This window comes from Mycena indigotica (genome assembly GCF_014461135.1).
Source record: "Mycena indigotica strain 171206Taipei chromosome Unknown Mind.scaff0015, whole genome shotgun sequence".
Taxonomy (NCBI): domain Eukaryota; kingdom Fungi; phylum Basidiomycota; class Agaricomycetes; order Agaricales; family Mycenaceae; genus Mycena; species Mycena indigotica.
Window position 1 is genome coordinate 1,367,568 of NW_023503014.1, and position 70,485 is coordinate 1,438,052.

The 70,485-nt window shown below is 51.1% G+C and overlaps 6 protein-coding genes across 6 annotated transcripts; 3 read left to right on the forward strand and 3 right to left on the reverse strand.

Moving 5' to 3' along the window:
- Positions 1–374: 374 nt before the first annotated feature.
- MIND_01341100 (Palmitoyltransferase) lies at positions 375–1,926 on the reverse strand (the record flags this gene model as incomplete). Its single annotated transcript, XM_037369855.1, has 7 exons — positions 375–484; positions 545–678; positions 734–1,080; positions 1,127–1,441; positions 1,494–1,526; positions 1,570–1,628; positions 1,677–1,926. 7 exons carry the CDS (start codon positions 1,924–1,926, stop codon positions 375–377), a joined length of 1,248 nt encoding a protein of 415 aa, XP_037213851.1.
- An 18,309-nt stretch (positions 1,927–20,235) lies between these two features.
- MIND_01341200 (uncharacterized protein) lies at positions 20,236–22,031 on the reverse strand (the record flags this gene model as incomplete). The annotated part of the gene is made up of 14 exons (XM_037369856.1): positions 20,236–20,256; positions 20,311–20,569; positions 20,626–20,646; positions 20,708–20,733; positions 20,787–20,830; positions 20,875–20,965; positions 21,049–21,108; positions 21,159–21,212; positions 21,278–21,322; positions 21,376–21,535; positions 21,586–21,655; positions 21,705–21,755; positions 21,804–21,871; positions 21,925–22,031. The coding sequence occupies 14 exons, from the start codon at positions 22,029–22,031 to the stop codon at positions 20,236–20,238; spliced, it is 1,077 nt and encodes a 358-aa protein (XP_037213852.1).
- Positions 22,032–27,206: 5,175 nt separating this feature from the next.
- On the forward strand, positions 27,207–28,579 carry MIND_01341300 (uncharacterized protein; the record flags this gene model as incomplete). The annotated part of the gene is made up of 8 exons (XM_037369857.1): positions 27,207–27,238; positions 27,283–27,368; positions 27,419–27,522; positions 27,578–27,643; positions 27,692–27,756; positions 27,803–27,937; positions 27,984–28,384; positions 28,440–28,579. The coding sequence occupies 8 exons, from the start codon at positions 27,207–27,209 to the stop codon at positions 28,577–28,579; spliced, it is 1,029 nt and encodes a 342-aa protein (XP_037213853.1).
- Positions 28,580–33,763: 5,184 nt separating this feature from the next.
- Positions 33,764–36,710, reverse strand: MIND_01341400 (uncharacterized protein; the record flags this gene model as incomplete). Its single annotated transcript, XM_037369858.1, has 15 exons — positions 33,764–34,105; positions 34,156–34,614; positions 34,667–34,693; positions 34,749–34,802; positions 34,851–35,003; positions 35,053–35,325; positions 35,374–35,424; positions 35,482–35,541; positions 35,597–35,800; positions 35,854–35,916; positions 35,964–36,032; positions 36,068–36,159; positions 36,203–36,293; positions 36,347–36,442; positions 36,495–36,710. The coding sequence occupies 15 exons, from the start codon at positions 36,708–36,710 to the stop codon at positions 33,764–33,766; spliced, it is 2,250 nt and encodes a 749-aa protein (XP_037213854.1).
- Positions 36,711–38,374: 1,664 nt separating this feature from the next.
- Positions 38,375–40,922, forward strand: MIND_01341500 (uncharacterized protein; the record flags this gene model as incomplete). The annotated part of the gene is made up of 16 exons (XM_037369859.1): positions 38,375–38,394; positions 38,432–38,442; positions 38,515–38,660; positions 38,714–38,788; positions 38,842–38,925; positions 38,979–39,056; positions 39,108–39,257; positions 39,308–39,403; positions 39,458–39,526; positions 39,578–39,616; positions 39,668–39,703; positions 39,760–39,822; positions 39,872–39,985; positions 40,032–40,175; positions 40,225–40,494; positions 40,557–40,922. The coding sequence occupies 16 exons, from the start codon at positions 38,375–38,377 to the stop codon at positions 40,920–40,922; spliced, it is 1,761 nt and encodes a 586-aa protein (XP_037213855.1).
- Positions 40,923–43,297: 2,375 nt separating this feature from the next.
- Positions 43,298–45,126, forward strand: MIND_01341600 (uncharacterized protein; the record flags this gene model as incomplete). The annotated part of the gene is made up of 14 exons (XM_037369860.1): positions 43,298–43,337; positions 43,392–43,510; positions 43,566–43,579; positions 43,642–43,790; positions 43,846–44,184; positions 44,235–44,253; positions 44,299–44,326; positions 44,372–44,393; positions 44,441–44,476; positions 44,526–44,550; positions 44,606–44,663; positions 44,709–44,915; positions 44,989–45,050; positions 45,099–45,126. 14 exons carry the CDS (start codon positions 43,298–43,300, stop codon positions 45,124–45,126), a joined length of 1,146 nt encoding a protein of 381 aa, XP_037213856.1.
- Positions 45,127–70,485: the final 25,359 nt, after the last annotated feature.

The following is a 70,485-nucleotide window of genomic DNA, read 5'->3' on the forward strand; positions in this document are numbered from 1 at the left end:
AAAGTCTAAGTAAGCTGAACAGGTAAGGTCTCCTCAATCTGGTTTGAGAATTCATTACAAGTCAGGTGAACGTGGAACTCTGCAGACTTCATCCAAGTTTTGTGTGTGAACTGTACCCTGTTAGAGACTTAGACTCTACGAGTAGTAAGTACGTCGGCCCCCTAAACTAAAAAGCTTCCACCGCACGCACTCAACTGCCCCCCACGCACCCAGTCCCCCCAGGCCCGACTTGCTGCTATCCGTCGCATCGTGAGCCAGCCGTCTGCCGTTCAAACCCACACGCGCTGATATTAGTCCGGAGGCGCAGCTTGTTCCATTTTGCCACAGAAAGCGTGGATATACTGCAACTACATACACCCGATACTCCGCCCTCGCTACCTGAGCTCCTCCGGCCACTCCGCGCGCCGTCTCCACCGCCCATCCCTATCGAACCGCGGATTCGGCGCGTACGCCCGCCCGTCGCTCCCCGCCCGCCCGATGGGCACTGCAGCAATCAGCACGGCGAGAAGGAGAAAAAAAGAGAAGCGAGCGCGGAGGGACATACGTATCCAGCCCAGCCAACCGGCGCCCATGACGTCCTCCCACGCCGCGCGGTACGAGCCCGGCCACCACAGGTTGCCCTCCGTGTCCGGCGCGCCCCACTCGGCGTCGTAGGTTCTCAGTGTGGCGCGCTTGCCGCTGTTGTGGAATCGGATCAGGACGCGGTGCGCAAACCGACGCAATGAGAACGCACCGCACGTCCCACCAGGGATGCCCCTCGCTCGCCAGCTGGGCAGACTCGCGGTCCTTCAGCGTGCGCACCACGAGGCCCTCGACAGTCGTCTGAGTCAGCAGGATCATCCGCACGTGGGCAAAGAAAAGCGATGCGGTGAACAGCAGAAACAGCGCACTAAGGGCGACAATGACAGCCTCCTGCGGGTCGATGGCGCCCCCATCAACCACGTTGACCGCCAGGAGCGAGGAAAAGGTGTACGCGCCAAGAAGCATGGCGGAAAGATTGAAGATGAGGAAAAATTTGTGGTTCCGCGCGCCGACGCATTGGCCGATCCAGGGACAGTGATGGTCGAACTTGAGGACGCACTGAAAGCACTGAATAACAAGGAGGGGAGGTTAAATGGCAACGCACAGTCCCACACGCCCGACAGTGATGCGCGCGGTAGGGCTTGACGATTTTGCAGCGGGAACACCAGCGGTTGGCGGGGAGCAGCGGCGCCGTGGTCGGCGGCAGGCGGCCGCGGGTCGGACGGAGGGATTTGGACGACTGGCGTGTGGGCAGGGGGGGTATTGGGGGCGGTGGTGGTATTGGTATCGGCTCTGTTCGATCGCGGGCCTGCTGCTCGTACGCCGGCCCGCCTATCCTCCCGGCCTCGATGTCCTCTAGTGCCTGCGGGTCGTCCCACGTCGTCGGCGGCAGCAGCGGACGGTCCGACTTGGCGACATACTAAAACGCCCATCAGCAACCCACGGCCAGAAACCCAAGTCAGTGCACCGACATCGCACGCATCGCCGGGCGGCGTCGAGACAACCTGTTCGTCAGCCAGCGCTCCTCAACACCGCAGAGCCACGCACCTTCACATACGCCCACACCGTCCACAGCCACAGCACACTCCACGGCACCAGCAGGCCCACTACCCGCGGGTCAACTCCCGTCCCTCCTCGAGCAGCGATGCACGCACCTCCCAGCCCGTCCCGGCCCCCCGCAACCAGCCTCCTCACAAACCGCCCCGCATAGACGTAGGCCGCGTAGCCCAAGATCCCGAGCACTATCGGCAGCATGAGCTTCAGCACCACCCACGGCTGCGGCCTTTCACGCCGTGCCTCGCGGCGCTCGCGCGCAGTATACGCCGCCTCGGATATCGTCCCGCAGAACGTCGGCTTAGCCTTGGGCGGCGCGGGCGGGGTCGGGGGCGCGCCGTTCCCGCTCATGGGGGAAGAGAAGAAGAAGGGGATGGATGACGCAGCCGCCGTGACGTGGCGCCGCGTGATGCGATCGATATCAGCGTCCCCGATCGGCCGACTGACGTGATGAGAGTGGTGTAAGCGCCTCCACACAACACAACAAATACAATGAATCGAGGGCGCGCACCTGGAGACCCTGGGGCCTGGCTACAAATTGATTACACACGTGGGATGTGCTGTACATGCTCCAGTTCACGTCTCTGAATGAGCCGTTGGGAATAAGTAGGCAACATTAATAGGCATTGAAGACAAACACATACATTCTGTTTACGAAGCTCAACTTGTCCTTGTCCAAAGCACTAGAAAGCTGGGGCAGGGGTTTGAAGCATGGTGCAAGACACCAGTTTTGAACATGTAGGATCATCATGACTATTGTTGTGTCACAAATTTATTTTTCTCTTGATCAGGCCTGACTGCTGGATTAGGCCTGATCAGTGTCTGATCAACAGTATATCCACCTATAGTGCCCGCTTATCCCCTCTAGTTAGAGGGGCAAGGGGGGGGTTCCCCCTCTAACTAGAGGGGTTTGACGCTTCGGCCTATGCTTCCTTAAACTTCGTTGCGAGCGTTAGTGGACACGGGTCTTTGGCGAGCGAGGTGGGTTAGTGGACACTGGCTTTGGTGGGGGGAAAGGCCCCGGCATCGGGGAGCGTGACTGATGACAGGTTGTCATCACCGTTTGACACCCGTCGGTCACTGTCGTCGGCGAACGCATCACATCCCGATCAAAAGGTCAATGCTCGGTGTTCGTGGTGTGGCCGCCTAAGCCGCTCGCTGTCCCGCCATGATGGCGCATCAAAAAATCAAATTCATTCTATTTGTGATATAATTTAGCTGGGTACAAAGGAAAAGTTGATAGCTGTACTACTTATTGAGATAGAAAGCATTTGATCTAGTGATTCGTGTGGTGTCCACTAACTGCGTGGCTTGCAACAGTAGTAGGTAGGCTCATGTACCCTACCACATAATATAGAGGCCAAAGGTAAAGAGGTATAATGAGGTTATAGATCCTATGAGCCCCTTGCCCCTCTAACTAGAGGGGATAAGCGGGCACTAGAGGATGAGCTACTGTTCCTGGTCAATGGCTGACTCTGCTACACATGCACTATGTGAGGTAGCAGTGCACAATATGTGATATAGCCCAACTGGAGGTGGTGTGTCTACTGACATGGTGTACCCAGTGACCACATGGTGACCCAACTACAGTGGCGTCCACTAACTTCCGGGCCAGGGAGGTTAGTGGACACCATCATACTTGCCGCCACTATACCACATTGTTAGTGGACACACAATCTCATTCATGGTTCTTGTCTTCTGCTATACTTAACAGTGCTTCAAATTTGTCCATCACTTCCCCCTCATCATCAGTGTGATCCTCTACATCCTCTGCATCTCCATCATCACCTTCATTGGTAGCTTTCTCCTGTCTTGCCGACTCAGCCAATGCCCTGTCTATATCCTGCTCCCCCTCACCATGCCTCTCCACTTGAATTACGGACCTTCGAATGGGACATAGACCAATCCCTGGCTCAATCGACCCAGTGAAGCCTGGCAACTTGCTCAACTTTACCAGTCTTTGTCGGTGGATCTTGTAGAAACGTCCCTGCAGCATCCGATACTTCCTCACCTGCAGTGCTCTGCCCATGTTCCCCTCCCTTTCTAGTCGCGCTTCATGGTGTCGGAGAAACCCTCGCTCCTCCTCCATCCAGGTCACAAATCACTTGATCTCCGTATTTAGCCTAGTCCGCTCCTCCTCTGCACGATCTAGCTTGAAGCTGAGATCCATGGTTGTCCGAGCCCCCGGTTGAGCCCATGCTGCCTCACGGATATCCTCCCTTCCAAGTCGTAGAAGGTCAAAGTCGTCCAGCATTTCCATATCGAATATGTCCATCCAAGTTAGGGTAGGTCGATCTCCCAAGTCCTGTGCTGCTCCATTATAAGCTTCCAGAGCCCTTCGAAGGGTCTGAGATCCCGCTTGAATGGCCTGTGCAATATGCCGACGCATTTTATAGCCTGTGATGTGAGTTAGTGGACACCGCACACAGTTAATTAAACTTACCAGTCTCTGCCATATTCGCCTTCGAAAGTTGTAGAATCCGAGACACAATGAGTGCCTGTAGCCGGTCTAGAGACCTTTGGTATTGATGCTCCCTGACCAGTTTCTCCATCTCTAACCATTCCTCCATGCCAGGCTTCCATCGTTCCTCATGTCCGATCTCCAATCTTCGTTCCAAATCTTCCACCATCGCAATGCATCGTTCCCGACGGTCTAAAGCACGTCGGCGCTGGCTTTCTGTCTTCCGAAGAGTCCTTATCACATCGTCATAGTCAGGATCATCCACAGATGGCATGAACACAACGTCCGCATTCATGATTTCTTGCACCTTCTCTCTAGAGATGTATAAGTGCCACGCATTGAACACTTGTCATAACTCACTCAGCATCCATCATATCCACCAGCTTTCTCCACAGCTCCATTTTCAGCGTCTCTTCAGGGGGTTCTTTAGACAGGCTTTCAAGCGCCCTTATCTCTTCTGACAGCCACTGGGAGAATATATGCCGATCTTCAGGATTAAGACCGAGCATCTCCATTGCCTCCTTGAGTTGGGGCTTCATTGCAAGAATTCCCAGGGCAGCCCGATACTTGCTGTCAATGAGAGACGCTAAGCAACGGACATGTTAACGATTCCAATCAGAAGATATGCATACATACTGATATTGGCCAGTGCATCGAAGTTGTCTGCATGTGCAAAATATTCCACAATGTCTTGTTGACGATGAAATGAGGAGGCGTGACGGGTGGTACCCGGCGAGGGCATTTGATTTGGAGAAAATGCTCTCTGCATTCTCTGAGCCTTTGAGGCCACTGCCCACTGTATAGATTGGCATCTTGAGCAGTTGGCATAGCCTTTTGTGTCCAGTACCATGGAAAGCTCCAACTACAGCCTCAAATCCATGCCGATGAGCAACGGGGCCGCATAGAGGGTGGGTGTAAACCCATTGCTCAAACTTGCAGCCGATATCATACCCTAGACGAAACTTCCCAAGGATGCACAGCAGGTGATACGTGGCAGCTAGGCCATATTTTGCTCTGCGAGAAGTTAGTGGACCAGGAGTTAGTGGACATGATGGACTCACAGTTCACTGCTCTTTATCATGTCGCAAATCGAATGGCACAGGCAGTGTCAACAAGACCGCGAAGAGGCCAGTTTCCTTGTAGATGCCGCGGGCCAGCTTCACCACATGCTCTTTCATGTTATGCCAGTCCTCCCCACAACCGCTGTCCCTCGACGTATACTTCGGATTAGGTAGGAAGTCGTTGACCAGCTCTTGAAGGCTTTCCTTTGAGAATCGATTGACTTCTGCAGGTGGGATGTAATAATCACGGGGAGCAACACGGGTGTCGATTGCCTCAATTGATGCCCCAGCGACTTTGCTGCCATCAGGGCCCAACTGGTATTCCCTTCGCTCCACTCTCTTCAACGAGTTGTTACCGTCCATTGTGAGAAAGAATGGAGGGTCAAGCGGCGTCTCACCCTCCACCTTATAATGGCAGCAGGGACAAGCATTTTGCACTCGCCAATTCAACCCATCGCGCCCCAGCTCCTTGGCTACTCTCAGCCGAATCACTTCCTTGGTGCGCAGGAACAAGTCATATGCCTGGGTGAACTGTGTTTGCAGATAAGGCCGGGGAGCAATGCCATGCATGTCGTTCAGCCCACGTAAAAATGCTTGCTTTCCCAGGCGAGGGCAGCGCATGCGAAGGGAATGGAAGGCGTTGAGAGTGCGGGCCGTGAATACCACTGTGGCAAAGTATGGAGTGCAGGGGAACAAGCCCTGTCGAACGAGCGTCGGCGCTATTGTACTGTCACCAGCACAAAATGGCACTAAAACATAGTGCTCCTCTTGAAAGAATACGTCAGTGAAGTACCAAATAGAGAGAATGCCACACACCAAAGAGATCCACCACATATGTGGTGCGCTCAGCCTGGACCACCGCCCCCTCTGGTAGCTGATAGGCGGCGTTAGGTCCATGCTCTTCTGCAAATAGCTCCCATGCCTCAAACGCGTCCGCAATATCTTCAATTTGTCTCTCGAAGCCGTCAACGACCAGTTTAGTACGGCCGCGCCCGATATCTTCGAGGGGTGCGGAGACTGGAGGCATGTTAGTGGACGGCCAAAAAATGACGGTGAAGAAGAGAATACCCATGTTTTGCCAAATATGCTGCATAGATCTCGTTGACTTCCAGCGGTGTCGCAGCCATTGGAACCTCCCCTTCTGCAGAGATGTCCATGGGTATGCGACCTTCGAAGACATCAGATTCATAGGTGTTGTCGATGTCCATCTCAGAAGGCCGTTGAAGCTCAGCAATGGCCCTCCTTTCGCGCCCGCGTTGCAACTGACAGACGGTGAGCAAGCAGCATGGCATTCTACTTCACATACCCAGTCTGCGATGTCTTTCAGCAAGGTGGTCCGCCTCTACTCGCTGAGCTGCTTGGGCCTTGTTGAGAATGGAACGTTTACGTGTACCCGGGCGACCATATACAGGAGCGTCGGCTGGAGTGATTTGCAACTTGGAGGGCTTACGACCTTGCACTCGGCGCACCGACATGACTGGGTTGTTGAAGGTTTGATGGGAGTCACATGTCTTGATGGGAGTCACATGTCCAGACACGGCCCTGACTGTACCACCATCTCATTTGACCACCCCATCTCATCTCACACCGGTACGTGTGTATCCACATCTGGCCCGTCAGAAGAAACAGGCCAGAGAAATAGCGTTGGGCGGTCATCGACCACGCCCTGCTGCTTACACCAAGTGGGCCACTCAAACGGACACCATCTCCACCCCGCTCAAAACTCCCGAGCTCAAGGTCGACCACGGCGCATATCGAGCCACCATGCCGCAAGCAAGTGAGCTGAAAGGCTCCAAGAAGGAACGCGGGGTGGATGAATTTTTGAAGCTCGGCTTCCAACTGGTCAAATGGGACGGGACGTGCGTTTTCATCCAGCCGTCCACTAACATAACCGTCCACTAACATGTCAGCAGAAGCGGCCGACCTTTGACCGATGCAGCGGGGCGAGTCTTTGCCGTCCTGGCGGGTCAGCCTTCATCGAAGGCATATGGATCTGCTATCAGACGGGCCCATGGCCTACTGATACAGGCCACCGTTGCCCGCGCCGCTGCCAATGCGCCGCAACCGCCTCATCGAAGAGGTGCCTTCGCCACCGTCACCGTTGGCGTCTCCTATGGGCAGGGACAAAAGACGGTGAGTCCCTTGGGAAAAAGCTATCCAGAAATGGGTCAACAACTCGCTGAGGACAGCTCCTTCCAAGCAATAGCTTCGTTTGGTAGCGGTAGGTGGTATCAATGGCTGTCCCACCCATTTCTGACCACTCTGGTCCAGCCATGTTAGCTTTCTGGGCGCCCAAACTTTACCAATACTACCGGCAAAGCAATGAGAAACTCGATCCCATATTGCTCCCACATACGAGGCCGTTTCAACGATCGGTGTTCGCTGCGGCCACCTTTAACTTGGGACCCAATGCCTGGACCTACCGGCATAGGGATGTTCTCAATCTGCCCTTTGGCTGGTGTGCAATTACGGCCCTTGGGAGATTTGACCCCGCGAAGGGGGGGCATTTGATTCTTTGGGAGTTAAAACTGATCATCGAGTTCCCACCTGGCGCAACTATTCTCATCCCATCCGCCACCATCACCCACTCCAACGTTCCAGTATCACCTTCAGAAGATCGCTCATCGTTTACCCAGTATTCGGCGGGGGGGGCTCTTCCGGTATGTGGACAACGGCTTTCAAACCGAGGCAGAACTAGCTATCTCAGATCCTGCGCTCTATGCTCAGAGACAGCAAGAGAAGGCCACTCGGTGGCAGATGGGTTTGGGCCTTTGGAGTACATTGGATGAGCTTACTGAATTAGCTGACCAAAATACTGCATAACCAAAAGCGCGTCAGTAGGATTTGAAATTCATACGAAGTTAGTGGACACGCATTAAGATTGCAACCACAATAAGGACTCTCAGTATGTTCTGGAGAAATACGCTGAGAAATATGCTATTCAAGGAAAGACTGAGTGTAGAGACGGGTGATTCTACGGGCCATGAACACCAGATGACGATCATAGATCATCTGCTTGCGAGTCAAATTCTCGCAGTTACTGGCTGAGTGCTGCAGAGCAGTCCATTCCTTCATGAGTAGCCCGTTGACCTCCCGTTGTATCGCGTCATTTCGCTTGATAATATGCAATCCCTTGAGAAACTGCTTAAACCGCTCTTCATACTCCCCCTCGCATTTCAAAAGATGTCCATCCACCATAGCGCACAGTTCATAGGTGCTCATTTTGTTGACCTCCAGCTGATTAATGTCATCTTCGTGGAAGGGCGGGGGCTGAAGCCATGCGATATTGGGCCCAGGACTGAACGCGGACCTTTGCGCTTGTGTAAAGAGGGGATCTTGGTCGCAGAGCGGAGTTGAGGCCCATTCTTCCACCGTATAAGGAACCAATGTACGAAAGACATGGACCTTGGCCTGTTTGCGTCTTCGGCGGGACAGGCGTATCTCTCGCCGTACTTGTTGACCCCTGATACACAGTGTCAGCCATATCCTTTGACTCATCCAATGGAATTTACCGTTCACTCTGCTCATATTTCAGGCGAGAAGCTCGTCTCCGGTGCTGTCGCTCCATTTCCTCTTCAGTGTGTGCTTTTTTTGTGGAGGTAGTCATGATGCGGAAGAGAAGGACATCGGGTGTGACAACGGAAACATATATGAGACTGCTTCATCTACGGTGTACTGATTTTTGAAAACCCTCTGGAATCCTGAGATACTAAGCTAAGCAGGTTCGGGCATCTTATCGGGATCCAACGATCCACATTCGAGCAAAATCGGATGAGTACTTACCACTTAAAAGGACCAACACCGTGCAACGACACCTGTTAGTGGACACCAGCCTAACCCTAACCTAACAATGCGCCATTATCCCAAGCCAAAAAAAGCAATACAAGCATTTGATTTGTTCATACAGTATTTACAGTTCATTGTAGACTATATGTAGGATGTCCAGAGTATCATTAAGATGAAGAAGCCGACCGGACTGACGAGAGCGCTCCCCGGACTTTCGCTGGATTGTACTGGTTGTTAATGCCCCGGTGCTTATAATAGTCCTTGAGGGAAACGTGGACTCCAAGCATGAACGGGCCGCGGTACATCCACCAACGCCGCCAGTCACCACCTTTTCTCAAGCCTTCGCGCCGGTCGTACTCCTCAGGGCCCCAAGGCGTCTGGGGTATTGCCATCAGCGAGTCCGGCGGCAGATCGAGTGGACCGGTGGAGAGATCGAGCGGGCCAGAAGGCTCTTCCTGGAGTCGGTTATCCACACGAAACATGTGCTCCGCCATCTCCTGCTTGATCCTCTTGATCGTTTTGGTGTCCATTACGCCCTTGGAGCTATTCCAGCCAACGGGGTCCCAGGGGTCATCGTATGTGGGATCAGTGGCTCGATAGAGCAGGGGGTCAAAGCGGCGGTCATAGTGGGGCATCCTCCGGTAGGCGTGGACCTCGGCTGCTCTAATCTGGAAGGTGTCGAGGAGAGCGGTGGCCTGCTCTTCAGACAGTCCCTCATCCGCTAAAACCTGCTCATGTACCCCTGCCACTTGCTCTCTTGCCTCAGCAGATAATGCGTCTGCCGCCACATCACCCTCCACTTCTTGTTCTGGACCTCCAGGCTGAGCATCACCATTGTCCTCGTCATCGGCATCCGACCCAGGCAAAAACAGCGGGTCTCTCTCTTTTTCCTTCTCCTTCCCCTTCCCTTTGCCCGCTCTGAACGCCTCTTGTGCCGACTTGGGCCCCCGTTTGAACTTGGCCTTGGGCTTCGGGCGCTGTTGTTCTGCTTTGGCTTCTGGGGCCGGTTGCTCTTCTTCGGCGATAGCGGGGAGGGCAGCGGTGAGCTTCTTTGAGCTCGTAGGGTTCGAGCTGGAGGTTTTGGACGGTTTCGAGCCGGTGTTTTGATTGCTGGGTGGTTTTCGATAGGTCTCTGCTGGCTGACTGAAGAAAGTCAGAGAGAGAGAGAGAGCTGTAGTCAATCCAGACTTACCTATCTTCCATCATGTCCCGCTCATCATCTGAGAATAAGGTGTCCAATATGCCAGGAACCCGGTAAAGCTCTTTGAGCTTGATTTCGTAGTACTTGATGCAGTTCTGGCACATCGGCGGCGATGCCCAGCGTTGGAGCCGGACTGGCCGACCTTTTGCATCCTGCAACCCCATATCCGTCCACTCCGTAAGCTTGAACCGCTGAACTTCGGGTGCGGTGAGGGGTAATATCCCCCCCGGCAACGTCTTGCATCCATCTTGATGAGCACAAATGCGTCCAAGAAAAGGCGGCACCGGGGTTAACCCCTGCGTGGGCAGCTTCGAGGCGCGCGAGGGAGTTTGTGGCGGACGATGGCCGCGGGGAAAGTGACGAAGACCGCGGCGGTGTGAGTGGAGACTCCGGCGGTGGCGGCGGCTGCTTCTTTGCCGCTGGTTTCTTTGCCGCTGGTTTCTTCTCTACTGGGGGGGGCACGAAGGTTGCAAGTTTCAACCCCTGCGTTCTGGCAGATTTGCTGAGGGCATCGGGTTAGCTAGTTGAGAATAAAAAGGGTTCGTACACGTACTGAAGGGGTGTAGCCGGTATGATTTCCTTCTTGCTTCTCGTCGTCGTCGCCGCCGGTTTCTTGCCGTCGTCGTGGGCCTTTTTGCCCGTCTCTTTGACGTTCTTTTTCTTGCCGCTCTCAGCGTCATCGCCCATTGCATCGTCTTCATCAACGCCCTCGTCGTTGCCCTCATCGTTGCCCTCGTCGTTGCCCTTGACGGTGCCCTCGTCGTTGCCCTCGTCGTTGCCCTCTGGGACATCCAGTTCGTCTTCCTCACCTTCTCCATCCTCGTCGCTTCCAGCCTCGTCCTCCTGCTCTTCTTCTTCATCGTCCTCCTCCTCTTCTTCTTCATCGCCCTTGTTTGCAGCCTCGTCATCATGGACTTTGGTGCGACTGCGGAGCCTGATTGTCAGGGGCGGGGGGGCATCCTTGCTGTTATCCTCGCCGTCGTCGTCTGTGTCGGTGTCTATGAATTCAGCGCTTTTCGGAATGCGCTTTGCACGTTTGCGTGGTGGTCTGACGAAGGATTAGACGAAGGCAAGCAGCCGTTGCTGACAAGCAGCCTGACGAGATAGTGGTACCCCCGAGGCCCTACGATCCCCCAGCTCCCCCCAGCTCTGCTGCCCCTCCCAACCCACCGACACTCCCCTCCCTGCCTGCCGCTGCGAACGATGTGGCGGAAATTCAAACAAATGTGGAGACGGAGGACGAGAGGGCAAGTGAAACCGAGGACTTGGTGAATATCGAGAGTGGCTGGGTGGACAACAATGTCTTCCAATCGCGGCCAGTGCGCCGCTCCGAGCCTTGGATGTCAGCAGATGACATCGACCGCGAACTGGCAAGGAGGGCACTCAAGCGCGCCAAAAAGCATCGAAAGAACGTGATTTTACAAGCTAAACAATCTGATCCATTGGTATAAACGGACTGTACATGTAGAACCGACTGTATGGACGCCGCATGTATCTGAAAAGTTAGTGGACAACAAATCTTGATGAGGCAAAACGAGTTGTGATCAGGGGGACCGGAAGTTAGTGGACTCCTCGTCTTGGGCCCACGACTGATCACGGATCAAAAGTGTGCACTGCTTTCTGACGTGAAATTTTCTCTTCCTCCTGCATGGGCAAAAAGAAGAAGACGACCGCGGACGCCATACAAGGCACACAGGCCCTTAGTGGAAGCTCTGCCAAGGCAAACAAAGCTGCGGTACTAAAAAAACTGGATGACTTTTACAAAGACCGCGACAAATTTATCAAGGAAACCTTTGAAAACCAATTCGGGGAGAAGCGAATGACCATCGAATGGATTCGAAAGCAAGCAACCAGTACTGCATATACGGAGGCCAATCGTGCCCCCAACTACTACAACGCATATACCAGCCGACTGACACGAGAATTGAAGGCCGAGAACAGCCGTATGTGCTTCTCAAGCTAGCGCTACCCACTTCCACTGACTGCTATTAGATGCAACGCTCGATGATGCCCGGAAGGAGACGACACGCCGGTGGAAGGCTGCTGGGTGCAAAAGTTTCAGTGAGTTCTTGTCTGAGACTGAGAAGGAGGAGTTGCGCGCGGAGCTAGAAGACGACCGGGAAGAAAAGCACGCCTCCCCACGGAAGACAGAGCTGGCCAACGTAGGGGATCTACAGAAGAGTTGTGATAAAATAGGAGTTATGGTGTGTCATTCGTCTTTCAGTCTTATTCTTTTCCTTTGTTTTGGTTTGGCTCATTCAGTGCACAGATAGATGGCATGTGGGAGCGAACGGCCGCTATATGCCTGTGCTTCATTGCGATGGGTGATGCTCAAGACCAAATGAAGTCGCAGTGTCTATATACTGGGCCCGCAGCAAACTTCTTGGAAGAAGTCTTCAATATCTCCGTCGTACAGTTTGTATGGCGATACGAGGCATATTGCGCACTTCGGGGTAAAGGTGGGAAGTCCAGTATCTCAGTCACCAACGCGACTGACGGCTTTGGCTGCCAGTTAAAGCGGCAGCTAAGAACGCCGACCACTCTTCGACGTATGATTGTGAAATTGGTCAACGAGGGCCTAGGTATGTGGCTGCATTGTCAAGTCTGGAACATCTGCTGACCAGAGTTAGCGCTTATCACTAACAAGAAAGACGCCAAAATGTACTACAAGCACTATGACTATGGCATCCGGTCCCTCTTAGGAGTTGAGCTAGTGGGCCTGCTCCCCGGTGACATTGCGCCAGTGAACCCTACTCAAATTACCAGCATGGACCGGCTTGAAAAAACACTAGAGGCTTTGCAGAAGGGCAAGATGCACTGGAAGAAGATGAACCGAGCTCAGCACAAGAAGCTTGTGGCGGTTATGAAGGCCAGCAGCAAGCAGCAACTGAGGGAGAAAAAGATATCCGACTTCACAGACGATGAAGACGAAGACACAGGCATGGGGAGCCTCAGCGAAGATGACCCCATCGAGCTTGAGCCCGAAGGTGAGGTGGCAGGGACAGAGACTAATGAAACATTAGTGGCCTCCATGGCCATCCCGTTGGCCTCCCCTCCAGAATCGTTACGCAAGAAGGGAGGGGTGGAACTAGGCAGGAAGAAGAGATCAGGCCAGGCAGGTGGGGGTCTGGGGAAGAAGAGTTCAAGTAGGAAGAGGGAGTCGAAGAAGGCAGCAGCAGCAGCAGCAGTTCAGAAGGAAAGCAAGATGAAAAAGAAGGCAAGAACCAAGGAGGGCGAAGAGAAGGGAATGCCACCTCGACCAAAGCCAAAGCCAAAATTCAAAGGGAAGGAACTTCCAGCCAAGGATACCAGCAAGGAGGGAGCAGGAAGGGAGCAAGATCTTGGCTCCAGTTCATTTGTTATGGATTTTACAGAAGAGGGCCAAGGGCAAGTGGTCGTTGAGAATGATATAAGGGGGTCAAAGAGAGGTTGGGAAGATGATGGAGAAAGTGTGGCAATTGGAAGAAAACGGCGGCAGCCAACCAAAGAGGCACTGGAAAGAAGAGGGCAAGCAATTTCAGAGCTACTGTGTTCAGATAGTGATTAGTCAATAAAGTGTGTCCACTAACAATGTGGTATAGCGGCGGCAAGTATGGTGGCGTCCACTAACTTCCCTGGCTCGGAAGTTAGTGGACGCCGGTGTAGTTGGGTCACGGTGGGATCCAGTGAGGCAAATACCCACCGCATACCTTCCCGTACAGGGTATCCAAGGCGTCTGGTATGGTCCATACCCTTGGGTATGCTGATCAGTAGATAGTGGTGTCCACTAACTTCCGTGCCTAGGAAGTTAGTGGACGCCGGTGTAGTTGGGTGACGGTGGGATCCAGTGAGGCAAATACCCACCACATACCTTCCCGTACAGGGTATCCAAGGTGTTTGGTATGGTCCATACCCTTGTGTATGCTGATCAGTAGATAGTGGTGTCCACTAACTTCCGTGCCTAGGAAGTTAGTGGACGCCGGTGTAGTTGGGTCACGGTGGGATCCAGTGAGGCAAATACCCACCGCATACCTTCCCGTACAGGGTATCCAAGGCGTCTGGTATGGTCCATACCCTTGTGTATACTGATCAGTAGATAGTGGTGTCCACTAACTTCCGTGCCTAGGAAGTTAGTGGATGCCGGTGTAGTTGGGTGACGGTGGGATCCAGTGAGGCAAATACCCACCACATACCTTCCCGTACAGGGTATCCAAGGTGTTTGGTATGGTCCATACCCTTGTGTATGCTGATCAGTAGATAGTGGTGTCCACTAACTTCCGTGCCTAGGAAGTTAGTGGACGCCGGTGTAGTTGGGTCACGGTGGGATCCAGTGAGGCAAATACCCACCACATATCTTCCCGTACAGTGTATCCAAGGTGTCTTGTATGGTCCATACTCCTGCGCATACTGGTCAGTGGATAGTGGTGTCCACTAACCTCCCTGGCCCGGAAGTTAGTGGACGCCGCGGTAGTTGGGGCATGGTGGGGATACGGTGGAGGCAAATACCCACCACATACCTTCCCGTACAGTGTATCCAAGGTGTCTGGTATGGTCCATACCCCTGTGCATACTGGTCAGTAGATAGTGGTGTCCACTAACCTCCCTGGCCCGGAAGTTAGTGGATGCCACTGTAGTTGGGTCACCATGTGGTCACTGGGTACACCATGTCAGTAGACACACCACCTCCAGTTGGGCTATATCACATATTGTGCACTGCTACCTCACATAGTGCATGTGTAGCAGAGTCAGCCATTGACCAGGAACAGTAGCTCATCCTCTAGTGCCCGCTTATCCCCTCTAGTTAGAGGGGCAAGGGGCTCATAGGATCTATAACCTCATTATACCTCTTTACCTTTGGCCTCTATATTATGTGGTAGGGTACATGAGCCTACCTACTACTGTTGCAAGCCACGCAGTTAGTGGACACCACACGAATCACTAGATCAAATGCTTTCTATCTCAATAAGTAGTACAGCTATCAACTTTTCCTTTGTACCCAGCTAAATTATATCACAAATAGAATGAATTTGATTTTTTGATGCGCCATCATGGCGGGACAGTGAGTGGCTTAGGCGGCCACACCACGAACAGCAAGCATTGACCTTTTGATCGGGATGTGATGCGTTCGCCGACGACAGTGACCGACGGGTGTCAAACGGTGATGACAACCTGTCATCAGTCACGCTCCCCAATGCCGGGGCCTTTCCCACCACCAAAGCCAGTGTCCACTAACCCACCTCGCTCGCCAAAGACCCGCGTCCACTAACGCCCGCAACGAAGTTTAAGGAAGCATAGGCCGAAGCGTCAAACCCCTCTAGTTAGAGGGGGAACCCCCCCCTTGCCCCTCTAACTAGAGGGGATAAGCGGGCACTATAGGTGAGTATATCAGGTATGTTAGGCAGGTTCAAGACCAGTCAGGCCCAGATCAGTGCATGAATGTGCAACTAACCTGATCCCTCCAGCAGCAGCAGCTTGATAGGCCTGATCCAGCTAGAAAAGGATAATATATTTTAAGTCATCTATTATACAAAAGACAGTCGTCGGTCACAAACGCGTGTCACAAACGTCGAAGACAAACAACAAAACCGTCGTCTTCAATTCCTGCTTCCTCACTCGCTCACCACGCTCTTGGACACCCTGACTCTCTCTACATATGTGCTAATGACACTACACGGGCTCCAAGCCCAGTTGACACCCAGACACACTCGCAAACCCAACTCACAACACACGATATTCTACGTGCCAAAGCACCACGAACTGTGTTTATTCTGTACTGCTTATAGATTGTTTGACCTCTCATTCCTGCGTGTGTGGTGCCTGGAAGCATGGAGAATAGGTGTGATCGGAATTGCGGGGTCGTCAGACTGTGTGTTGCGTTGGCACTGTTTTTGACTTCTCAAAAGTCTCTGCTTTGGCCACTAATCTCTGTTTGTCAGGCTGCCGACTCCTACCTCTTCGGAGGCCCTTCGGCGACCGCACAAATCGTGGGCTTGACATAGACTCAGAGGCTGAGCAGGCAGCTCGACGCCGGGCCGAACAAGAGCGACCACTGGCTCTTCAAGCCCTGCAAGACAGTCCCAGTCGACGCAACCGCAGAACTCCACCAAGAAACTCGGAGAATCGGACTGGGTCTCCGACGCCACCACAGAGGAGGCGTTTTGCCGCATGTCCGAGTGTGTTGGCCACTTTTTTTGCCTTGCCGTTGCTGAAATTGAGTTTTCAGCTTATCCTACCGCCAACTCCACCTGCCTCTGGACAGCGGACCGGGTCTCCGGCACCACCACCACAGAGGAGGCCTCTACCCCGTGTCTGAGTATGTTGCCCATTTCTCTGCTCTTGCTGTTGCTGATGTCAAATTTCCGCTTATTCTACCGCCAACTCCGCCTGCCTCCGAACATGCGTTGCTGAATGATAATGTCTCAATTTGCGTGCTCTTTCTCAACGGCAACGACGCAAGCGTGAACGACGACACGAACGCGAACACGAACACGAACACGAACACGAACACGAACACGAACACGAGCAGCATCAATTGTCTGTCAGTTCATCAAGGCAACAGGACCCCGAGGTAGATGCGAGGGTATTGGTGCAACAAAGGCGTCGGGAGCATGAGAGAAGAGAAATGGAAGAGCGAGAACGGGGACAAGAACGGGACCAACAGCCACCACAACAAGTACATGCACGTGCATTAGGACAACAACAACAACAACGCAAACGCGAAAGACGCAAACGAGAGGACCAAGAGAGACAGCAACAGGCTAATGGTGGGTGTTTCACCCATTGCTTTGGTTGTGTATTCTAATTTTGTGTTCTGCCAGGTTGTCGTCATGGTCGCCAGCGTGCAGCAGGGGCTGCTCGCCAACTGTACATGGAACCTGCTGCCAGACACGATCTTGGTCGCATGGACAATAAGTTTCCCTTCTGTATGTTGCCTACATCTGTTGCTCCACAGCTAAGTCATCAACCCAATAACACAAATGCACATTATCGACTTTTGACTTCAACTCACTGTCCGGTGGTGGATTTGACTCCAATTAAACAAACGTCAACACAAGGACCACAACAACTTTCACCATCTCCCACTCCTTAAATTTTACACTCATTTCAAGTTTGTATCGTATAGTACTTACAAAATATTTTAATCAATCTTCCGGTGCGAAGCACGGGTACCAACTAGTATATATCCATGAGATACTGGACAGTGAGGGGGTATATATTATTTCTGCACACTATAGTGCTATTCCTGATATTACTCAAGATATGTAATTATACTAAAGTAGTAAAAATGCAGAGTTAATTGTATCATAAGTACATGCACAAATACTAAAATTTTGGCTGTAATAGATAAGCTAGCAGTAGTACTCCTTATAATAAAAATAATTATAGCTATAGGTGTTGAGGGAAAAAGTTGCAAGATTGCATATAGTTGGGTTGAACTCCTTGATATTATGTTTGTACATGGCTCAGCCAGATGGCCTGTGACTCAGTCTTCCGGAACTTGTTCAATCCCTCTGAGTGACAATGCTTAAGTGACTCTGCAGTTGCAGTCTAATCGCATAACAAGAGGTTGGACAGGTAGTTGGAAAGACCATAATATTTTCAATATTTATTTGGGCCAACCTGGTCAGGCCCAATCAGGCCGTCTAGCCTTGTCAGGTCCGTCAGGCTGATGGTCCTGATCAGCTGTTGGTCACAGTCTGATTAGACCTTTCTGTCAAATGTAAGTAACCTATCAGGCTGATCGCCTGATCAAGCTAGATCTACATAGATATAAGTAGATCTAGGGAATATTAAATTTGGGACATGTTGTTCTCAGCATATGACAGAACTGTATATATACTCAATATATTAGGTTATGAGTCAATATTATCCATATCCTCAGATGTCCAATACAGGCTTTCAGTGTATATATGAAAAGTAAATGGTTAGAGCCTTAGCCTACAATCAGTAAAAGAATTAGACATCCTTTATACATATTTAAAAGAACTATTGTACCGTTATTGATATTGGAATGCTTGTTTTTCTCCTCAAAACCCATCTAGAATTGCTGTGTGCTTATATCCCACACATGGTCACTAAATATTTGTACTGACACTCACTGTTTGTAACAGTAAAACACTGATTTGTATAATTTTATACTTTTCATGAAAATTTCTCCTTTTGACATTCCAGTTCTTGTTCCTTTTAGTTACATTCAAAAATAGAAGACTTAGTATATTTTACCATATTTCTGATCCCAATGATAACATGGTACTAGTATGTTTGGAACATATAAGACTATCAACCACTAGAGTGAGAGGATGTTCAGCCTGAGCCAACACACACACACTCAACATACTATCAATATTATATATCAATATTGTAATATGGTTACAATTTCCAAAAAAAAGAAAAGGCAATTCACTGCAGACATATGACTAAAAGGCCTCCTCTAAATATAATATAACAGAGATATTTGGATGAGCTACTATTCTAGAATTGTATGATATTGGTACTGAACCATATACTGAAAAGCAAGGTTGAAAATGCCAAAAGTTTCACACTGAGTGTGAAGATTAAAAAGCAAATACAAATGAAGCTGACCTAGCAGGGGAGGATCCAAAGAGAAGAAACTAAGGGTTTGCCTGCTAGGTAGCTGACTATATTGTGCTCATCTGTAGCTGCCACTGTTGGGCACAGAAGACCTGGGCGGCATCACAGGCAAGGTCCCAGGGCAACTTTTGGGAGGGCATTTGTTACAAACAACACCAATTTAGAGGATGCTGTTGGCTAGTGAAGACAAGCAAGACACACTGTGAAGGGTTATTGTAAAGATGATGAAATTTGAAGACTGGGGTACAAGACAAAATCTGCTCTACTTATATACACTACTACCATGTGTTTACCATGCCTAATATGAGAGGCAACGACATCATACTTTAGCCATGCCTTTACATGCTGTCTGCCTCATGTCTAACTCCACACTGTCAATCAACATCAGCATCAACATCGGATGATTCAATTACCATCTTATCGTCTATCTTATCTCCTTCTTGTCTTATTATATCAACCAGGGCCAGAATAAAAGGTTTAAATGGTGAAGAAAAAGGTTTCTTAAACCCAGGGTTTGACCGCATTGGCGTATCAGTGATTGTGTGGGCGAGATGGAGGGCCGGACCGGAGTCAGAACCAGAATTAGACCAGAATTGGAATCGTCTCCAAGGGGCCAAAAGGGAGTTCACTTAAGCAGTATTTATATATAAGAAATAGTGGTCTAAAATAGTGGCCTTTTCTGCTGCTTCAATTAATATGCAATAAAGGTTGCAAAAATTGTGTCTGATTTATAAGAAATCATATTCTGTATTAGGGATCAAATACTTATAGCATATATGTGACTACCCTCTTCCAGACCATGTTTGGTAGACAACAAGTGCATCTTATTCAAGCCCAAATATTTGTCAAAAACATAGTGTCACATTATTATTACCTAATTTGTCATGTATGAGGGTGAGTTGTCCTATATAATGGCAATTTGTCACTTATTTCTCATATGTCAGGTACAGCTTGGTGCTGTCCCTGATTTTTGATATGTATAGTCTTATATCTTGTGGCACATTTTGTGCATTTATTTGCTACAAATCATAGCCACAAAATTGTTCGTTGATACTGGTTTGGGGTTAAGTCCAATCTAATACCTTAATATATGCCCCAATTTCATGCAAATCAATTCTACTTTCCTGGAGTTTTTTTTATTATCTTTCTCAGTTATTAAAACATACCTCTGTTTTATCCGCTATTTATTCTTAATAAATCCTACTTTGGGGCCCATTTCTTGGCAGAAACCCCGGTGTGTTTGTGGAAGTATTATATTATTGTTATTGTTATTATTATATTATGGATATATTATGCTGCAGGGCACCATATTATGATATTATTATTATGTGTTTAAGCACTAACAATCTGTGTGGGCATTGGGCAAGACTTCATGAGGGATCTTTTTGGAGCTACTATGTAATAAGCCTGAGCTCTGTGATTTTTGAAGTACTCACAGGTGTCCACTCAGTGTCTCAAGTATGTTTAAGCCTTCAACAGTACTTAGTTTAAAGCCCCACTGGAGAGTTACATTTTTGTGAAACATACAAACATACAAAACAGCCCGATGTTTGTATTGGCCTATACATGTTCGGTCGGATCTAGCGGGCTTTGGGAAAGTCCTTTCAACAATATGTCTATCTCAGTGTTTATCGGCTAGAAAAGAAATCACGGACCTCGAGCTCCGTTTCAGGATCATACGTTAGCTCCATCTCGCGCACGACATGCACCTTCACACCTTCCGCGGCACTGCCATCGGATACGGACACCCCACCGGCGCGCGCGCCGTGCTCGGCGTCGATGGCAAACTGCACTGAGTGCATTGCATGGTTATTGGTGCGGGACTGTGCCGGCGCTGTCGCGGACACTCGGGGGCCTGAGCGAATCGGTTCTATCGCGCGGTTGTTGAATACTGCTATGAGGCAGTTGGTATATCTGCATTGTGACTCGTGAGCCCAGTAGCAAGGCCATGATTACTCATGGAGACGAACAACTTTCCGATGATGGCCGTTCTGTCGTCGTGTTAGGCATACAAGTGATGTCACGACTCACAACAACATAAGACGAACGCACGGTGGGACGACTAGCGTAGGATGCTTCTATGGCGCGAAAATCAGCACAAATTCAAGGCCTGGCACAGAGAAATCCGCACCGGCGCTCCCCAGAATATAATCAACGCCAACACCGCGCAGCCGGCTATGAATTCAAATTAACGTTGTCCCACTGGTTTGCGCACTCACCAGTCAGCGCATTTGTCTCCACTGTCAGCCGAATCACGCGCGATATGATACTCTTTGTGCGCGGCAGCGTGGTTGTGCGTTTATACAACAACTACAAAATCACGGCGATCAGCGGAGTTCGGAGTTGTGGCGCTTATCGCGAAGCGAAGAGCGCGAATCATACAGAATACTCACAGCCCAAGCGAGCGTCACTGCGATAGCCACATCCGCCACGGCGCCGCTAACAAGCCACAGCTGTATCCAGGTTAATAGTAGCTGGTCATGAGCGACGGGAAACTGCGCACCGTTTGCTCGAAAACTTCGGTGGGGATGAGCGAGAGGCGGCCCAACCGATGCGCCTGCAAAGTGGATAAGTATCCGACTGATTAGCCGGAAAGATCCGCAGCATAGCCCGAGCACTCACCTTGACAGCAGTTGCAATTCCGCCCACACACTGCGCAATCGATATCTGAGCAAAATTTCCATCAGATCAGGCGACCCGCGCATGTAGATGACCTATACCAGGAAGATGCCCAAGGGGACGAGGATGGTCTGGCGGATAAAGTATATTCGCCAGCAATAGAATGCCTGCACGACGAGGGCTATAAGCGCGTCGAGAAAGGGGACGTCCCATGAGTTCAAGAAGGTTTCATTGAGCTGTGCCATGTCCCCGAACCCAAAGCTAGCCACCATTAGCGGTGGCCCAGCAGCAATAAAGACAGAGTCGCGCACCAAAACCAGTGGAAGGCATCAGCGGTGATCATCGCCGTCTGCAGCACATCCAGCATGGCTAGCCCGTAAACTAAATGATGCGTCAACGAATCTTGGGAAGAGCGGCGCTGACGACGCACCTAGCGATTTGACGAGGAGGCGGTCGTCGGGGAAGTGTACGTGGTAGAAGTCTTCAAATTTGCTCATTATCTGAGACGACGGCGGGTTGCCACACGTACATGTTTGAGCGGCCAAAACACCCATAAAGCCCCAATTCAAGCATATCCCCAACATTGTTGGGCCTGTGCTGCGTAAGACAACGATAAGCATTTTGGAGGCTGCATAAGCGGGGGCACGGACATGAAAGCGATGTCGGATGGGATGCCCAACGGTGGCACAGACATACTCGACGGGGGCCCAATGTCGTATGGAAAGAGAAGGAGAAGTAAAGCGGGGGATGACACCATCTACATATATAGTGATGAATATTAATGCCGCTCCGAAGCCTCCGGCGTGTCCTGGTTCACTTGTAAGACGCCGATAAGCATGACAGTGGGTTACCCTGATGATGACAGGCTGAATTCATTCGCGATATGAACCGCTGGCGTGATGTTAACCGTTGTGGGTGTTCACTTCACAGCGTTTGCCTTCCGCGTTTGGATGATTGTGTTGACCCACAGTGGTCGCAGTCACCTCGCATATGAATGCGTCATGTCCGCCCAAGGAGAGGTGAAATCTTGAAATGACATCAGAAGACAAGCAACATCAGAAACTAGTATCGTTGAGACTGACATCTCGCAGTGAAGAAAGCAGGTTGGTTATAACCGTGACTGTGCTGCCTGTGCAACGGCGGCCTGCTCCGAGTGCTGAGGCTGTGGGACCTGTGTATGAGAGCAGCGGCTGCGGAAACTTAATAAAGTATCGGAAGCTTGTGCTCACAGCGGGCGGGATGGCGGGCGGACTGTGGTGAAGAAGAAACGTGAAGGTTAACGGCAAGCCGCAATGATGATGACACGTGTTCTGTCACGCCGGTCACTTTTTCTCTTCCTGACGTGCCACATCAATGCCTTCGAAAAACGAGTGTCTATGAGCAGCGAAGGACGGCAAGCTAGCCGGGGGGTAGGATGGACGCGACCTAGTACGTGGTTGTGTCTCTGCCCCTTCTTCACCAGCTCAAGCGTTGTACTAGTAGGCTATCGTTGGCCCACTTCAAGTTGGCTGGTGCTCTTAGCCCCGCTTAAACTTTGAAAGCTGCGAGAGAATCGTTCCGAAGATCCCATTGCGAGACACGCTTGGAGAGGAAGTGAACTATGATGATCCCGCGATGTTTTCGATTAACACGCATGGGCCCCAGCGTACCCTGTTTCGCTGAGCAGGCACATCCACCTTGATCCCCTCTAATCCCACGAGAACGAGGACGGCTACCAGCGCTGGTACCGCCACATGTCATCACTTGCACTATACTTCCTTCCAATGAAAACAGCACTGGCACGCAAGTGATTGCAGACTTTCACGCTCGACCCACCCTCCATTCATATCCTCCTATACTGGCTGCATCTCACTTCGAGCTCTTGCCAGCACACCATCCGCTAGACCATCCAACAATCATCCTGTTTCCACTTCCGCTCTCACTGGCACCTTAGTGAAGACACTTCTCTTTCATTGCGAATGCTACAGCTACAGTTAGTACCGTGGCTGTCATTATTCATGCCTTCGACAAGTCCCGCGCTTCTTTCGAATCTTTTGCTCTGGCGCTTGATGTCACACTCACGCGTCGGGTCATGTGGACGAGGCCGAAAACTCGATCTCAAGACTTGGCGCATATATCCCGGCCCTACCGGTACCGGTTCTGTTCTTGCCGCATCCCGCATTTTCGCTGATATATTTGATCAGGACTTGGCTGATCCGCGATTTCTCAGCTAGATTTCACAACGGCACTTGTGCCTGGCCAGGATCAACGTCGAGGGAAACCGATTTGTCACTTGGAGGGAATATCATCTTAGCGCCAACGCACGAAGGTGCTTCATCGACGCCGTCCCTGTGCAAGTCGGACTACGGAGGCTTTGGTATTTAGCTCCGTATTCCGTTCGATCGCTCAATTACTCCTTCAGCACAAATTTATCCGGGCGGCCGGTCAGCCGCACTGCAGCATTCCTTGATCACCGATCGCATGCCGATCGCGGGGACACCCGAAAACGTGGCAATTACGCTTGGTGTTAACGGCGCGCTTTCAAGTCGACCAGCATGGCCTTAGAAACGAGTCGCGGCCCACTCATTGTACACGGGGACGCCAGCACTTACTTACGATTTGGTTAGCACCGAGCAACTTGTGTCTTTTCGACACTCCCGTTTTGTCGCCTAGGCCGCGCACCCTGATGTAAGCCGCACACAGCAACTGTTACATGGAACACGGGGACCGGCTGGATCCAGACCGCTGAACCCTTTCTACGGATTGTGTTTATATTAACGCGGGGTAGTATCCCGTCGTCGAATCGAAATGCCGGGCATGGAACGTCTTCTCGCGTGCGTGTCCCTATTCGTCTTCCACATGGCCCGCTGACCAGCTGCAGGCCCGCGCTCATCGGAACATGGGTCAACTCGATGGCGTACATGCTCGAGCTGCTGTTAGTATGGCAGTATTTCAAAAATTGGCGGTGTATGCGTTTGTTCGCCCAACAATCGCATATGGCTAATGGCCCTCGACAGTCCGTTCGCGGGGGGCGGACACAACATTTGTGCGCTGCATTGTCGTGCTACAGCTTCTCGCCGACACGCTGGGTACTATATTTAGTGCAGCGGCCGTGTACTTGGTGCGTTGGCTGTGTTGCAAATTTTAACGGCGGCGATTAATCGGAACTTTGCCTTAGGTACTGGTGCAACATTGGGGCGACATAGCATTTGTCGCAAGGAACCCATGGCCGCTCGCTGCATATGTTCGTGCCTCACCTTCTCCCGCCATTTGTAATCAATGCTGACACTACGGAATGCAAGACTATTGCCACTGGGCTGAGCGGGTTCTTTGAGCAGTTGTATCTAATCCGCCGATATGGCATCCTGTATGTGATTTGCCTTTCCACCATTCCGTCTCCTGATTTTGTATACCTTTTAGCTCCGAAAAATACGTGGTTTGTTTGATGTTGGTTCTGTGCGCGACCACTGCCCTTGGCGGCGCAATCGGTGTCAGCGTTCTCTCTCTTATCCACGCTTCCGTCACCGAGCGGAAGAAGATAATACCGGCCGCGCTGTACGCCACTGTCTGCCCCGCCGACCATACCTCATTACTGACCTCGGCAACAGGCTATGGTACATCACCGCTGCCACAACCGACGTTGCCATCGCCACCGCGCTCGTCGTCCAGCTGCGCCAATTCAAGTCCTCCTTCAAACGGACGCAGCACGCCGTCCGGCGACTGATGTTCTCCGCTATCCAGACAGGCTCCGTTACCGCATTCGTGACAACCTGTGCCCTGATCGGCTTCGCAGCGTGGCCTGAGACGGCAGTCACGCTCGCGTTCAGCTTCTTCCTCGGGCGGGTTTACGGCTGCACGCTGTTGTACAACCTCGTCTGGCGCCGGAACGGAAAGGGGAGCGACATGATGGACTCGGACGATGACGAGGCGGAGCTGGAGTCGGCGTCGAGATCGGGATCACCCGCCGACAGGCAGCCACGGGAGGGTCCAGCCTTGGACGCCCTCGGTGGAATACGTGCGTCTTCTCTTGCGCTTCCTCCCGAGTGTTGGCTCATGCACTCTACATCAGACATCCACCAGATCGTACATATCACCAAAGACCCAGCGGACATCAGCCTCCGGGCGCTCACGCCCGGCGTTGCCGACGATGCCAGCAGTCATACCAGTGATCACAAGTAGGGGAAAGATTTAACAGACAAGGTTCAAAAAGTCAATTAGAGATTAATAAAGTAGAGTAGAGCTACCGTCCATAATGGGCTCACGGACCACATTCCTTACTAGCACTTGTAGCACCTCATTCGCACATTCTTTTCGGGGGTAAATGAAGCATGAACATTTCAGAGCATGATTTGACGTGAATTCAAGGAGTATGCGCCTCTACACCCTCAGCTGCATTCGGGACATCGACCCCAGGACTAGCCGGTTTCGAGCCTGCGGGATAGTCGGCCGGCGGCGGCCTCACGTTCAATGGAGGACCCGATATCGGCGCGGGCGCCGCCGTCGTCGATGGGAGGTCAGGCACGCGAACGACGCCCTGCTTGGCTGACTCATGCGCATGCGCAATCAAGTCATATATCGCTTTGAGTTGATCCTACATGGCGCGTAATCAGCGCTACACGCCGGACAATCACAGAGAAGATGACGGACCTCTGGAACCGCCTTCCCATAACAGACCTGGACCACATCGCGAAGGGTGTCGGCGTCGAGCTGACTCGAGTCGACAGAGCTGATGGTGTACGACACGCTGACAACGTTCTCCGCGATCTTCCGAAGGCTCTCTGCGGTATACGCGTAGCAGAAGATACTGATGTCGATGCGCATGAGCCCGCCGAGCTGCCCGCACGTGATAACGTAGGTGTTGTGCTCGGATTGGTTGGCTGCGACGTTTGCGAGGACGGCGTTGAGCCCTATGCCGACAACAGACGCGACACCTGCGGAATGAAGAGTCAGTAGAGAGTTAACAATTAAGATCGAAGCTCCCGACTTGCCATCGAGAATCGCGCCTTTGGCAAAAGCGGAAACGGCTCCCATAACAGCATCCTTGACCTTGCTGTTGTCGTTCGTGACCGACGCGTTGACGTTATAGTCCATGAGCAGGATGCGGTCAATCGGCACCATCGACTCGTCCGTCTTGTCCTTCACGAACGCCATGAACGCCTCGTGCTTCATGCTCGCCATCTCGAGGAGAGCGTTGAGCGAGTCGCGCGCCTCCTTCTTGGCCTCGACTTCACTATCGTGGATACCGTTTATGATGGAAGAGACTTGGTTGCCCATTTGTGCGTGCGTGCGGGTGGATGGAGTAGGTGCCTTTGCCGTCGTGCTTGCTCGTTTCTATATTCCTAGTCCGGTCACGGTATGGCTCCGGCGCCACAGGGTCAAGCGACAAGGAACGGCCTTGTCCCGTCTGTCGTCAGTGGCTCCGGAGGCTTGATGCGCCGCGCTACATGAATATAGGTCCCATGTCCGCTGAAGTATCGCCGGACGCCGGGACGCGCAATGCGCCGGCGAAAATGACCTTGGGATTTGCAGGTACAAACTCCATGATGGATGTCAAAAGCAAGAGTTTCGATGATGGAATGATCATCAATTATGATAGATTGGTGGGGTTCTTCGCCCGAAAGGTTGCCGAAAGGCCGAAAACGTCAACCAATATGTGTCATAACACGTGCTAGGATGCTTCTTGTCAACAAACCACCATGTCCGGCTTTCCTCCTCGCTGCCCTTCGTTCCTCACAAGCGCTATGGCCCATGCAGACTTCTGCGTAACTGCGAAGCCCTCTCAACATCTGTGCTGGCTCCCCGAATCCTCTCCTCAATCCTAGGACCCTGGTGTAAGCCAGCGCCTGAACTAGCGTATCGACATCATTATCGCGGATGTTCACATGAGGACGACTCCCGGCTTATCCTAGGAGTATAAAGCCAGGCGCTGAGGGAGATCGTCGCCCCCGTTGCGATGTCCCTGTCTGCGCTGCAGGGTCTCTTCGCGTACGCTCCCCATTTCTCCCGCGGACAACCCTGACCGTCTTCAGGCCTGCGCTCATCGGCACGTGGGTCAATGCCATGGCCTACATGCTCGAACTGGTGCTTGCGTGGCGGTATTACACGAGCAGGCATTGTGAGTGGTCTCTCCCCGGCAGGCATTTAGTTCGCTACAAACCTTTCCAGTGTACTCTCCCGGCGCGAACACAACTCTTGTGCGCTGGATAGTCAGTGTCCAGCTTGGCGTGGATACGCTGGGTACGATGGTTAATGCTGCAGCTGTGTATCTTGTGCGTGTCGCAACATTGTTTATAACAAATTCCCGCTAAATGAAGTACTTGCCAGGTGTTGGTTCGCCATTGGGGTGAACTACCGTACCTCGCTAATAATACCTGGGCTGGGGCTGCCTATGTATGTCCCTGATCTCTGCCTTTCCTCGTGCCTTACCTGTTGGATCAGTGTATCACAACCGGGATCAGCGGGTACCTCGAGCAACTATATCTCATTTGGCGCTATGGAATCCTGCGCGTGTTGATTTCAAGAGAGCCACTTTCGCTAACCTTTCAACAGGTCGAAGAACTATTTAGTGTGTATCGTCCTGGCTCTCAGCGCCACCGCTTCGGTCGGCGGGGCAATTGGTCTCGGCGCACTCACCTTTCTTCATCCTGCGGTAACAGAACGGCAGCGCATCGTTCCTGTTTCGTTGTACGTGGTCACCTTTCCTTCAGAAATTCCGTCAACAAATCCTCAGGGTGTGGTTTATCACCGCAACCGTCGCCGATATTGCCATCGCATGCGCGCTCGTATTCCAGCTGCGCAAATACAAATCCGCATTCAAGCAGACGCGCCACGTCGTCCGACAGCTCATCCTCGCTGCCGCGCAAACTGGCTCAATAACGGCGCTCGTGACAACGCTGACGTTGATCGCCTTCGCAGCGTGGCCACAGACGGCCATCACGCTCGCCTTCGGCTTCTTCCTCGGCCGAGTGTACGGCTGCACGCTGCTCTACAACGTCGTATCGCGCAGGGTGGGCGGTATGGGCGACTCGACGGACATGGACGAGGAGCGTGTGTCCGGCTCACGTCAGGCGACCTCGGGCGGGCGGGATCGCATGGAGCGGGCGACCGTGCTGGAGACCCTGGGCGGAATACGTGTGTTATCCTTGTTTTTCATATGCTCTCTCTTCGTGTGTTCACGCGCCAACAGACGTACACCAAATTGTGCAGGTCACCAAAGACGCCGATATTGACATTAGACGGTTGACACCCGACGCAGACGATATTGTCTATGCGGATAGTATCATTATGCAGGATCATAAAGCTCCAGCGATAGGGAGAGGGCTTTGAGGCGATTGCATCGTGTTAATTTATCATGTAACATCAGAAGAGGAAGTACTTAAGTTTGTTGGCACAATCCATTTGGTATGAAGACTTTCAAGTTGAACCGCTGTGCAATGAGCTGCCTGCGCTGGGTTGTTCAAAGAGCAATGATGAATTAAAACGGTGAAGGGCTTACATACTTACATGGCATGATTCCAAGTTCACCGTGAAATTTTTTGCAGATTGATAAATACATTGGGAGTAGGAATACTGTACTATTTCATTCAATTCTGCGGGCCTGTGACCTGTGACACATGTGGCAGAAATGTGCAATTCAGCCAAAGGCTGAATTTGGTGTGACCTCCTGCCTTATATAGAAGTTCTGCGCGCCGTAGGCGCGAAAATTTTCAGAAATTACCATTTTGGGACGGTTTAGGACCGAAGAAACTTGCTGTGACCTGTGACAGGCAGAAAATTTTCAGCCAAAAAAGTCAATGTGACCGTGACAGGACTAATTGATTGAAATACTACAGTACCCATTTAAGATATCATCAGGGCCTACTTCTGATCTGGTCCTCACGTGCTCGGCATTGTAACACAAGTTGTGAGATTATAGGGCGTGCACATGCATTTTGGATGAATGCAGTCTATGTGGGGTCACGGTTAGGACTGTTCAAGAAATGTGGAATGGAAGTCTTACATCTTGGAGTGCTGTCAAGCTTACTTGTTGGAAACAGAGTTCCAAGAAGCCACGAAGGATTGGGCGATTTGGAGACAAATGAGCGGAAAGTGTCTCCCAGTCCTCTGCATTGATGTAGGGCTGCTTAAACTGCGCAAATGTCATAGGACTATGCAGATTATGTGGATCTAGCAGTGGTCGTTCACCGGTAGTAATTTCCCAAACAAGTGCGGCAATGGAATTGAGAGCTCTATAACTCAAATTAGATGCTTGATTGCTCAATGAGATGAAATCTGGACCTGAAATTGTTTTCCATAGTATGAGAAGCTACTGAGAAGGTCTTTTCCCCATCAATACATTCAAGAATATCATCCAGGTTTTCTGAAATATTTGTGATGAAACTGGCTGTACATATATATAGATAGACTTACTCAATTTTAGCATTCCTCCCATGTTAATCAGAATATTGTGAGACTGAACTGCCTTGATTTGAACTTGTTTCCCCTGTAGATACTGCAGACCATTGAGAACCTGGGATTCTGATTAGCTCAAGACACATAAAACAAAATAAAATAAAATAAACATCTTTGACACATCCTGCCACAATAGCTTTGGAGACCACAGGAAATCCACTTTGTCTGAGTGTAATGATACTTGACAATGGCATTGCCATATGCTCCATTCTGATCCACAGTGCATCCATAGCTGGGTGCAAATACACACCATCAGGACCAAGGATGTGCTGATGGGATATGGAGAGATTTAGCTCTCTATGAAGTACTTCAATGGAGACTAGATCTGGAGGATGCAATGGCACAATTTTGAGTGCTACAACTGTTGGTATGCCAGCTACTAGCTCAGCCTCATCACGAGTTTGCACCAGTGGTGAAAGCCTCATCTGATATCGGTTTTCCGTAGAGAGGTGTGCCATTGCTAATTTGGTTCCACTTTGCTGGGTTGAGAGTTCCACCAGATCCAAGAAATGATCTTCAGGGTTGACCCCAAAATCAATGAACTCTTCTAAGCCAATGATTGCAGGAGGAATCCACTGAGCAGCAGATTGAGATCTCACAATGTGGGGCAAATTGGCCCTGGGTATAGAGGTTGCTGAGGAATGAATTTCTGTAAAGTGATAGCCAGTTATTTGATCTTAGTATAGATGTGGAAGTAAAATACCTGATTGAGACAGCTGAGAAAGATGATGGACCACCTCCTGAATACTAGGCCGAGTAGCTGGATCTTGATTCCAGCAGTTTTCTATCAGTCTCCAGACAGATACTGGGATAAAATTTGGTCCCGGATTTGGTGGACGTTGTCCAGAAAGGACAGTATGCATGACTGCTATGTTGTGTATTTGATGGAAGGGGGGATGTCCAGAATATAGCTAGAAAAAGAAATTAATTATAGAGCTTCTGAACAAAAAAGTAACAAGACCTCATAGCACAAACACCCAAATGCATAAATATCAATAGCTTCTGTTCGATTGACAATTCCTGGCTGGAATGCTTCAGGTGCCATCCACCGATCAGATCCACCCATGCTAATTGTGCTTTTTGTTTCTGTTAAAGCCATATCAAGTAAGATGGTCAAGCCAAAGTCTGTTAGACATGCATGTTCTTCATTGTTTACTAGAATGTTGTTCTGAAAGTTCATTTAGAATGGACACCTGTTTATCAGATATTATTACCCCACGCAAGTCTCCATGTATAGCCCGCTTGCTATGCAGGAATTCAAGACCTTCAGCAATTTCCTGGACCTATATAAGTTGATTTTAGGAAAATAATCCCAAGTTTTATTGTTTGCATACCAGCCGATTGACAAGATGTCTTCTATCCTGTGTAGTCAAGCTACGTCTCTGCAAATATTGATTGATGGTTCCATTCTTCATCCATGGAGAAACCAGACAAAATGTTGGAGGAAATGATTCTGCATCAACTCCGATGAATGGAACAATGAATTTATGTTGGAGACTTTTCCAAATAAGAGCCTCTTGGCAGAATCGCTGGGAAAATATAAGAACTATTGGAAATTAAATTGATTTTGCTTACTCTATGCATTTTTGCTGCTTCAGAGGAGTCCACATTGGTAAAAATCCGCATTCTCTTTAGAGCAACTGGGGCTCCATTTAAAACAGCCTGAAAAACATCTGAAAATGCACCACCCCCTGCAGATTGAGGGTGCCGCTGAGTTATTCTGGTAACAAAGAAGCTTTCTGGGAGCTTGTAACATCGGCGTACAAGCTTTCCCATCATGTGATTTGCTCTAGCAACATAATCTCCTATATTTAGAAAAGAGTTTTGCAACAGCTAAAACAATTTATGTTAGAGTATAATGAATCAAGTTATTGAGATTCATACATAGGAAATAGTATTGATCACAGCTTGTGCATTCTCTCCCTCCAATGTTAAAACTCTGTTAGAGTAACTGGGAGAGTCCAGAACAGAAGACATCAAAATATCTGCAATTTGGTGTTCATCTTGTTCTATGGCATCCTTTAACAGTGGGGCATCTGTTAAAGTAAGTTCAGATGAGATCTAGTTCATAAATAAGTAAAAGAAAAATGAATATAACAGAGTGTTATACCTGAACAAGAACATGTTTATGCCGAGAAGCAGCAATCAATGTTTCAATAGGATTGAGATTGAAACACAGGCTCAGAATGCTCTCAACTTGAGTGCCAACACTATTCAGTAATTAGCAGATATTTTCACTAGTATCTGCAATATAATCACCTGCGATTAGCCTGTGCTGTGGCCATTCCCCTCAAGTAGTTAAGAGACCTCTGAAGAGGAGTTGAGCTATCACAGTTTATAGTGTCTAATCTCTGACTGCTTACCATCCATACTACAGGAAATACAGATGTTTGGTGGTGCTCTGTGAGATGGTCTGTTTAAAAGATTTAAAGTTTAATTCACATAGGGAAAGGGCACAGAATTTACGGTTTAATGTGGGTAATGGCCTTACAAGTTGAGCCCGAGAAAATGTGGTTGACACTGGTGATAATGCCCTAGTACTCTCCAGACTCAAAGATGGTGACAATGGTTGTTGTGGGACAATTTCATGGCCTGTGGTAGACATAGCATTGTCATAAGTTGGTAGTTGTTCCTAAGGCATTGTTATTTTTTTTTAAGAAAAAAAAAGCTAAATGGGGATAATATATGCACCTCACGGGGCATCTCCAACTTTCTGTACAAATCTTCTATTTGTGGAAGATGCTCTAGCCAATAGTTCATTATTATTCATCAAGCTCATCAAGGAAATTCCACTGACCCTTTTGTAATGTCTTAAATAGAACCCTTTGAGCTAAATTCCATAGACTCTCATACTTTGGCACAGTCAACACCAGATTGTCCATAGCAGCCAAAAAGGAGGATGATTCTGTGCAATACTTCATGAAGAGGGTGGATGCCTGATCAGCTAGAATTCCCCAGAGCTTTCAAAAAAATATTGAGAGCAGAATCACAGTGGTTTGATAATGTATACCTCTAATGCTGCATGTTGAAGGGGTATCTCACCAGAGCTAAGCAGAAATATCAGATTGTGAATAACCCAATATAGCTGGCTTACATCAGGTTTTCACTAAGTATCTCAGCAATTGCTTTAGCCTGGGCTTCTTGGGCAGCAATGGTGCAGATATTACCAATCACAGTTGGTAGATGTGGGGAAATTATAACATCAAGATATGATGCAAGTTTCTGTATCAAATCCTCTAAACCATGAGCATGCATAATGATCTGAGACTGTGGTGGAAAGAGGGCCGATAATGGGGTCGATGAGGGTGTTGATACTGGAGACAAGCTGGAAGTAAATCTGAATGAGGCGGGGGATGTTGTTGATGATGATGGAGATGGAGATGATAAATTTGGGGATGACGGTCCCCCAGTAGCCGGCTAATCAACAAATTATATTAGGACAGGACTTGCCGAGGCCATGACAACATCACCATTCGACGTGCATTAGGAAGAATCTGCAGAAACTGCCCAAATCGCAGGGGACTCATGGGTGGTCCAGGAAGGTAACGGCTGAAGCTTTTATACTCAGTCTAGTATTGAATATACAGCAGCTCCAGATGAGGTGAGTAACATAATGTCAGGAGTTCCGATTTGAATACAGCTATGAAGATCTATGATGAAAATCCTACTATCCATTTCGCAGTGTACATGCGTGCGAAATTTAAAATAGATGGCTTCCGTTAATGTATTCATGTTAGGATAAGTACCAGTACTAGCCCCATAAGGATGTGGCTATGGTATTAACCACATAAAGTCAAACGCCGCATAGCGCGCAGAGGTCAGGCGGAGCACCATTGTCACCACTTGGTTCACAAAAGACTCTCGCTCAGCACTGCTCCCGATTAAGAATTTCAAAGATCGAAGATGCCATCATTCAAACTCCGAGTTTCGCCACGGCGCTGTACAGGAAGAAAGATGAAGATGACTCATGGAGCTGATGAACAAAACAGCCTACAGAGATGCGAATGGAACCCTTGTTCGGCAGCGGCCGCAGCTCGCAAAATACAATGGGGGCAATGTTTATCTCCGCTGGCGCTTCGCCTCCCGCTGTCCGTCAGGCATGCCCCCTCCTCCATCGCCATCGTCTCGGGAGCGGTCATAGCCAGCCGATGCCACGCGCGTTACTTGAACAGATAGAGGCGGTCCCTGCCCAATTGGACCTTGCCCTCGGCCGCCGAGCCTGTCCCGCAAGTTCTGATAGAGCTCCGCATCGAAACCCACACACTGCAGTCCAAAGCACTCTGTCCGCGGCCGCCGATCCGGGTACACCTCCAGCAGCTTGTCCGTCAGCAACTCGTTGGTGTAGGCGCCTGCCGACCGTGGCCGCTCCAGCCCCATGGCGCGCATGACCGCCTTGAAAGACTGTCGTGAAAATGCGTAACCAGAGCGGGGACTTGGGAGGGCACACGTACGATGTCACGAGGAAGCACCGACCCTGGCGGGTGCAGGCCGCGCATATCGTGGACGACGTAGATCCCCGCATAGTACAAGTCCGACTTTTCAAGGACGAAAAAGTCTACGCGTTCCCCGCACAAGCGCCTGAGCGACGTGTCCGCCGACCAATCTCCCGTCGCCTGGTCGTACACCATCGTCGGCGCGAAACAAAGCGCGTGTAGCTTCTCGGCGGTGCACCACTGCGTGCGATGCGGCAGGTACAGCTGTGGTCTGCAGGTTCGCTTTTCCTGAGGATCACAGAGAGTAAGCAATACCCCAAGGTGCAAATGAGGACTGACGAGGGAGCGCAACATAGTCATGGTCTGGTAATTATTACCTGCTACGGGAGCGATGTTTTTGTTGAACGGCTGCCGCGTAGTCGGACGGAGAAATGGTGCCATAAATTCGAGATACATCTTGCGCTCGACTGTGGGGGTCTGCAAAGAAAGGCGGTTCAGCAGAGGGCACGGATGGCAGAGATCCACGAACTGTGGAAGGCGCTACACGGTGCTGCGTCTAGGTATTTCAACATTTTTCAATCCATGCTCCCTGGTAGCCCGAACCAACGTACCGGTGGTAGAGGCTTGTTTGGTAGACCCGGTGGCTTCTGAAGCTTGTTGACTGGCTAGCAAAAGAATCAACAGACCAACACTGACAACTTGAAAATACCCACCAACGTTGCAGGCCTGTTCGGCAAATCCACCGGCGTCCGAAGAATTTGGGCTTGTGACGACGAGGCACCACGAACCGAACTCTGTTCCGCAGTGTCCATTGGTAGGGGCTTGTTCGGCAGACCCACAGCAAGGTGTCTTCCGATCTTGTTGACCTGCGGGCATCGAAATCAATTTCAAAACTGAGCTGGACAAAGGACGAACTAATACCAGTGGCGCCGAAGCTGTGGCTACCGGCATTGCCAGCGGCGCATAGTCTCGCACAGGCGAATCTCGCAGCATATCGATCTGGCAGAGAAGCGGATGATCCATCGAGTTCGGAAGAATGGAAACCTTACCAAGTCTTCCGGCGGGGGGAGATATTGACATAGTTTCGCTCTTGCAATATTTTATCAGCGCGCAACCCACATAACGTGTCGGCGGAAAAGCAACCTTCATATCCATATCATCTTGGTCGTTGGGTTCCGAGATAAAAGCCTACGTGTGGCCTAAGCAATACATTTCGACGAAACACCAGGATCTTACGATGGAGGGGAGCTCTGGCTCTCCCGGTCGTGGCATAGATGTGTGATCAGTCTAGCTCCTGGGTAAGCGGAATTTCGGCAAGACGACGACGAAAGAAACGGAATGCACCTCTACGACGGCGGCGTGGACTTCGGGCTTCGCGACATACGGTGCTGGATTTTCAGAAGCCTGGAATATATCGTATTAGCAGCACACACACATTCGGCAGAGACAAACACCATACGAGCTCTCCAAGTAGGTCGCGCGGGAGGCACTCTTGTTTGATAGCCTGAGGGCGCAACGCTTGAGGCAAGGGCGGTACACCATGATTACCGGTTGGTTGGACGATAGAGGAAGCGGGCGGAACAGGGTTTCGGCGGTCATTGTCGCGCACGATGGCTTGGGGAATACTCGGTTCATCGACGTTTCGGGAGTGCCAGTGGGACTGCTAGCATATTTTGAGTCCTAACTTTGACGCACAACGAAAGGACGACAGCGTACCGGTCCAGCATCTTTGCTCTCCAGCTTGAAGCCCTCCAACGATGCCTTCGCAGCTGCTAGTTCCTGAACAAGCCGGGTAAGACATCTGTTGGGCATTTTGGAATGAGTACCTTGACTGCGATGTCAAGTTTACTCTGAGCTTCCCGATTCGCATGTTCCGCCGCTTCAGCGCGAAGTCTCTGTTCGGATAAGCGACCAGTAAGGCAACGGAAACAATGGACGCGCCTCGGCCTGCAACTGCAGTTCCACGCCATCGTAGCGCTGTTGCCACACACGGTCCCGTTCGGCTAATCTCCCGTCGACCGCCTGTATCGGTATGAGCCCAAAAGGAACGACGAGGGGAAAGGACCGCGCACCTTCTTGAGGTCCTCATGTTCGAGGAGCAAGGTGTAAAACGCGTCGTTGACCGCAGTAACGTCAGAATCCCGCTGGTAGACGGCCTAGGTCATTCCTGAGTCGATTACAGCGGAGTAATGTGACGAAATGCACGCACCTGGAGTGCCTGATCGCGCACTTTGAGTGCTTCGTCCCGCGCCTGCGCCAACACGTCGCGTTCCCCCGTCAGCATCTCCATTTCCGCCCGAATCCCCTGCAAAGTCCATTAAGAGAGTCCACAGACAGAACTGACTCTGAAAACGCACCTCGGCGCGCTGTTTGAACTCCAGCACATGCTCGTCAAACTCCCGCTCGCGCTCCTCTACCACCCGCTCACGCTCTTGCACCTCCGCTTGCCGCGCCTCGTTTTCCGCATTCTTGCGTCGCAGAGCCGCGTTCTGCTGCTGGCACTCTTCCAGCGCATGAGTGAGCACTCGGAGGAGCGCTGCAGACCCGGCGTTTGCGGGAGGAGGTACCTCCATACAGTATTGCGAGGAGGAGGGAAAGGGGTGAGCAACGTGAGAGCCAAAAAAAAAATATGATGTCACGCGTCATCGTCATCGAGTGATCGGATGTTGGGAACTGCATCACACAACTTTCAATACTTTGGGCAGTTAAAACTTAAGAAGTGTTGATTGTGGAATAAATATATGTTTCATGGTTCTGTGAATGAAATTGAAACAAGAATGAGTCTCAAATAACAACTAAAGTTTCCTGTGAGTAGACACCGTAGATCTCAGCCTGTTAGGTCCGCCCGTCGGCGACGGCGAACTGGTTGACCCGACGAAGCCCCGGATTGGCTGCGGCACCTTTTGACTCCGTGGCCGTGCTCCCAGTTGTGTTTGCAGCTGCTGCTACCGATGGCACAGCCAAGTCTGGCACTGCAACTTCTTCCGAAACTATGGGTTTCGGTTGCAATTCCTCTGCCGCCCGCGCATCGCGTGCCAGCTGGGCCCTGAGCGAACGGAAGCCCTCCGCGGTCCAGAAGGCCGCGATGTCGCAGAAGAGCGCACCGGCGAGCACGTGCGCCGTCGGCCCATCCCACGCACCACCGGGGTTGAAGGTCGGCTCGCTCATAATGTATACTTGCGCTGGATCGTACAAGGTAATCATAGAAGTTCGGAGCAGAGATCGACGACTTACCGGCGGAGAGCAGGAGCGCGAAGCAGAACGCGGCGGACTGCCGGAACTGCGTGCCGAAGATCCGTTGATCCTCGGCGTCCTTTTCTTTTCTTTCCACGCCTGGCGGGCGGCGATCACCTCCGGCGATTTGCCCGCAGGCGGCTCCGGCCCGAGGGGCGGGTCCAATTCCGGCGGAGCCCACCATCCTAGTGCAGCCATTGAGCCGAAGGCAGCTAAGCTTGAATCCCGCGACGGTGAGGGCGATGTCCAGCGGGCGCGCAAAGAAAGCGGGCGCGGCGCAAAAGGCGGAAATCGCTGCGAGGCGGGACACAATGCGGGTGTTGTTCTGTTGGTGTGATCAGTACTTTCTCAAGGTGCTGGAGACTCGGAGATCAAGTAGGGACGCACGACTTCGTGCTGTGTGGTCGAATGTGCGTCTGTGACGCATTGGGACAGCCACACGAAGCCTGCGACGACACTGTGTACGGCGAGGCAGCAAACGAGGCAGCCGACGAGCGGCGCGCCGCCCGGGCCGAGGCGGCCTCGCAGAAAAACAAAGAGCGCCATTGCACCACGGGCTGGGTGGGGCGTCATTTAACCTCGCCAATGTCTGAGACATGACTCACACAGGGTGATCCAGCTTCCCAAGCTCCACGCCAGGGCCTGCATTCTCCCCACCTGGAGCGGGGCGAGTACGAGGGGCGCTGTGGCCGTGAGCACGGCGAGTGCAAATATCTGTGCCGCAAGGTGGGCGCCGCCGCCGTTGTCTCGTGCCGGGGCGAAGTAGGCGGTGATCTCCAAACCGAGGGAACCGGCGCTGACGAGCATCAGCAGCAGGACGGCCAACTCGCAGACGGTGTCGGCGGAGCGCAGGCCGGGGAGCTGTTCGTGTGGCAGCGGCGGGGGAGGAGTCTGGGTGTCTGCGTCTTTCAGTTCCATTGTGGGAGAATGCAAGGAGGAATCTAAGGGGCGTCCCTGTTTAATACTGGTTTTTAGCCGGTCTCGGCATCGGGTCACGCGTGACATGTCGGAAATCATTCTCACGTAACTCACCCCTTCTTTCATCACGACCTCATCTCAGTCAAACGACGCGTTAAGGACGGGCTCCGCCCGCATCTACAGATACTGCCGCGCTCCTTCGCGTCCTTACCCATGCGCTTCAAGAGTCACAGAAGCACAACGAGGCCCTGCACCGGAAGGATGCGGAAAACGAGGCGCGTCAGGCGTCGGTGAAAGACCGTGAGCGGGCGGTGGAGGGGCGCGAGCGGGAGTTGGACGAGCGGGTACTGGCACTCAAAGAGCGGACCGAGGTGCGTTTTGGGGCAGGGTTTTCCTTGTGTGTTGTGCTCAATCGGCTCGCCAGCTTATCCGCGGGGAGATGCACATGCTCGTGGCGGAGCGCGACTTGCTGGCGAGGGAGCGGGATGCGGCACGGGAGGTGAGCGAGGATCGTCACGCAATGCTGTATCCTGGCTGACGACTGGTGCATAGGCGCTCCAGCAGCGGGACAGCGACGTTGCGGCCGCTAATAGCGCACTCTATACGCTGCTGCGGGAACACGAGGAACTCAAGAAGGCTCGTCTACCCCACCACTCTTCCTTGCCCGCTTATTCATGTCGTCTTTCTAGACACATCGCCCGCAGTGCCCTGAAAGCAATGACAGTCTGCCAGAAGGGAGCATTCGAGAAGTTGTCGAACAGACCTCCGTGCGCCATAACGACTCTGTCCCATCCTCCCTCTCGCTCATCGTCTCACAGCCTGAGGCCGTCCCGCCGGTCTTGAAGGCGCCATCGAGCCACCCAACGACCAATGACCCCCTCCAGTTGCACCTCCCCGCCCTGCAGCAACTCCTCTCTCCGTTCCAACAACTTCAAGCGCTACTTCCGCACGACCTTCGCGCGGCGCTCGTGCGTACTCTTTCCCGGAAGGTTCTTGCTGCTTAGAATAAAGACTTCAGACTGCCGACTCGGAAGACCCCACCGCGGAAACCCATTCCTATAGTTCGATCATGATGCCGTTGACAAGACCCCAGGTCTCAACGTCCGTTTCTCAGGTGCATCCTGCCTTCTTATTCGTCAATCTCCTTGTCACTAAGTGGAAGTCTCAGATTGGTTATACTTCCTCCGAGTCCGAGTCTCTGTCGTCGATTTCCCCAGACTCGGAGCAGCCTGCCCTGGTATGTTTTTTTATATCATTCGTCGGACCGCCCTGCTGATATCGCACGTAGTCCCCTTTCACAGAACATCACAACGAACTTGATTCCAAGGTTTTCGGTCTCGAGTCTTTCCTGTAGCCGTGGCTGATGCCTCTGCACCAGAGCGAAACTAGGTCTATCTCCCTCCCCGATGACTTGGTCAGATTCCCGATGACCGTGACGATCTTGAATATTGACTTGATTTTGAATTCCAGGCTGATGTGTTGCGGGAATCGCCCGTCGATGATTGTTCGTCGCTGGCAATTTCGGCGCCGTTCGTGCGCGTTCTAACAAGATTCGTTGATCTGCGTTGTGACATCTAGGCAGTCTGCTATGAGCAACCAAACTCAGAATACCGTGACACCAGGTTCGCCTGATTCAAGTTCACCGAAGATGCCACCTCCGACCGGTTCTGCCGCCGGAGCCTTCCGTCCTCGTGTAGTTTGTGCCTCCTTCCTGCTTGCGCGTGCCGTCTCACCGGCTTTAGGCCCCGCTGGCGGAACGCAAGATCTACCTGGACTTCATGGCGCAGTTTCTTCGTCCGTCCACACGGCCGTCATTCGAGAAAAACATTGGCCGCGTGGCAGGCAACTTGAACAATCATCGGGCCACGGCCATGCTGCGCTCGCTCGTCAGTTCCCACACGTGTTTCTCGCGATTTTGCTGAATCTGATTCGCAGGACAAGAGGCCATCCAGACCGCCACTTTACCTGCCGCATCGCACTCTGTGGTGCACCAAGGAGAAGCTGCATGCGCTGTGCTTCGAGCCGACGATGGTCTACAGCCAGGCCGCGGGCGAGTGGTCGGCGAATGAGTCGGTGCAGCGCCTGTGCGGGACAGAAGTGGACCTGTTTGTCCTTGACGAGTCGGACATGTACTATGCGGGCGTCTACTTCGTCCACGACATGAGCGCGCTGCACCCACCGGGGTCCATTCTCCCGCGTGATATTGTGAGTCGCCTGCCCATCCCCCCGTTACTAGTGCCGCGCTTTGCTGACAGTGGGGTCCACAGTCGTTCACCGCGACCATGCGCGCGATGGGGCTGGAGCGCCTGCGCCTCGGCGGGCGGGAGCCCGACTACGAGCTGCTGACCGAGAAGCTTGCGGAGGTGTTTGCGGACCGGAGGCCGCGGACGGCTTGTTTCGGGCTGCAGTGTGTGGGTTTCGACGGGGAGCTCTATCGGACCTTGCGGGATAAGCTCCGCGGCCGGGAGCGGGGCGTGCGGCCCGGTAGACCGCTTGTCGACGCGGCGGAGTCGCCCGTTCAACGGCCGGCGCGCAGGGCATCCAGTGGGTATCGCCGCAGGCTGGAAGATGAGGATGGAGGTGGGGATGTTGTCAGTGAGGAGGCACGGGAGGCGAAGCGCCAGCGGCGATAGACGAAGCCAGAGTCCAGACTATCTTATTGTGTCGCTACGGAGGAAAACAACGAAGGATTCATCGGTGTGATACATTCAGGGATATCAGAGTTCAAGTTAAGTATATTGATAATATCATTACATTCAGCCTGAGGTGTTTGTTTTTATCACAAATCAACATTGATAATAATAGATCAGATATTTAAGCAGGTTATCAGTTCAGGTGCACCTGAACTTACGGTTGAAATGATACAGTATTCTGTATTTCTTTTAAAAAAAGAAATTGGAAATTCACTTTATTCAAGTAACATTCAAAGCTGGGGTGTAGCCCCAGCCCTGTCTAGTACTAATTATGGCTAGTATGTGTTAATCCTTCGATCCACGGCGATGTCAGTCACAGTATAACTTCCTACTGTAGAGCTATGTAGATGTTTGATCTGTTGCACTGCCTCACTGGTTTGCCATAATAGTGAGTGCAATACAGTTATTACAGTATTGTTTGTACCATATGTTCTGACTGCACCACAGGACAGCTAAGGCTTATGACCAGAATTATATTATGGTTGATTAAGTATTGTCTTATACTGTATATATTCAGGATATTATGCCCTTGGTTAATTACTGGAACATGATTACGTTTGAATATATTATATTATGTTATGACTATACTATATTATAGTCACAGAATATTCAAATATACTGCAAGATTCTGTGGGGGAGAAATGTAATGGGTAACAGATAGTGTGTTTTGTTGCACGTTTGCATGATAGGTAACAAGTAACAGAGGGAGTATTTCAGGTTTCAAGTCAAAAATATTTTGTTTGTTCAGAGAATGGTATATAAATGGCCAAAAAATCTAATTTGTCTCCCTACTACTAGTAAGATAATTCACATCCTCCAGCTCTCCGATTGACTCCAGTCCATCATCATTCTCTCCAGTGAGCACTATATTCACTACAGTGGTACCTCAGCATTATCAAAGGCTGAACCATCAAACACTGCCTTATCTCAGTTGTCATCTTCCTGCTTAGCAAGGGTGAGGATGCACTGAAGGTAGGCTACTCCACAACAATTGTGAATCTCTAACAGTACTAATTTTGATCTGATTTGGATCTACTTCTGATAAATGCAATATATTACTCCTATTAGTCACAAGATATTCTGAGTAAGAGAGGTCTGAAAGGAAGTTACCTGACAGTCTAGCATATATGTTATGCTTTCAATTTTTTCCTATAGAAAATATGTCAAATATATCCAGAGATTATGTATACTAGATTATGTATACTAAATTATATTTGAATATATTCATATTTTACAGCTGAATATGATTATGCTATCCTACAAATATAAAATAGCTACCTGCTCAAGTCATTTTTATATAACATCAGGATACTGAGGTATATTGACAATACTTGACAATACTTGACAATATTAACAGCCTATATAGGATATACTTCCAAATAGTACAGTAGATGTCAAAGGGCATGAAAAGACTGTAGTGAAAGAGACATAAGATAATGAAGATTGTGATCTTCTAGAGTCATACCTGTACTCACGTATGGATATCAAACCTGCAGCCTGAGATGTCCTCTCGCAGGTACCTGTGCTGACATCCACAGCCTGTATTGATACTCAAGCTAAGCTTCAGGGGCAGTGGTTTGAAGAGTCTGAGAGAAGGGCTCCCCTGATAAATACTTTAAGAAACAATCAAAATCTGCAGCTTGGCACCATCTTGGTCATTATAGCTATCCCAAATAAGTTTTTTATGCTTTACAGTCCATTTCTTGGAGGCTTATCTGTTGATATCATCATTCTCGCTGTGAATATGTAATGCTTGCCTTTTCAATTTGGAATTTCTGGGTTTATGGACTTCCGAACAAGCCACTGGGTGCCGGGTGCCGACGGATAATCTATCAATCAAATAGAATATTGCATCCGTCTTTTCCGCGGCTGTCGGAGGCGCGCTTCTTTTGCTCTAGATCGTCGGACCTGAGTTGACTGCGGCTTCTTGTTTCCACGCGCGGGCATGGCAGCAGACAGATCCTCAGACTTCCTCTCCATGGGCACTGGCAGCGCCGTGCCAACGACGAATCCGCTGCTGTGTGCTAACAACATGCGTGTGTGTGGCGTCAGCATAGACGCCTAGCTAGGCTGTGGCAGCGATCCGTCGGCTGCGAGCTCCACGATTCGCGTATCCCCATGGACACAGGACGAGAAGAAGCCGCCGGGCCATTGGCATCAATCGCGTGTCGATGTGCAGCAATAGCAAGCGGCCTTCTTAATTTCGTCAGCCGCCGTTGTCGCCGTCGCGTCTCTCTTCTCTACCACCACCACCACCAGCGGCTCGCCCCTCCCGGCCCTCCTTCCCCGCCCCCTGGAGCCAGTGACCCCCGTGCATGTCCACGCATGCGCCATTCGACCCGACGAATACCCTCGGTGCGTGCCGTCCCCGCCGGCGTGCGCTCGGGCTGACAAAGAGGACGAATGCAGGCGCCCTGGAGATCGGGGTGCTCGTGTCGTACTGCCTGTTCGGCGTGACGAGCCTGCAGGTGTACGCGTACTACGCCCAGCCGGGCTTCGCGGACGACCCGCGTGCGCTCAAGCTACTAGTTGCGTGACTTGCGTCTCTGTTCTGGGTAATTACAGCACTAACGCTGCGGACAGATTGGGTCCGTATGGTGCGTGCGCGTGGGCTGATGGTGACCGGGAGGCCAACGCTGATGTTGACGGTCTGATGCAGGCTGCTGGAGCTCGCACACGGGATTTGCATCGGTCAGGTGCTGTACGCGTATACGATTCAGTACTACGGGCAGCCACAGCGGCTGCTCGGGATGGTCCCGACGGGACTCGCGCTCTCCGTCGTCGTGAGTGGCTTCATTACCGCAATTGGTGCGCCTTCGTCCCCCATTCCAGCCACAATTAACAGAGAGTCACTGATAATTAGTGCAATCCTTCTTCGCCTACCGCATCTTCTCGCTGTCCGCCGCGTCCGCGCGCCAGCGACCACTCTTCCGCGTGCTGCAGGGCGTTGCGCTCGCCCTCTGGCTCAGCGAGGCGGTCTACGTCGTGCTCTCGCTCGCGGGGACTGTCCTCACATTCACCGTGCCGAGCATCCAGGCGTTCCTCGAGCGCTACCGCTGGCTCCTCTTCGCGCCGTGGGTCATGAACCTCGTCCAGGACACGACTATCACCGCGAGCCTGGTTCTCCTGCTGCTGCAAACACGGTCCAAGGGACTCGATAGTACGACGGCGATGGTGGACCAGCTGGTTACGTGGACGATCGGTGTGGCATCCTCGTGATTGTGTGGCTGAAAGAACGCTGATTATGAATAGAGACGGGCCTAATTACTAGGTGCGGTATGACTCCCTCTTGGTCTAATTGCTGACGAAAATTTAGTTTGTTCAGCATCCTCAACCTGGTCATTGTGCGTTTCTCGCTCCGTAAATGCCGCATCCTCATATCCACGTAGTACGACCGCTTCCGCGGGACCTGTGCGTCGCTCCGTAACCCCGCCGAGTACCGCTGATGTCCGCGACAGTCATCTGGGTCGCCATCCAAGTGGTGAAGACGCGACGTACGTCCGCCGTGTTTTAGATGTGTATGCTCATTCGTGATTAATTTAGTATTCGCGAACTCTCTCATGGCCAGGTGTGTTGTCCGCCCCCGGGCCGTTGCCCACGGCGATCGCTAAAGATCTTCTCAGCCTGAACTCGCGCGCGAAGCTGCGAGCATTGGAGGTCGCGGCAGTCGATGGAAATGGGGTGCGCGTTCCTCCTGACCTCGGCTGTGGGTTAACCCGCGCGCAGCTTGATACCTCAGCCAACATCGCGATGACCTCCGTCACCTTCGCCAGCGACGAGGACGACGACGGCCTCCCGGGCCCGGGCTTGCCCGACCGGCGGCGGAGCCGGGATCCCGCCGGCGACCGCTCCCTGCTCGACATCGACGGGGAGGCTCCGCGCCCGTCGCACGACAACGGAGGCGGGCCGAGCGTGCAGACGGCCACGCCGACGGTGCGCACAAGCACACATTCGCACGTCAACATGGGCCGCGAGAAGGTGTAGCGTGTGTAAGATGTGGCTCTAGAACTGTATTCTAGACGGACTGGTAGAATCCTATACCCGCGTAGAGGTATTTAATTTTAACAGGTTAATCAATGTCTGGCCGACAAAATAAACAACTCAGTATACTGGCAGGTCCACGCCGGGTGTGAACAGGGCATGAACAGAGTGCTGTGCTGGAGGTTATTTGCGGGACAAGCACTACATGTCCAGGGACAATCAGAATAAAAGGGGCTAACCCGGGATCGAACCGGGGGCCTCCTGCATCTGGAAGAACCCAAAGCAGGAATCATACCTCTAGACCATTAGCCTTGCGTAAAAGGCTCATTTGGTATCTTGTTCGTGAGGGACTGTAAAAGAATATGAGTTTTTGCTGAGAATCAAAATTACTCAGGGGCAATAGAGATGTTTGGTTCCCAAGCCTTTATAGATAAAGCAGAAACCTAGGAACGATGACACGGTGCCCCCGCAATTGCTCAACCTGCCGCGAGGAGGAGCGTGTCGAACGGACTGAGCTGCGGTGACTCCAGTTGCTCCAGAAACGTCTCTGCTCTGGTCCATTCCCTTCGGTTTGCACCATGGACCTCTCTGGCCCTGAGTACGGAGACGATTCCGATTCCGGTCTCGATTCCCACCTGCCTGATCCGACACCGGACTCGGACTCAGATGATGAAGATGACCAGCTCGAAGATGGTGACTGCATCTTCTACACCTCGTTCCATCCCTCGGAGGAGATACGCGCAGGCAGCACTGTCTCACAGCGGCTGGCCAAAGCCTTTGCCAGGCACTCCGCCCCTCCGCCCTCTGAGATCCCAGACTGGGCTAAGGAGTTCCAGGATGTCTTTAACAAGGAGTCCTTCGACACGCTACCGGAACGGAGAGCCTGGGACCACACCAACTGCAAGGTGTACCCCATCTCGCCCTTTGAGCAGCGTGAGCTCAACACGTTCATTGAGGAAGGGCTGTCGACAGGCCGGATTCGCCCCTCCAAGTGACCAAGTGACCAAGTCTCCGATGGCGTCTCCGGTCTTCTTCGTCAAGAAGAAGGATGGCGGACTTCGCTTCGTCCAGGACTACCGTGCTCTCAATGGGATGACCGTCAAAAACCGGTACCCCCTCCCGCTGATCAACGACCTCATCAACCGGCTCAAAGGCGCTTGTTACTTCACCAAACTTGATGTTCGTTGGGGCTTCAACAACGTCCGGATCAAGGAAGGTGATGAGTGGAAAGCGGCTTTCCGAACTAACCGAGGCCTGTTCGAGCCCTTGGTGATGTACTTCGGCCTGACAAACTCTCCTGCGACGTTCCAAACGATGATGAATGACATTTTTCAAGACCTCATCCTCTCCGGAGATGTCATGATCTACCTTGACGACATCCTCATTGCCCATTTTAACCGCCGGAAACACCGGCACATTGTTCAGGAGGTCTTACGGCGACTCTGAGAGCACAAGTCGTACCTCCGAGCGGAGAAGTGCGACTTTGAAAATTTGTCAATTGAGTACCTTGGGTCATCATCTCCCAAAACCACATGGAAATGGAGCCTGTCAAGGTCGCAAGCATCTCCGCTTGGCTGACTCCGGAAAACAAGAAGGACATTCAGCAGTTCCTTGGGTTTGCTAATTTCTACCACAGGTTCATTCGGGACTTCTCGACCCTTGCCCGCCCTCTTTTCGTGCTCACCAAGAAGGACTAGCAATGGACTTGGGGCGATGCGGAGGCTTCCGTGTTCTAAGCAATCAAGGACACGGTCACCTCGGAACCGGTTCTGGCGATTCCGGACGACGCATAGCCTTTCCAACTCAAGGCGGACAGCTCTGATTATGCGACGGGGGCGGTTCTTTCACAATCCGCCCCGGACGGGAAGTGGCACCCTGTAGCATTCTATTCCAAAAGCTTAAATGATGTCCAGCGCAACTACGAAATCCACGACAAGGAGATGCTCACAATCATCCGGCATCTATGCAAAAGATGTGGGTACCATCCCAAGGGGGTAATGCAAAAGATGTTGTGACAGATGTATTTCATGAATTTCTCACTGGAATCAAGAGATATGACTAATATAAAAATACATATAGGAAGATAAATCACCTTTTCTTTGGGCCGAATATTCGTAATATTATATTTGAGACTTATAAGCCCAGGGACCAAAAAATTAATAATCGATTAAGTAAGGTTGATGTAGCAAGATGCAGTCATCAAAAGCTCTGATGGCAATCAAAAATCGTTCCACATTGATCAACATACCTATATGCCATTGATCCCATCACTGATACGTTGATATAGCAGCCACAAACAAGAAAACAGTGTTATTTAATTTAATTTCCAAGCAGTTGCCCTCATCTTTTGCATTACCCCCCTAGGATGCTACCCACATCTTTTGCATAGATGCAGCCATATGAGCTGAAGAATTTGGAGTACTTTAGGAAGACGCAGCATCTCAACCAGAGACAGGCCCGGTGGTCCTTGTACCTCTCCCGGTTCGATTTCACACTGCACCACAAGCCCAGTCGCAACATGGGCCGACCCGATGCCCTCTCCCGGAGACCCAATCATGGAGTCAATTCCGACAACTCCGATGTCGTCCTTCTGCAGCCTGAACTCTTCCACGTCTGCGCGCTCGAGGGCATTTCTGTTTCTGGTCCCGGCTCTGAACTCCTTCGCAATATCCGTGATGCCCTCTCCGGTGAGCCTGACCTGGAGGAGCCCGTCGCACTAGTGGCCCGGCAACTTCTTAAGGTCCAAGGTTTGTCCATTTCCGAGGGAAGATTGTTGTACCAAAGGACAAGGACCTTTCCGACTCCAGTCCGGCCCTCCATCTCGCCTGCACAATCACCGATCCGTCAACGCCCTCCCGACGGTCGTCCTGGGACCTCACCTGCAACGCCGCCCAAGCCTTCTGTGCCCGACAGCGGCAGCTACAGACAAGCAGTATATAGTCAGCTCCCTAGCAGGCGGACCCTTAGAGTTTCTTCTCTTTGAATCCTCCCCTGCTAGACCTTGATCTCAGGCCTCCGGGGTTGCCCTTACAACCAGCACTATAGCCCCACTCCTCAACTTCATCTTCAATCAACTATATTCTATGAAAAGTTGCCTGTTAGATTTTTTGCTAACAGCAGTTATATCTCTTTTAGAACAGTAACACCTTAATATAAATAATTGTCCTCTAATTATTTTGCAATTAGCTAAGTGAGGTTTCTAGCCTTAAATAATAGAATTCCATAGATACAACCTTTTTAAAAAACTAGACACTAAAAACTCTATTAATAAAGCTTGTTAACCTTCTATATAACTACTAGCCTACCTTAAGTAAGAGGAGCAAAAAGAATTAGGTAGTTACTTAGCTGCTTGTGTTATAAAAAGATGCAACTGTCTTAGTGTGGCATATTAGGGTATACTGCAGACTTGCCTAGTGTAAGGGCAACCCTGGAGACTCCGACGAAAGTCTAGCAGGGGGAGGATCCAAAGAGAAGAAACTCTAAGGGTCCGCCTGCTAGGGCGCCAACTATATACTGATCGTCCGTAACTGCCGACGTAGAGCGCAGAAGGCCTGAGTGGCGTCGCAGGCTCTGGCCCAAGGTGATCGTTGGGAGGGTCTTGACGGATCAGTGATTGTGCGGGCGAAGGAGGCTGTGGACGATGGTCGGGGTGAGTCGGAGCGTCTGAGGGGGCGCCGGTCGGATGTGCCTCGGATGCACTCGGACGGTCCGAAGGAGGCCGAAGCAGGGATTCCCCTGACACCTAGCATATACATTTCGTCATCTGTTTACACCACTTTTATACTCTGTTAGTATATTCTTATAATTTTTTATACAGTTACTGGCCGTGTCACACCGTGTTACTAATCTGCTTTCTACTATTATAGGCAATTAATGCATTAACATATTGTAATACATAGCCCTTATAATGACACCTTATCAGATTACACATTGCTTACTCTTTTCTTAAAATCACCACCTCTACTCAGTCCTTATATGATATTTTCTCCCCTGGTTTCTATAAGCCCCCTAGTCTTTAAAAGTACCTTCTTCTGCTTTCTTATTGTTAACTTAGACCTTTCTTTACAGTTTTCTGTTGCTAACTATATTATTAATATCCCCTAACTGCCCTAGCACCTAACTAGTCTTAACTTACATCTCATGCAACCTCATCCTGTTAGCATAATATCTCTTAAACTGTAAGGGCAACCCCGGAGGCCTGAGATCAAGGTCCTAGCAGGGGAGGATCCAAAGAGAAGAAACTCTAAGGGTCCGCCTGCTAGGTAGCTGACTATATACTGCTTGTCCGTAGCTGCCGCTGTCGGGCACAGAAGGCTTGGGCGGCGTTGCAGGTGAGGTCCCAGGACGACCGTCGGGAGGGCGTTGACGGATCGGTGATTGTGCAGGCGAGATGGAGGGCCGGACTGGAGTCGGAACCGGAGTCGGACCGGAATCGGGCGCGTCTCCGGGCCGAAAGGGAGGTTCCCCTGACATGACCCCCCCCCTTTGAATGCGGCGTCCCGACGCATAGACCGGAACAGAATCGAGTCGAAGGTCGCGGAGGCGATGTGTCGTGGCTTGCCAGGGTACTTACGATAGAACTCCGCAATTTTCTCCGGGGCGAAGACGCGGTCGAAGCGGACCCATTGGTCGTGCAATGCGTCGTAGCCTTTCCATCTGACGAAGTAGTTCAGCCGTTTATACCTCACCCTTGCGTCCAGGATTTCCTCTACTTCCCACTCCGGGACTCCGTCCTCAAGGTCCGGAGGGGGCTGGTCGTAGCCGGGGCGTCCGTCGAAGGGGTCGTCCTGGGCGAGCTCGAGCTTGACGACAGGGAAGACCGGGTGGAGCTTCGAGTAGCGCAGAGGGAGGTCGAGCTTGTAGGCACCTTTGCTGATCTCCGCGACTATCTTGAACGGTCCGAGGCGGCGATGGGAGAACTTTTCCGAGGGGCAAGTCGTCCTGATGTCAGAGGCATCCAGCCAAACACGGTCGCCAACCTTAAACTCCGGAGACAGAGTCCGTCTCCGGTCGTAGTAGCGCTTGTACTCCTCTTTGGCCTTAGTGAGCGCGGCCTTGGCTTCAGCAACACCGGTGGCGATCCGGTCGCGGAACTCGTTCACTGACTCCATGGCGGAACGGACTCCGGGTTCGAAGCCCATGCGTGGGAGCCGTCCCGTGTCCGTCATGAAGGGGACCTGCTGCGTGGAGGAGTGAACATGGTTGTTGTAGGCGAACTCTGCGGCCGGAATCAGCTCATCCCAGTCGTCCTGCTGGTAGTTGGTGAAGATCCGCAAGTACTGCTCCAACTCCTGGTTGACGCGCTCTGTCTGACCGTCTGTCTGCGGGTGGTACGCGGTGGACGTGGCGGGCTTGATGCCGATTAGACGCCAAAGTTCTCGGGTGAAGTCCGCGATGAACTGCGAGCCGCGAAGGCCGTGCGTCGTCCGGAATCGCCAGGACCAGTTCCGAGGTGACCGCGTCCTTGATCGCTTGGAACGCGGAGGCCTCCGCGTCGCCCCAAGTCCATTGCTGGTCCTTCTTGGTGAGCACGAAAAGAGGGCGCGCAAGGGTCGAGAAGTCCCGAATGAACAATGCCCTCCTTAATGCTATCTTTGCCTCACCTACTCCAGCTTGTCATCACATAGTATATGTGACTAAGATGGAAAGTGTGACTATTACTACCATTTATATCACACTTGATAATTTAAGAAAGTTACTTAGACAACAGCGAATTATTGCAGTATTAGCAACATAGAAGGGACCTTGTGCTGGGGACACAAGAAGATGTTGCGGAATTATTGGGGTATTATTTATGGCAGCATAGGGCATTTGGGGTCACCCCTTTATATTAGAACGTTCATTCTAATGTGAAAGGATAAGTGGAGCTGGAAGGTGGCTGTGTGGAGCCTTCTAAATGATCCCTTTGGATTCTGTAATTAATTTCCATCATGCAGTGCTAACTCAAGTGCGATAGAGGAACACTAGACAGGGCTGGGGCTATGCCCCAGCTTTGAACTTGAATATTACTTGAATAACATGATTTTCTCCATCAAGAACATTGCCACTAACTGTATAGGGCTCCAACCTTTTACTTTTCGTTTATTCAAATTATAAAATAAATGAAAATGGTTCGAAAACATTTGTAAACTGTTTATAAACATTTATAAAGGGTAATATTTTGACTAAGTTTGTCTACATCATCTACATAGCAGGGCGATAGCCAGCCTTCAGCCACATCTTGGTAAGCATGGCTTCCATAATTGTCTCTGCTTTCATTGACGCTCGAGTATCAGCGCAAAGATGTCGGGATTTTGAAAACAGCCGCTCGACAGAGACACTTGTGGCAGGGATCGCGAGATAATCGCGTGCAATCCGTGAGATAATTGGGTAAAGATGGCCAAACTCCTGCTCGATGGATCAATCTTAGGGATGAAACACACCGAAAATCATACCTTCCACCAGGCCAGTCTCCACCTCAGCCGGGGCATTCTCCTCGTAGTTGAATGTGCAGATGTCGTCGAGGAGGGAAGATGAAACTGCTGGTTGTGCGGCCGCAACCGGTGCAGCGGCTACTTTCTGTGTGTCATACCTTTTTTTGTACGCGTCATACACATGCTCGACCAGTACCTTGGCGTTCCGTAGACGAGGACTGTCCAGAGAAGCCCCGGGGTATGTCGGCGTTGCCGTCAGCCCGGCTTCCAGCGGTGTCGCATTGCTGCCTGAACGACTGCCCGGAGTGGCTTGTGGTTTCGTGGCCACTTGAGTTTGTACTTGCTTCGGGCTGAATCAAGGTGTTAGTGGTGCTCAAGCAGAAAAACAAGCAAAGGACATACCAAAGGAACTCGAGCTCATCGATAACACGTTGCAGCTTGATGAGTGCGATGTCAATGGGAATCACGCCAGTGTCCCAGCGAATGCTTTTGAGGTATTGGATGACGAGAATGGCACACAGATGCTCAATTGCCTTCTTAAATATCTGTTGCTAGTGTATGTCAAGTGCTAAACTTTGTGTACTTAATTTCTCAATTTGTGGGGAATTTGAGAATATAACCTTTCATACAACTTGTTCACAGTACTGGGTGCAAGATATCACTTACAGCTTTGCATCCCAATCAGGATTGGTGACATTTTACAGCTTTTCTTACCAATTTAGGACTTTAACAGCAGTGACCCCCAAAAATGGAAGTGCGGAGTAAATCAATTGTTAAAGCTAATACCAAACATGTGCATACCTTCACACAACATCTGCCCAATATAAGGGTAATGCAAGTGCCTAATCTTGTTGGTCCCACAGGTGGACCCTTAGAGTTTCTTCTCCTCCTGGGACCTTTCTAGCTCAGACTCTTCTCAGAGCCTCTGGGGTTGCCCTTACAATAGTCCGGAACCAAGCCTGTCAGCTGTCAAAATAGGAAATGATCCGGACAGGTGGATAGCCAAATATGGGATAGTCTAGAGCAGTGCCTGTCAGCTGTCAACAGCTATAATTTGTCGATCTCGCTGACATGCTGTGCTATGCCGGCATTCAATAGGAGGCAGTGGTGATCTTTTAGCAGGAATAGGATGTGGCGGTGTAGAGTATAGGCTTGTCATCTCAATGTGGGCTTGCCATCTGATCCAGCTTTGTTTGGGGACTGTGATCTGAGCATGGGGTGTGACAGATTTGGGTTGGGCAGGAACTTGGATACTTGCCCTGTATGTATGTATGAGTGGGCGAGTGTGTGTGGCCATGGGTATGGCGTGTGGCAGCTGCGAGAAATGTGTAGAGTGCAACTACCATTATTTCTGTGGTAGACACTCCTAGTACTACTAGTATCATCTATTGTGGACGGACACTAGGAAAATCGACAGCCTTCACGGAGCGCGGCCGCGGGGCGAGAAGGTGGAAGCTAGCACCCTTGTCTCCGCCGCAGCTCTCCCGCGAGAAGCGCTGTGTGTGCTCAGGCTGGCAGCGTGCATGCGCACTGCTCGGGCTGGCAGATGCACCGCGCGGGCTGGCAGATGCCTCGCAGGCGCTGCCGTACGCACCGTCCGCTACAGGCGCCGAGTGAATGGGCCTGCGATGTGTGGGTGTCGGTGTGTCCGGGTGTGCATCGATATCATTGCCACGTCAGATGGAGCAGGCCTGTGATAACCTGTGATTAGCGCGATCAGAAAGGTCCCGGGAAGATCGTCACGCATTTGCTGGCACGACAGACCTTGGCTTAGACCACCACGTCGACCGGCCGACCAGCGCTGCTTGCCAGAGGACAATGAGGGCGCCGAAGACGCTGCTGGACCGCGCGCCGCTCGCGAAGGCGCCGTTCCGGACTGCGTTCCGGGGGGTGGAGAAGGAAAGGGAGGCGTTGCCTGAGCGGGTGGTGAAGGCGCTTGTGGGGGCGTTGCTCGCGGACGAGGACGGGGTGCGTGCCTTTCTCCACTGTCTGTTTGGTGCTGATGTAAGGAGTAGAAGGGGCTGATCGACGCGTGGGCCGCGCTCGCCTTCATGCGCGACGAAACGCTCGTCGAGAGCGTGTACGCTACGCGGAATCGAGGCCCGGGAATGCGCGAGAAACGCCCGCTGGAGACGCTCGCGAAGCGCTGTGTGCAGTTCTACTGGGTGCTGTACACAGAACGGGTGCGTGTTTATTATCCACAAGGGTTTTTTTTTTATCAATACTGGCCAGGACATTGCTACGTATCTGCGAGGATGCCCCGCCCCCTTCGGATACACCCGGCGCGACCTGTCTGGCCTCCCGCAGGCGCCGATCGCGGTGTACGACGGGTTCGGGCGGCTGTCGCCGCTGACGGTGTGCTCGGACTCTGACGAGGAGGAAGAAGAAGACGTAATTACCGCGGCGGACATTAAGCGGGAGCCGGAGGACGATCGGGCGCTTGTGACACCACAAGAAAAAGAAGACGCACGGATCAGTGACAGCACACAAAACGATTCCCTGCTTCTCCCCGCCACCACCAGCCGCCACCGTCGCCGTTTCCCGCTCCAGCATCCGCCCCCACCGCGCGACGTAAACCGACCCCCACGGAGGACGTGTACCGTCAAGGACGAGCCTGTCGAGCCGAGCATGCTGGCTGCTGCGGGGACGCGTGTGGCGAGGAAGTTGGGTCAACAACAGCAAAAAGAAGGGCAGTACACATCGACCAGCATGACCTCGACTCACCCGTACGCCCCGCGCCGCATGTCGGTGCGCAAGGTCATCGCGGCCTCGCTCAGCGAAATCCAGTCCATCCAGTCCAGGGCCGCGAGTGTCATGGCGATGACGACGGCAGGGTCAGAGAAAAACGCGGCGGTGGAGACGCCGGGACGAAAAGGCCAGGCTGCGCCCAGGGAGAAGGGGTTCGGCCAGCAAACGCAAACGCAAACGCAGAAGAAGGAGACGAAAAAACGACACCGGGGGCCGGAGGACGACGGTGGGCCCCCAGAAGGCTCAGAGTGTCCGCGGAAGCGCTCGAAAAAGACGGCTGGCGACGCAGAGGCCCACGCGCCCGCGCCCCGGCCGGTCTGCATACCTGGATACACGGCCCGGCCGTCCCCGCGGCCCATCACACGGCCGGCCTCCGCGGCTGGGCCAGGATTCCGGGGGGCGAGAGATAAAACGCGGCTGAGGGAAGCAAAACAACAGGCAGAAGAGGCGTTTACAAAGCCCGGCTTGGAGAAGCCTGTGGGGAATGCAGCAACATCATCGCGTAACACCCACCAGCCCGCATTCCTCCCGGGATACTCGGCGCACACCGACTCCGGCCCCGCGAGCGCTAACGTGGCGCCGATGGAAATGCAGATTGCGAGGTCGGGAGGCCAGGAGCGCCGGGCGCGGGGTAGAGGCCGGCCACCCAAATGGCGGACACAGAGGCCCCCATTGGGGGTCGAGTTAGTCGAGGGGCAAGCGACGGGGGCGGCTGGCCCGATGGAGCTCGGCCCCGGCGACGCACTTGTGCTTGCCCTGGAGCAGGACGTCGGCGCTGCGTCCGGCCCGGATGCCAGCACCGACCGGCCCGTGTTTCTCCCCGGGTACACGACGGTGGACCCGCCCCACGTAGCGCCAGGGCCGAGCGCACTTAGAGTAGGTTCAGATACCGATGCGTCCGGGCCAGGATTTGCGGGCCGCGCGGGGACACGCACGCGCAGGCTGACGTGGAAGCTGCAGAAGGACGAAGAGGACAGTTTGACGTCAGCAGCGGCCTCTGTGAAATGCGGATCAGCGCAACACCCGGGCCCGTGGAAGGCGAAAGAGCCGACCCCGATCCCGATGCCCCGGCAGGTGCCACTCCGGATCAGGGTCCCGCCGCTGGTGGCCAAGGAGGAAGACCGGGCGACGAAACGGGGCACGAAACGCAAGGTATGTGTGTCCATTTGTTGTTGCCCAGCGCGAGTTTGGGGCTGATGGTCGAAGCGGCTGGACGACGTTCGGGAGGACGCGCTCATGATCGCAGTGAACCAGGAGGTCAAACCGGAAATCTTAATGGCTGAGGCTGCGCCTGCCCCGCCTCCACCGCCACCACCGCCGAGGCTGTACGACATAAACATCTTGGATGATGAGGATCATGATGGGGCGTTCTTGCACGGGACGCTGCCCAAGGCGCTGCTCCCAGAACTGCCGCCCGTGTGGTGTCAGGTGCGCATCGTACAGCCAGATAGGGATGTGTTGATAACGCCACCATGTAGTCCCGCCAGGAGATGTGCGAGTCGAGCGCGTGGTTCCGGAGCTACCAGGGCGGAATATACCACAAAGACGGGATGGTGAAGGGGTATTTTCTCAGTGGGTTCGGGGCAGTGTGCGTAGTTCTTCTTACTCATATTCTCGCTGACACAGTGTGCAGCCGGGACCGTTGGGAACACGGCGGGAAGCTCGTCATCTCGCACGGCGGGGGCAAGGCGGAGACGCTCGTGACTGCGCGTGGGACGAAGGCGCCGAAGAAAGAGGTCACAGTCAAGAGCGAGGGCCCAACTGCCATAGAGTTGTCCGAACTGCCGCCAACCGCGGGGCTGCCGCCAACGCCCGTGGGGCAAGCGCATAAACAGCACATCAAGCCCGCGACCGACCAGTCGGCGGGGGACACCTCCGTGCGCGCGCTGCTGAACAACTGGCGCACGGGCACGCCGCTGGTGCTGCTCATCGACGACAAGTATGCACATTTCCCGTGGGATCTGGCGCAGCGTGGGGTTTACATGGCCATCCTCGGCTTTTACCGGATCGTGAACGCATGGGCCGAGTACCAGCCGTCGCGGACGCACCCGCGCGGCGCAGTGGTCAGGTGGAAGTTCGCGTTTCAGTGGTGTGAGGGGCAGGTAAGTCGTCTGTCTGGTTTCAGGTGGTGTGATGAAATGGATGTAGGGCGAGCCGTGGTGGATACCGCAACCGGCAGCGCAGCTTTCACCAAGCGCTGAGGATGTCAGAATGCCTGAATACCGTGAAGCATGCGAGGTGCGCGGTCTATATTGTGCTATTGAGTCTTCTAAATCGCTTTAGGGCGAGGAGCGCTGCATCCCGTCATCACCGCCCTCCGAGTCTGCCATGCAAACCACTGCGTCTCCACCGCCGGCTATCATCGATGCTGATAATCTCGTCACGCGTTCTGATTCGCCTGCAGGCCCGCGCAGCTGCGTTGCCTGCCATGTATCTTCTCCCCAAGTCTACACGGCCGGCTGGGCATGCCTCAACGCCGCCTGCACATACTTCTTCCATCACCTGCCTTCTGGGTCCAGCAACTCACCACCACTTACCGCCCTGGGCCTAGTTTGCCCCCCGCCTTGGCGACTCCTCCCCTGCGCGCCGCATTCCCTTGCATACAATCCCGCGTTCCTTCAGCTGGCCGCCCCGGCCGCAGTGCTGGACCCAGAGCTCCTCTCCAGCCTTGTGCCGCGTGCGCCGGCGGTCCGGCCCGTAGATCCGGCGTTGCGGTATGCGTACGAGAACACGCGCGGGTGGCGGTGTGATGGGTGTGGCCGGCTGTCGTGCCGCTCCGCGTGGGAGCACTACGAGTGTCCGAACTGCAACGTGCGCTCGTTCATGCTGTGGACTACTGCGTGGCTGACACAGTCATTAGGTCGTGCACAGCATCGACCCGGTGGTGCTGTCGGCGAAGGACTTTATGGACTGGCCGATCAAGGTGGACGTGAGGTTTGTAGAGGGGGCGTATCGGATGCGGAGCAACAGCGGTAAGCGGACACCGCCAACTTTGGTTGTTGACTGATGATACCAGGAATTGAGTGCCTAGCACTTCGGTCGTTCTCGCATGCCCTTGTCGACCCAGAGCCTGGAGAGGAGCCAAGCAAGGGCATGGTGCAGACCTTCGTGCTCCCTGGCGGACGGTGCGCTTTCTTTCCTTGCTGGACTAGTTGATATTCATGATTCAATGACAGCGGCAGTATCCATTTGATTCGGGGCCACACCAGCGCCCTGCGCGAAGCCAACGACATCTTCGAGGCGTACCAGCGCGAGGCGTTTGACGGGCGGCTGGTGTTTCGGCGGTATCCGCTGAGGAGTGTGAGTGACTTTCCTCTGGGTATTTGGCGTTGGTTGATGGCTTTGCAGCACAAACGTATACATTGTCTTCTTCCGTTGAGTTGTACTGATCACCTCCAGTCCGCGGCCCGATGCTCACGAGCTACTTCTCCCAAAACTGTAAGCGCTCTCCATTGCTCGATACCCACATCAACAATGCCCGTTTCCAGCCGGCGAGACATACCGCTACGTCGGCGGGACCGAGAACACCACGCCATTCTCCCGAGCCCCGCCTGCAGTGCTGCGCGCACGTGCGCTCATCGAGACGCGTATCCGCGAGGCGCTCGGCACGCCCCGAGAGTTCAACGAGGTGCTCAGCGCGGCCTATATGGAGGAGCAGCAGATGGGTGTAAGTTTGTGCCGCTGTCAGACGGGCTGACTGACTGACTTGTGGTGCAGTTCCATACCGACAGCGAGCCGGGGCTCGGACCGACGGTTGCGGGGCTGTCAATGGGTGCGTCCTGTCTATACATTAATATTACTCCCAACTCTTGCAGGCTCGCCCGCGCTGATGAAGTTCCGCCTCGCGCTGAGGCATCTGGCGCCGGATGAGAAGCGGTCCGCGCTGCTCGAGGTCGTGCTGCGTCACGGAGACGTGTGTGTGATGGACGGCGCTGCGGTGCAGGAGTACTACGAGTGAGTCGTCTGAATACCCGATCGCGTGAACTGACATGGGGCCAGACACACCGTCGTGCCGTCCAACTTCCGCATCGCTGCGACCGCGCGCTGGATTGCCCCGGACAAACACCTGGGGCCCGCGTCACGGCCGCGCAAGACTGTTGCGGCGTCGACTCCGTCGATGACGGCCGCGATGGATGGGGAGGCGGCTGCGGCACGGATGCCTGAGCTAGACGCGGCAGAGTTGATCAAGATGGAGGTGGATTAGGATCATTAGGTGGGGGTGGTGCCAGGCGGTAATTTATACATCGGACTCTGCAGCTGCTTTACTTTGCTTTCCAATATTGTGATTGATTGCTCCAATCAATGGCTTCTCCTAAATACATAGACGAGCATTTTCATCGAAGGCGATGCCAAGACCACGCGGCCGCCACACCCTTGGCTCCACACCACCATCACTCGCTCCCACCCTTGCACAACGTTAACATGAACACCGACATGAGTATTCTGCAGGAGGCTCCGGGGAAAGAGGTGAAGCTGGACTGGATCGCGGTGAATATGGCGGAATGGGAGGAGGGCCCCACAAGGGTGAGCCTTTGGGATAGACTAGAGAAGCACATCTACTCCTACTTGTCAAAGGAATACTTATCTCAGACCGCCATTTCGAGACCGGGAGTTCAGCTCGGAACGTGGTGTATCCAGATCTATTCGCTTGCACAGCTAGCTTTTTTTTCAACTTTTTGTAAAAAAAAAAAACATGATCGTAACAAGTATAGATGTCCTTACCTATCAGACAGCTTCAAAGAGTGGGCAGACATTATAAACAGCTCTTTGGAGAGAATGCTTGGTCAACAGGGCCAGTAGAGAGTCCTGCTGAATGGTCTGGGCTGAAAAGTTGGCAAGATACAGACAGACCTTTACTCAGAGGGTCCACAGGGCGGCAAAGTGGGGTTCCCCTGACAAGGTCACCAAATGGCTTCATTTTTGGCAACTTGAAGGCTGTAGAGCCTCATTAGTTGAGCCAATATTCAGTTTGAACCTGTCAGGGGAACCTCCCTTTCACAGTGACCCCTGGAGACAATTCCAGTCTGACCCCCCACTCAAGTGTTGAAGTATGGGTTAGTGAACCAAGCCATCGCCGGTCGGCCAACACCGGTTTTAAACCGAACCGAGGCCCAAGCTTGGCTGGGTTCAGCGAAATTAGGCCGAAAACGCCGGTTCAAAGGCCGGTTCGGACCGAGGTTCGGTATTCAGGTTCGGGAAATGGGCTGGTGAACTCTGAACTGATTGGTCTTCTCCCCCCCAACTGGCAGTTTGGATTCAAAATGGATATCAAAGCAGTCTCAAATTCATTCTTCTTCTACTCATTACTCCTTGATCACCAACGTCGTGGCATGGTTCTGGAGCTAGTGCATCAGGCATCTTCCCCTGCCGAACGTCTCCGCCTAGCACTAGAAGTTTGGAATCTGCGCATGGCTGGAACGGAATCATAGGTGCATGACATGCTGCTGCTTTGACAAAAAAGAGGATGGGACTATGACAGTTGTTCGGTTGATAGTAACCAATGGTGTAACCCTTGGGTGTCTGTGCTGTAGTGTCCATGACTGCCTTGAACAGCTTCCAAACGTCAAGCGGCACTTCTGCAATAAGCCCCAGCACTTACATCAGATATGCACAGTAAAACAGTGTATACAGACAGTCAGTGAAGGCTATCATACATGTGCAGAACCCACACATCAATGGTTGGAACGTGCTTGCTTGCCAAATGACAAATAAGGACTAAGTGTGAAGTGCCTTTAGAGCTAACAAACTCCTCAGGAAACTCAACACCAAGAGCTCAAGAGAGAACTCAAACTCAGAAGGGAAAGAGGGAAAGCTGGGGGGAGAGGATATGATGGAAGGGAATATGATATGATGCTAACTACTAACTATGGAGTCTGGACAGGCTTTTATAGACTAAATAAATAAGGGCTAAATAAAATAGAAACTAAAATCAAATGAAAAATGAGCAACAAAGTCAGGAAAGATAGGGAATGGAAACTAAGGTAGGATGTGGAAACTAAAATAGGAAAATGGCAACTAGAAAAGGCAGTAGAAACTAGACTAGGAAATCAAACTATGTGACAAAGTGTGATCTGTGATGAGCAGGCTCGTCAGAAACTTACCATGAAATTGCGGGCAAGGGAATGTTCCAATTGAAGTGCCGACTCCAACGGGCCCAAACCTCTCAGCTGAATGATGCTCTCTCACTCGGAGCAATCTCACACAATGACCCGGAGGATATTCTTGAAGGTGACAGTGCAGATCCGGACGAGCCACTCGAATTTGACTCACTTGTGAGGGGGAACCAGAAACGGGCAACCCTATCATTCATGCTTGTTTGGGCCAGTCAATGACCCACAATGAAGAACTCTGTGTTTCTTCCTGTAGGATAATTCTTTGTCAGGCCACATTTTATGGCTCTAAAGCACCCAACACCATTGTGGTAAGTGATATCCATGTCTATCTATGGAATATTATGAATTTACTTTACCATCTAGCAATTCTAGGAAGCACTACTCCCGACTAAGCAATGCCTCCCACAAGTTCTATAGCATGACAACAACTGCCACATCATGGCAATGCTACTCAATGAGCCCCAAGAGGGTTAAGACTACTTTGCCAATGTCGCAAAGCCAGTCGATATGTTTCATTTTAAATACAAGCACAAAGAAGGGGATTTGGATTGGCCAAGACTGCAACACTTTATGTCTGGCCTGAATTAGCTGTTAATGGCAAGTGGCATTTCAACTCATCTGCTGCCAAACAAACCAATGCCTGGTTTGGTGGATTCCCATCTATTGTTTGAGAGATGCCTGTTGAATGATATGAGTTCTTTGTTGATGATATGATCTGCCACTGAAACATTTGGATGGTAAAGCTACTTGCACAATGAGGTGCTCTGCCCACACTCAATCCCATGTGAAGACCTGCTGGGACATGCATAAAATAGTATGAATTTTACCAGTATTACCAAAAACAAATATATCGACACTGTGCTCTGGGCTCTGTTGGCCAGATAGTGGTGAACAGTATCACATACTTTGGCTTCACTATCGTCTGGATGCAATATCTTCCCAAACTCATATGTCGCCCAGATCAATGCTTAAGCAGCTGCGATAGTTATCCCACGGTCTTGTCAAACGATGTGGACCACAGCCTCGGAAACTAGCACCTCCTGCGCAAATATATTGTAGAGCAGAGGTTTGCAAACCTCTATGAGAGATGGTGTCTGCACCTATAGTGCACCATATTTCTCTCTAGTTAGAGGGTCAGGACCCCCCACGCTGACCCTCTAACTAGAGAGAAATAGAGCACTGTAGGGCACCCCCGCTAATTCAAGCTTAGCGCGCGCTGCTCTTCTCAGCGGGGGAGACCGCTCACTGGCGGTCACTGGCCCGGCCCTTGCCCACCGTCACCCCGCCGTCACCCCCGCCGCTCGCTGCCCCGACCCCGCCCACCCTGCCATCGTTGCCATCAGCGCGATGTGACGTCAATCCGATCAACATCAACGCCATCTGTCAACCCCGTGGCGACCGTTGACAACGCATGTTCCGCGGCTGTCCCGGCCTGTCGCCGTTGACAGCCCGCCCCCCGCGCTTGCTGTGCTCGACATCGTTGAGCACAGTGAGCTCAATTCTTGTCCGTTTGACACGGGACCACGTGTATTTGATAGATATGATGTAATACAGTTGATTTCCATCACATATAGGCCTGCGCGTGCTCGGATCACCCGGCCGACCCCCCGACTGCTGTCCCGCCCTCCTGTCCGCCCTCCGCCTGCCCCTGCCTGCCCCCCCCCGACTCAAAAAAATAAAAGTTGAAGATTTCAAATATAACACGTGCTGTATCGATCGCATCAATCAAATCGCGTTCGTTGCTGAGATATAGCGCGTTCTTGTTAACTCAAGTTGATGATGCAATTTTTCAAAAAAAAAATGAAAAAGTTGTGTATTGATTAGAAAACATGTGCATTACATGTTTTATCACAAAAAACATGTTCATTGCTGAGATATGACGTGTTCTTGTTAACTCACTTTGCACTATATATGGTTGTTAACTCAACTTAGACCCCAAAAATAAAAGTTGCATTTTGACTAGATAATATGGAGAGGACAAGTCTCATTGAAAATAGTGGTTTTCTTGTCAAGATATGACCCATTCTTGTTAACTCATGTTGCTTGTTAACTCAACCCCACCTGGTTTAACTGATGGGCCTCTATCTCCATAACTACTTGACCTAAGTATATGATTCAACTACTACCAGGAAGGTTCTCAAGGGTATTATCAATTGGACATGGTATTGGATTATTATCACATGATATAACAGCTATATTAACCATTCATTCATATAAAAGAGTATATGCAGGGCTTAAAATTGTAAGGTTGCTCACTTGTGACTTCAGATACCCTAGGCTAGGGCTCTAGTATGTCCTCTTCCAAATCCAAGTGGATAGGGCAGCAGAAATACCATGCATTCTACTCATCAGTGGTATTTTGATTTCCATCAACTGTGAAAGATAACCTTGGATCTCCAGCTAACCTCACTAGATAAAACTGGGAAAGAGCTCATTCAAAGGGTATGGCACCCCACACCCATTTGGCATAATCATCCATATTATCTGCTCCCCACACCTTCATTTATTCACTGCCAAACATACTTCAGTACTGAGATGAGTAGTATTCTGTTGATATCCTGAGACTCTATGCATGGAATCTCATGATCCAAGTTGATATAGTATCATAGGTGAGTCCACCATCATTCTACTCAGTGATAACCATACAGTGATGATTGGGGCCAGTCAAATCCCAGAGGCCTTAGCTGTCATATAACATAGTGTGATGATATGTTGGAGGGATAGGGGCACCATTTTTCTAGAGGTGGATTATACCCCTACCAGTAGATATGCTTAAATTCGTCAGATTCACACAGCTCATCCCCTGGTAAACTCATCATTATTGCGATAGATAACACTGATAATGGTACTGTGAGAGATCCATAATAGCTATAGGGTTGATTCAAGTGCTGGACAGGTTCATTTGAGGGTCTATACCATCCTACATCCAAGTTTTGGATCATACTTGAAATTATTTTCTGACCAGTTGTAATAGCGAAGACACTCTCTTTTGCTCTATGGGTACCTACCCTCTCTTCAGATAACTTCTCTGACATGTGTAGAAAGTATAACTAATTGAAGGACAGGGTCCTGATAGACATCCACATATCCTTATACCTCCATCTCAATGTCCAATACTGAGGCTATAGACCTTACCAGTCATGTAAACTGGTTTTGCATCCAATCTGTATTGGAATATCTGCCACAATTCATCCTCTAGGGACATATAGAGATCAATCAGAGCAAGTGGGTTGGTATATACACCTCATTGACTGAATTCTACGTGTCTTGATCTATAATCAACTTACAGATCATGGCTGCATTGCCAATAACATGTATAATAGCTTCATGGTTATAATGGAGAGTAACATGAAATTACATGAGCACAAACATGGTGTGAGGGATATTATCTTATAGGTATGTTACTCTATATGCTCTACTCTCATTTCATTGAGGAATTCTTACCTGTGAGTGAGTTGTGGTCATATTGCAATAATGGCATACATACCATATATAAAGAGAGACAAGACGCTTAAAAATAGATTGGTTTTACAGGGCTATGATAGGTATCTATTAGACCAGAAAACAACTTCAATCGTAATTATCTATTCATTCTTGACCTAGATATCAAGACATCATTGTGGTTGATCAAATTTGAAACAAAAACACTTTAAAAAAGTAGTTTAACAGTATAGTCCCAAGGTATAAGACTATACTCATATCAGAACATCTTAAGACTATATTACTACCTATCTACCTGTATAGCAATCATCTACATCTATAAAGAACTGGTGGAGATATTGCTAGATCAATGGGTCTGATGAATAATCAATGAGTGATATAGGTGAACTAATAACATACTGTTGGTGGGGATATTGGTCTCATCATTTGGGTATTTAGAGTGGTGCTTCAATCAACTCTATAACTTGTCTACTTATTGAAATATCATCTTATTAGAATCATTGAGTTAACAATTATACTTATTACAAAGTGAGTTAACAAGAACACATCATATCTTGCCAACAAACATGTCTTTTCAGGTAAAACCTCTATAGCATATGTTTTCTGATCAAAATGTAACTTTTATTTTTTGTGATCAAAGTTGAGTTAACAACTATACATAGTGCATAGTGAGTTAACAATTTTTTCTGGTGAAACCTGTACTGCCCGTGTTTTCCAATCAATACACAACTTTTTTTCATTTTTTTGAAAAATTACATCATCAACTTGAGTTAACAAGAACGCGCTATATCTCAGCAACGAACACGATTTGAGTGATGCCACTTATACAGCACGTGTTCTATTTTGATTTCCCAACTTGCGATTTTTTGAGTCGGGGGGCGGGTGGGAGGGCGGGCGGGAGGGCGGGCGGGAGGGCGGGACAGCGGGTGGGAGGGTCGGCCGGGCAAGCGGCGCATGCGCGGGCCTAAATGTGATGGAAATCAACTGTATTACATCATATCTATCTATTACATGTGGTCCCGTGTCAAACGGACAAGAATTGAGCTTGCTGTGCTCAATGACGTCGAGCACAGCGAGCGCGGGGGGCGGGCTGTCAACGGTGACAGGCCGGGACAGCCGCGGAACGTGCGGCGTCAACGGTCACCATGTTGTTGACAGATGTCAGTGATGGTGATGCCATTGACGTCACCAACGATGGCGGCGCTGATGGCAACGATGGCGGGTGGTCGGGGTAGCGGCGGGGTGACGGCGGGGTGACGGTGGGCAAGGGCCGGGCCAGTGACCGCCAGCAGGTGCTCTTCCTCGCTGAGAAGAGCAGCGTGCTAAGGTAGAATTAGCGGGGGTGCCCTATAGGGCTCCAAACCCCTCTAGTTAGAGGGACAGCGTGGGGGGTCCTGACCCTCTAACTAGAGGGGAATATGGTGCACTATAGGTGGGTGTCTGAGGAAGTGAAATAAAATAACCCCGATATGGATCCAACTCAGAACCTTCTTCTGACTCGCCGCCTTGACTCCGAGAGCGAGAGTGATGAGCCTCAGTCTCAACTCCTTACGGGTACTCAAACTCTGAAGCGCAAAGGTAACGGCTCACTGACATTTGGAGGTCATCTAATCTTCAAGCAGGTTTCACCAAATCTCCGTGTCCAGCAAAACGTCTGAAGGACATCTTGCCACCAGCTCCAACAAACATCACAGGACTCTCATCGGCAGAGGATAGTGATGACCCACTTACCCGGAGTCCGGTTAAGCATACCCAACTCCGCAAGAAGAAGAAGGAGAAAAAGGGAGACGGGTGGATTTGGCTTGAGAACTGGGTCAACAAACGCGCGGGCTTACTGACGAGAAACTCCAGGCATATAAGCTAGAAAGTAGGTTCTTGTCTATAATATGATTTCAAATAGACAGGCGCATATTACTGACCCATTTCCTTCAATTAGGCCGGTCACGGTCACATGGGATTTTTTGGCCGAAATATTTCGGCGGGTCACGGGTCACAGCCAAATCTTTTGGTCCCAAAGTGTCCCAATTAGGATGATTTTCAAATTTTCCGCGCCTGCGGCGCGCCGAATTTCCTAATCAGATAATGGGTCACGCGAAATTCGGCCTGAGGCCGAATTGAACATTTCGGCCAAACGGTCACGGGTCACAGGCCCGCTGAATTGATCGAAATAGGTCAGTATCATAGGTGACCGCGTCCAGTATTTCCGTGCTGAAGCTGAGATGTACCGGTGGTTAGAGCAGTACGAACGAAAGCATGCGGAGCTGTTCCGCGTGATCGAGCGGTTCCATCGGGACGCAGTTGTGTTGACAGGGCTTGCTGATCGCCATCAGCAGCAAAATGGTCATGTTGATGGGGCAGTGACGTTTGCACGCATGCAAGCAGCAATGCATCACCGCTTACAGCATAATGCGGAAGTTGTGTTCAAAGATGCTGAATTAGGTGCACATCATGACTGGGTTAGTGCAACTTCATTTGATGACTTGGTTATCAAAATCGATGCATGGCGGGATGCTGTGTTTGGCTGGATGGACAAAATGGTTTGTTTATTTTGTTTTGGAATAATCAAATCAATCTCTGATACCAGTACAGAAAATTCACCGGGCGTATAAAGAATTCTAATAGCTATGAATTTGATTGTTTTTCAATAATTTATGTTTTTTGGTTAAGGGTAAAACAATAAAATATTTAATAATTAATCATAAATCAAAGCAAAGTTGGATTATATAATGGGTTAGCACAGGATTTACCTTATCTGGTAGTTCTGTGGGAAAATCTGAAAAAAAAAACTCCTGCTTCAGGCCCCTGTTTTTGCCCAAATCCCTAGTGTATAAGGAGATCAAGTGGTATGGATTGGGAAGATACAACATGTAGGATATCATCAGAAATTGATGATAAGATCAAATGTTGCATTATCATAGCCAAGAAAATATATTGAGACAAGAGCCTCAACAACCATGATATATAATAGACTATAAGTTACTATAAGGCCAAAGTTAGAATATAATATGAGTTTATATGAGTAAAATAAAATAACAAATAAGATTAACTTATGTAAAAATAAGCTTAACTTACATCATACCTGGTATATATTGAAACTTAAGTTATGATTCAACTGCTATATGCTTACCTAGATACAAGTCAATCTTAAGCTAAGCTTATACTTCGTGTAACTTAAGTTTAAGGCAATATACTCTATAATAGTATAATATTGGGCAAAACTTAAGTCTTGATTATCACTTGAGTGATATGATGGTCTAGACCACCTAACTTAAGTTAAGCTAATAAATTAGTTGCTGAGGAAACATTGCTCTCATATCCGGGATCCCCATAGCTGCAAAACAAAGATTAGTCTACCACAAACAACAGGACAGAACACTTACTAGGCTGCCCTAAACTTGGCCCGATGAGGGTCTATGAGATCTTGAGTTATGCTTGGAGTTTGTAAAATATGAACATGGTTGTCGCAAGATTTGCAGAAGAATCTACTATTATCAATATCCTCTAGCAACTCCTGGAGTGCTACTTAGAGCCAACATGTCTACAAAAACAAAGTTGTGAAGTCGGGCTTAAATGGCCAATTCTCAGCTATGCAGCTAGGAAAGTTGTCTACTCAAGCATGTGGCGCAAACAGAAGTCCATCTTCTGAAATGGGATGTCACAATGGTGAGGGCTGTTAAGAAGTGTCAGGGGAAACCCTGATGCCGTCACTTGATCCCATCAAGCGCCCGCGTCTCCGCTCGCGTCTCCACGTCTCCGCTCGTGTTTCCGTGTCTCCACACCCTGACGCTCTCCCTCCACTGCCCGCACCACATCCCACATCCAGTAATCCCTAGTCTTCGACTTCCCTGGCCACCCCTTTCCGGGAGCCTCTCCGGAGTCACCATCAGGGATCACTAATGCCATCGGAGACCTCTCCGGATGTGGATGCACCACTTCCCTCTAGACCTTGAGCCTATGGCCTGCCACCCTCTCTGGGCTGTCACTTATCAAGGTCTCCCTACGATCTCTACCTGCTGGACCTCTTAGGTGTCTCCAACCTATGTCAGCGTTCGGGCTTACGTTCGGATGGCTGAGCCTCGCCATGGCTCCGCTTCCCACTCCGCCACCACGGCCCCCGTCATCGGGTCTCCCTTTGGGTGAGGCCTACTGCTGTTAAGGCTCGTGCCTACCGCAGCGCCCCCAGGCTGCACGCCCTCACACCCACCTCTCTGGAGACGTCCGGGGACGTCTCCGAGTGACCCTCCTGTCGCTACCCTCCAGTGGTCATGGCTGGCCGCCATTCCCATTGGTCCTCTCCGACACTCCCCGGCCCTTGGGCTAGACCAGACTCCTTCCCTTTCCGCTCCACGCCTTCCCTTTCCGATTCCGGTTGTCACGGTCACGGTCACAAGCGGAGACGCTCAGAGGCAGCCTGGACCTCCCGAAGCCCTTCTTAGGCCTTCTAAGGATGCCTGGGCTCCTCCCTTGGCATCACGGTCCCAAACCTGCCTCTCCGGAGCTTCGAGGGCTACTCGACACTCACCTAGGGTCCATTAGCGACACCTGACTTCTCCCATGCGTCGTTCGTCGCTATGCAGTCACTCTATCATTACTCCGGTCACTAGTATATAGTAGTGCACCTGAGCAGAGGGCTCCTTGGCTTGTTCTCTAAGGATTCCCCCTCTGCTCAGGTGAGTCTGTAGCGTCCCTTCCTGTTGTAGTAGTTCACTAAGGATTCCCCCTCTGCTCAGGACTCTGATTTCGAGCCTCGCGAGGTTGCCCTTACAAGAAGAGGAAATGGGAATGACGCCAAAAGCAGATGTTGAAGCATTTGCTATAATGCCGGAGATAAAACTGTTGGTAACCATTTGCAAGCAGAGGACACCAGCTGCCATAGGTTCAAGCTTGTCTGCGACAGTTTCCGGTTCATCAAATGAAAGAGTCAAAAGATCTATTGAGGAAGGAAGCGGAGACGGCATGGGGGAAAGATGGTTGGAAGGTAGTGGAATGGAGGAGACAATCAAATTCTTCACTTAAAAGCAGAGTCCGATGTGCCTGTTCATAGTCTTGACCGAGCACCACCATAATAAGGGCGACTTGGACACCTGTTTAGCCCATAAAGCACTGTACATTATCAGTGGTATGGCGCCGGGGTGGCACTGATAAGGCTCAGTTTTTCCAGAATGCCCTGAGGGCTGAATAATTCTCAGGTAGAGGGTTGAATAATGTTGAGTTTCTAAGAGAATTTTCGCACTAAGTCCAGAATGTAGGGTTGAATAAAGCTGAATAATTACTACACAGGTTATATACACCAAGTCCCCCAAAGTCATGCTATGTGACATGTGTGACATATCCTCCCAAAAAGGAATATTTTGCCAATAGACACCTGAGCACACCTGTGTCACACTTTCCAGTATCTATAAGAGTGACAAGGACAACAAATTTCCAAAATAGGAAATTTCATCAGAGGATGTCACAGATTATCACAAAATGAAAGTTATATAATTTAACTAAACAAATAACTTTTATCAAGTGACTTATAGTGGCCTCTGGAACAATAACTTAATGAATAAAGGTGGAAGTAGAAAGTGGTTGGCATGTAGTTGGATCAACATTATTTCCATCCTGCTGGAAATAGTTATTGATGGCCCTTGAGACTTAGCCAAGCCCGATTGTTCCAAAACTAATTGAAATAACATAAGAGAAGAACCAAAAAAACAACCAAAAGAACATACTATCCAGGGTGTCCATTGAACTTGGTGTTGTGTTCACAACAAAGAATTGCGTTCACATAAAACAGGCTTGTGCTGGGGTCATCAAGAAGCGGCTCAACAACATTAGCAATAATGATAGAGCTGACCGAATACAATGCCAGATAGTCTATTGTTTCTGGCCAATTCTTGTGCGCCCCAATGGCAGCACTTCTGCTTCTTCCCAATCTTGCTGGCAATAGGGCGTTTCACGATGGCGTTTTTCGATGTAGATTCTTGATGATGTTTTTTCTCAAATACATCATTTTTTTTGGTTGTTTTTCAAAAGGAGCTCCTGAGCTGCTTTTGAAAAAATTACCTGCAGTTTTTAAGCTTGTTTTTTTGGCTATTTGCCGTTGCCAGGCCCCTAGATGTAAAATTTTCCACCTGACGATGTGCTGCTTGTCTCCTCCTCCTACCATATAGCTCAGCGCAAGAAGAAGGCTGTCGCCGATGACAGCAACGGTACTGTCGTAGACAAGAAGCACAAGGCTGGCATCCCCTGGTCTGAGAACCCAGTGTGGCTCAGCTGCGCCATCAAATACCTCTGGGACAACCCTGACTTCCGTCACAAGCTGTTCAGCAATTCGAAGCAGGAAGCAAAGCAGGAGAAATGGGTCAAGGCACCAACAGGCAAGCATGGTGCGCTGCAGTCCTACAGTCAGTGGCCGAGTACGTCTACATTGGGGAGGGGACAGAGGGTGTGGCACAGGAGTGGAAGGACAAGTATCTCAAGAACCTGCCACAATTTACCAAGTTGTTGCAGCAGCCCTCCTTGTATGTCAAGTTGCTCAAGGTAACGGGCAATGGGGTCCTGCCAGGTGGCCAGTATGAGAACAAAATTGGTGTGTGTATAAACACCTTTTGTTGAGCTCTGCTGACGTCAACTCGAGAGCAAATCCATGCCGAATTCCCGCACTAGAACAAGCTTTATTGATATCAATATCTCCACCAATTCTTTATGGATTCAAATGATTTTTCCACTAGTAGGTAGCCATATTGTTCTTATATGATCTAATAAGAGTATGATGTCATATCTTTAGGCCATACTGTTATACCACTTTTCTGTAGTTATTCT